The following is a 72,089-nucleotide window of genomic DNA, read 5'->3' as shown; positions in this document are numbered from 1 at the left end:
TCGTGTGTGTGTGTGGGGGGGGGGGGGGGGGGGGTGACAAGAGAGCAGACGGTGCTATTGCAACAAGCCCCGACATTAAGAAGCGAAGACAGCTCAAATATGCATAACCAAAGGTTCCAGGTATGTGCGGAGAGGCGGGTGTGTTAGAGCCAGTCATTCGCAGGGACAATAGGACGGCGTAATGCCGCGTAATGCTGGGAACTCTGATAGCTGTCTCGCCCATCCGCGCTAGTGACGCTTCACGCCCGATTCATAGGATAGCTCGAGACCCAGGCGTCCTGGCCGTGTATAAGTGACAGCGACTGTGCGTGTGCATAGGAGCTAAGAGCAGTTATAGGTAAGGAGCGGAAGCAGACTTACAGAGGTTGTACACCTGGACCCTACCGCGAAGTGAACAATTAAGGGAAAGGTAAAAGAGGTATAGATAAAAAAGCGGATAATGTTTACGCTAGCCCTCGTTAAATTTCGCGGTTAACGCAAAAACTGTAAACATTGTAAACGTTTTTATTGGTATGCTTTCCGGACAGACAGGTCTTAATTGCGATGACACTGATGGTTGAACTGTTGGTTATTTTGTAGTGATGTGTGACAAAACTAAGCTCTTTCTCTAAACTATATATGGCAATAAAGTTGTTCCCTCTCTCTCTCTCATAGTGCGAAGGCTCCGCAATTGAGATAGTCAATGCCGCAAAACGTAAAGTTGAGCTATTTGGTACATTGTTTGACTACGCACACAGCGCCGCGACAATTTAAAGGACGAAGGAGGACAAGGGCTTGTCCTCCTCCGTCGCTTGTCGCGGCGCTGTGTTTCTAGGGACAGCGGTACGTTAGAAGCCCAGGTGAGGGCTACGCCTGATGGAGCGACTCAGAAAGGCCGGAAGGGAAGGAGACACATATCAGGTCCATGTAAGATACTGCCGTGAGAGGCATGTGGCACGGAGCGCGGCCGGCGAAATGGAACAAGAGGACGCGCGGAAAGAAAACCGATAACTAAGTTGGAAACACTATGCGCAGCGACTACTTTTGTTCACAATGTTGCCATAACCACAGACACAAAATGTGTCATCTCCCTGGGCAGCAGAACATAGTCGTTTGTCCAATCAATGATTTCTTCTTAAAACAAATTGTTATCTTAACACTCCTTGCTTAATACATGCTTCGTTAAGAAATGCGACTTTTGAGCATTATAACATTATGACCGCGGCGGTTTCCTTGGACAGACCTGAATTTCTAAGCTTGCGTTCTTTGCGAGCTTCGGAGATATCCGGCCCTGTTCATAAAGAAGACGCGCGCTTGGACTTGAGCTACTATATTATAATAAGAAATTTAATTTACTCGATTAACATTGCCTAAAAGTACGGTCGTTTAATAATTTCACTCGCTTTAATCTAATGACTGCCTTCCGACCTTCATATGCCACCACTCTTGCTCTTTCACAAAGACATCGCATTTATTTGTGATTTCGAGCTCTCGAAAGCGACTCATTAGCACGCTCTTTTCTCAACTCGATGACCACCCGGTCATGGTGAGTGAAGCTCATGAAATCAGCCTTGGAGGCTCATTACAAAACTGCGAATAAAGGTACTCTTTCTCTCTCTCTCGTCATACGCGCTGACCGCAATCACATATAAAGCAAGTGGTATTGGTCAGTAGGCTTTCACGGAGCGTTGGGGCCATTTTCAAAAGAAATTGAATGCCGAGTTGCATTATTTACTCCCTCCATTCCCTCCATTCATAAATAAATATTGTCCTTGTTCGCATAGACCAACAAACCGTCAGATGATATCACCACACAACGCCATACCGAGGTATCAAATCTCCAGACGTACTGAAGTATTGTTCGCAGAAAATCTATGCACGCGGTAAGCTTTTCGAACGCACTGGGAGGTACGAAGCTGAACACAAAGCTTGCACTTGCTAAGGGGCGAATAAGTTATCAAGGCAAGGATACGTTATCTGCACACCGATCATGAACTGCAGGCACGAAGTGGTCCAGCCTACATGTAACGCTCTAAGGTAGTCGACGGCAGCGACATTAATTCATACTGTAACACACGCGCCAATAATTGCATGCTGCTAAAGAAGATCAGTAAATAAAAGAATCACTTAGTTTTCTCCCAGCAGCCACAGCTTGAAAGATTAGACACTGATTGTGGGGGTTTCACCCATTTCTTGTCCTCTTTTCTCTGCTATTTACTTCTGGAAACAGGCAATTCCATGGCGCAGTGTATGGCCCTTGATATATAAATAACGCATGTCACAGTGTATGGCGGCATACCATGTGCTTAAATAAATATTATTCAGTTCAGTATTGCGCATGCTGCTTTTAATTGTGATCGCGAATTTAATGGACCAGATACTCCGCAAATGAAATAGCACCAGATTTCAGTTAATGAGGCGCTTCGTTTTTTTTTTCGTTTTGGAAACAAAATTTTGGACTTTCCTTTTTATGGGCGTCATAGTGTTACATTTTTGCTGGGTAAAAGACAAAGTGATGCATAAAGAAAAAACGAAGTTTTAGTGAGCAAGACGCATTATTTTCTCTTCTGCAATTCATTACAGCTGAGAAATCAACAATCGCCAGTGGTGTAACACCACATCGGATGTGCTGTAACTTTTTCTACTCGATTTCACAGTCGGAAGCCAAACTAAGCTTGGTGGGTCAATCCTTTGTTCGGGGGCATGTTTTCATGCCCGAGAAAAATTTTGCCCACAACTTTATATTGCCACGAGACCCCGGCGACCATTTAGATTCAAATGCAACCATATGCAGTCATCATTTCGGGGATAACTAAATGCAGTGTTGCACATGGCACGCTGTTCAAAACAAGGCTCAACGAGAAGTAAGGAACGCCGGCGCGACTGTGCGAGCACTCTGACGCACTCTCCTCTTAGGAATCAACCAGTGCCCGCTGGACACCGGAACTGCAGTGGGTAATTTTAGCTCATTTCCTGGCGGAGCGTCCGGCCAGAAACTTTTGCTAAAGCACGAGAATACAAAACAGTCACACCGGCATTTCTTGAAACGAGGTGGAACCAGGAATTTTAGGCTGTAATTTCCGATGGGTTTGCCAAAGGAGGGAAGAGGCTTTTCCACGGACGCACCTCCCAGTGACGAAGCTGTGCTTTCTATCTCCATCGCTATGGAATGGAGCTTGATTACTTAAGTAACTCCTGCTTCCGTTGTGAAAGCACGCCTCTGATGATGTTGTTAGCATATTTTTTCAGAATTTTCTTCACCCCAGCTTAGTGAGCTACCTTGTGCAGCTTGTTTGTGTGGCTGTACTGGCACTGCATTTGATTTATGGTAGAATAAATGTCTCCTCCAGGTTCACTTTAAGTCTATGGCTCATTCGTACGATTTGCTTTCTGTAATTAGAAATGGGCTTATAACTAACTTATTGAGGAAAAACTGGATTCCTTGAGCCACTCTTCTTCCCTATGATCTAAACGATAGTGACTTGAAGCGTTGGCTCTTCCTAGAGAGAGAGAAAGAGAAAGACGAACGGAAAGGCACGGAGGTTAACTAGGCGACGCCCGGTATGATACCCTACACGTGGAAAGGGGACGGGGTGAGAGAAAGAAAGGGGAGAGAGCAAAAAGTGATCACTTTTCCACATGTCCGTTGGCCAGTACTTTCGGGGTACACAGGGCACACACTGGCAGATCACAACCTTGCACTCAGTTCTGCGTCCTTTAAGAACTTGAAAAGTGCCTTCAGAGCTGTTCTCTGCGATGAAGGCTTACTCCAAGGACCCAGAATCTTGGCTTCAGTAAGGGGCCGAGGATCTAAACGGTTGAGTGTTGCCGCAAGGAGTGCACGCTCACGCTGAAACCGAGGGCAGTTACAAAGAGGGTGTTCTATTGTCTCGTCGCACCCACAGATCTCAAACGCAGGAGAGTCTGCCATTGCGATTAAGTGGGAGTAGGCATTTGTAAACGCCACTCCCAGCCACAGGCGACACAACAGCGTAGCATCACAGGGCTCTTCCTAAATTTCTGCATATACGCAAGACGTCCCCGCTAACTTTAGCCTGGGGTTAAAAATCTACCGTGGCACTCTACGACGACGCGGCCAAATGTATGTTGCTGGCTGTTTTATGGAGCAACACACGCTATTTTTTGTATTGTGCATAACACAGTACATGTTTTCTTTCTTTCCAAGAAGAATTTCTGAATGGAATGCTCTGCCGCAGAACTCTCCGTCGCTTTGTAATCATTCTTGATATCTTCACTCCTGGCTTAGTAGCTGCGCTGTAACCGCATTTTCAATTGTGTTTTTTCATTGTCTATTTTGTGGGATCTTTATTGTTCGGTACTATCGTATATGCTTTGCTTTTCCCCTGTATGCATTTCCCCCTCCTGCGTGGACATACAGCATATCCGCAGTATTCAATAAATAAATAAATAAATTTCATAACCAGTCGCGAAAAAATTAACCAACTTCGCAAGCAACGAAGATAGACGAAAAAGTCCAATGAGAAAGTTCTAGAACGGTCCGCGAAATGTCCAACTGAACAGTTTCTAACTTTCCATCTATTACGAATCGGCTTTTTTTCGCTCACAGATGACCGCGAAATTAAAAAAAAAAAACACGTGACATTCCCGCTTGCGCGCCGCGATTGCAGTGCTCTCAAACGTTTCGCGTAGGAACGAACAGATCATTTAGCCCGGTGTTTTGCCGCTTAAAAGGTAACAGGGCAGTGACGCAGCAGCTGGCTGTGCGATATAGGCAAGCGGTATGCCTCCCTTATGGTGCTTGATAGCGACAAGCCAGCGTCTCCTCTATTTTTACAATGCCAGCGGCATCACGCACTTCGCAATGGGAGCCGACGGTACGCTTCACTTCAGTTAGTTGCAGTGGTGTGGTGCTACCCGGATGGTAGGACTGCTTGCGTCATGCTTACGTATAGGCACGCGCTGTTGGCATTCTGGTTATCGCTCTGCCCCTCTCCTGCATCAAGCGTCTGTCAGATTCTGGCGTCCTACCCCTTCTTGTGTAGCTCTTGCTTCATCCGCGGCGCGGCGCTTCTTCCAGCGCAAGAGCTGGAGCTTTGCTCGCTGTTTGCAGAGCCACATGGGCTGAGGCATTCGCTCCGCTGAACACTTGGCGATTGCGGCTGGCATATTTGAGTCGCTGCTTGGAGTGTTTGCACCGCTTATTAAGACGAAAGCATCTATAGGCTCATAATTATAGGGCCGATTTGGACCAAAGTCGATGTCCGACCTAATGTCCCTACGGCGAACACGATGGTGACCTCCAAATGTGGCCCGGGCCGCTTCCAAATTCCACCCGCCCACCCCTGAAATATGAATTTGACATTGGACAAAGACCGATTTTAAACCTAATTTCACTACGGCGAACACGATGGCGACCTCCAAATTTGGCCTGGGCCACTCCGAAATTTGCCCCCACCCTCGAAATGTGGCCTAGAAGCAGAAATTCACCCAGCTGATTAGGATTAATTGAAGTAAATATATTAGAAGAGTGGTAAAGAATGGCGTGCTTTTTAATCAACATCCCCACCACACATCGGTGACACAAGCAGCAACGCCGCGCAAAAGGTTTTCGCCTCACCGTACTTTCGGTCAACAAAGTGCCCCCCTGTATATTTGCAGTTCCTTACAGAGAAATAAAGCGTTGCAAGCTGTTACTTTTTTTTCGTTTCGTGGCAGCATTGTTAAAGAAAATTGTTTTGTGCGGGTAAATGATGAGGTCCGCGAAGCTGACGAACTGTTGTCCTTAAAGCAGGAGTAAAACGGCACCGTTTAATTATGTGCCTTACGACTGCTGCTTTCAGTTTTGCATGAAGTCTGGGAGTTTTTAAGCACATCTATGTGGAGTTAAGAATTCGCTGCATAGACTGTAGAAAAGAAGGTTGTGTTTACGTACGTTTATTTACATATACTTATAACTATATACAGTAATAAAACATACAAAACTTTGCATGTGTCTGATGCTGTATACATTACAACTCTTTGCATCTACAGCCATTTACACTTACAGCATTCCTGCCTATTAACTTGCATTTACAGTCAAACGATATTTGCCGTGTAGGCCAACCACTTTCGTACGCGCGAGCAGGAAGAAGCACCTCATACGCTAACGAACCACAACAGCGAACGAAACAAAACTCACCTAACGCCAGGATGGAACCGCAGCTACCTCTCTGCACTTCTGGGCTAGCTCCATCATCTAGTTCTTCTATATGGCTGGCCGGACTCAGAGTAAAACCGATGGCATCTTTACCAACATTTATGCGCCCTTAACATCACATATGGTCACAGTTTGAGCACTTTGCGTGAGAGTGGCTTTTTCGCGTATAATTTGGCGACAGTCTTCTGGTCCGTAATATCGAGGGCATGGTTGCTAAGGAGAGGCCTAATAAACTTCATGCACAAAAGCTCTAAAAACATTCATCTGCGAGTAAGGCATTCGTTCTCACATACCAGCACTGGAGCCTCCATCAAAACTTTAACGTCGTGTTCGACGTTTATTCTGAGTGGTTTGGTAATGGCCTTTCTGTGTTGCAGCATAACGTCCACAAAGGCCTTAAGCGCCATCAACACAGAAACAAGTTCCTCTCTAGGCTGTTTCATCCCTCTACGATTTTGGTATTCGATGAGGCAGTCGATCGGCGAGTCTCCGATTGGCTTTTTTACAAGTGAAATGCAGCGTTCGCAGCTCCAGTTTTCTATTATAACTCGAACGATGTATCCGCCAATCATCGAGATGCTGGCTAACTCTGGATCCGGAAGGCGATGACTTGAAGATATTCACAGTTGCAATAGTTTTTCCTCGGCGGCAGTGGAGAAAAAGCTTTTGTCGAACAACTGCTGGGGGTCACTTTAGCAGAAGTGGCAGTGACGCTGCAGAATGATGTAGAGCAGTTCACATTGCTCGACATCGATGAAGACACGATGCCTGTTTTTAGCATCATTTCCAGTCCAGATATTACACTGGCCACATCCATAGTGCCGTTGCAACCAGCCGACTTTCGCAAAAATCCGAATAATGCCTCAGTTGGGCCGCTGGAAAACGTTCGAGTGAGTACAAATTTGAAATCTTTGTGCTTAAATAAAAAAAACGTATGCACTGACATCGCACAGCACACGGGATGTTTCTTCTCCCAGAATGTTTCAGCACTGTAGCATAAAGACATACACGATTCGAACAAGTCGCCACAATATTTTGTAGCTATGCCAACACTGATGCACCTCACTCTCTGTGGCTCCTTGTAAAACAAGCGCCTGCAGTGGCTCCACGATGAGCAGCGCCACGCACGGCGCGCTCTACGACGCGTCAATTCCTGACACGGTCGGGCTCGCGTAGCGTCGGCGGAGCGCGCTTTGTACGGCCTGCGCACAGGGGGTGTTTCCTGTCTGCCTCCGCAGCGCGATCGTGGCGCTGCGACCCTACCGCTCCTCAGCCGGCGGATTGGCCGCTCACATGTGAAATGCTTCGGCGCGTTGGCGCTTTGATTCGCTGATCGCGTTTTTGAAGCGTTGCAAACTGTTTTGAACTTATTCATGTTCGTATATATTCAATCCGCAGGCCTGCACATGCCTTGTGCATTAATGTATTCCAGTTGCATAGTATTTAAGACCAAAGGTGGTGTGAATTTGTACCGTATAGTAATATTTTGCCGCATATCTGCTTTTTATGCTCGCAACAAATCGCGGTCACTATTTACAAAGGGTGTGCACTACCCGTTCGACTGCTAATTGAAGCTAGCTGGCAGAGCGAGATGCAACCAAGAAGACGACTCAAACAAGAAGTACAAGAAGAAAATTAGCTCTGTTATACAGGTATATTGCCCAAGAGACTTCAAGATGAAACAAATACGCTATCCCAAGTGTTGTAACTTCACCTGCATTTGAGCAACCTTAGTTTAAAACTATTCATTTATTTCACTCCTAATTAAACTTGACTCCTAGGAATGCACTCCAACTTAAATTACTAATTAAACTACCGCCATCTGGTTTTGCGATCTCAGAAAAATAAGCGCAAAAAGACAACGGACAAGAGACAAGGAGGCCGACACGGACAGAAGAATTATTACAACGTAAACAGTAACCTGTCAGAGGCAATGACGCACAAGCAGAGCAAAACAGCCTTTTGATCGGACAATGACTCGGTAATTAAATGAAATGGCAGTGGCAACAAGAAAGCAATAACCAACACAGCTCTTTGCTCTAAAATATCAAGGAAAGAAATAAAGAAAGCAAAAAACGAAATTTCAAGATGAATGGCCAACAAGGAACACGCCATAAACAAGTAGTGGTAAAAACATGGTCATGAAGCTAAAAACAACAAAAGCTATAAAAGTATAACGAGTTAAAAGGTCAAAAAGTAACGCAGCAAAATGATATAACTAAGCTATACATGCAGATCAAAAGTAAGTTGTGGTCGAAAGTAATGAAAGTGCTAAAGAAACAGTAAACATGGTTGGAGGGTTGCACAGCTAATGCCTCGAATTTCGTGTCGGATAGGCAAGTTCTTTTTCTGATAGAGAAACAGAAGGCTTGATAATGCAGTTGTCATTTATTGATACTATGTTGACTGCTTCAATGATCTCACGGGCCATCTTGTTTCTGTTCCTCGCTATGACTGTAGTTTTTTTTTTCAAATTGGGGCAAACAGCCTGTTTTCCACAGCTTCACAATCCCGACAATAGATGCCAATGTGGTGGCCCTTTTGAACACTTACGTTGTAGCCACGCTCTTTTAGTCTCATTTAGACAACGTCCAGTCTGACCAATATATTGCTTACCACAAGACAATGCAATAGAATAAACAACCGAATCTGTGCACTGCATGAAACTCTGTTGGTTCTGAATACTGCCTTTACTTGTCTCTTTCCGTGGTTCATTGACCCGTTTGCAAAGCTGGGAAAGTTTCTCAGGAGTACTAATGACAGCCTCAACACCAACTCGTTTTCCAATTTTTTTGATATTGTGCGAAATGCGATGCAAGCACGGCATAACGACTACCTTCTTATTGGTGGTCTGTGCGGAAGCAGGCTGTTTTGATTATCTGAGCATTGCTTCTGCAACTGAGGCCAAAAGCTTGGTTGGGCAACCTGCCTTTTCCAATCTTATTGTTTGCTTTAAAAAGCTATTTTTCATTTCGTGGTCACACGATTTCATTAGCGCATTTCTAAAAACTCTTTGGATCAAATTTCTTTTTACTAACTTTGAGTGGGCTGAGTCAAACTGAAGAATTGGTTTTTTGCCCCTTGGCTCATAAGACCAGCAACGCTGATCCATCCTGAAACGAATGCTCCATTCCAAAAATCTTAAAAACCCATTTTCTGGCAGTTCATGCGTCAAGGTTAAAGGTGATAGACATTCTGAGAAAACGGCCAAAGCGTTTACGAATTCAACTTGAAAGGTACCTTGATTACAATCAAGGAGCACAAGATAGTCGTCAATAAAACGAAAAACTTTTTTCACATTTGTGCCTTCAAAACGACTGTTCACTATTTTGTCTAGTTTAGCCAAATACAAGTTACTTAATAACGGGGCAATGACAGAATCAATGCTTTTGGAGGAAAATATTACATCCCATGTTGCAACAGTTGATTTTAGATAAGCTGTTAAAAGTACCAGGAAACCTTCTACTGGAATGCCGCTGCCATTTTGAAAAGATAGTGGACCAAATTTTTCGATGCATTTGTCGATAAACTTCAGTATGACGCCATGAGGATTGGAATAAAATAAGTCTTGTGTCGACTGAAAATCTTAAATTCGGTTTATTGTGCTGAAGCTTTAAAAATTCAACGACTTGTCCAGCATACTTGACTAAAAAAAGATCATCCAGAACTAATTTCTTTAGCTGATGCTGCAAAAATTTACCAACACATTTTGGCCAACTGCCGGTTTCGGAAACTATGACGCCAAGAGGACCGCCAGGATTGTGCGTCTTGCCCGTGAAAAACTAATTTAGGGAAAGCTTTTGGCTCTTTTTTTATAGCATTGGCGAGTTTTAACAAATTCATGCTTATTACACAGTGTTTTCACTTGTTTTTTGGTTTTGAAAATTAAGCTAAACGATGCCTGTCAAAAGGAGCTTTGATTTCCTCAGATGCTTTACAGTGGCAAGCATGTCTAGGTAGAACGCAGAGCCCTCCTTCTTTATCGGCAGCCAGTAACAATAAGTCCTTTTCTTTCAAAAAGTCTACAGTTCATGGTAAAGGAAGCTTTGTGCCTTTACCTTCCGTAGTCCTGCCGATGATGCTGGAGAACTGACGCCAGCCGTCCCCTGAGCCTGACACTGGCGAGGACGGTTTCAACAGAAGTCGCAGGAAGTCCTTTTGAAGACGTGCTTGGTGCTGCCACTCAGACCTGAGCATCTTACAAAGACGGATGCCGTGGTTGGTAGAGGGAGCAATGCCTCCAAACAGGCGTAAATCAACTTTTTCAACATGGGATGATAATGTTTTCCTCCAAAACCAAAGTATTTGCATTGGTTCTGTCATTGCCACATTATTTATTGACTTGTATGTGGCTAAACTATAGAAAAAAGTGAACAGTCGTTTTGAAGGCACAAATGTGAAAAAAGTTTTTCGTTTTATTGACGACTATCTTGTGCTTCTTGATTGCAATCAAGGTACCTTTCAAGTTGAACTCGCAAACGCTTTGGCCATTTTCTCAGAATGTTTATCACCTTTAACCCTGACACATGTACTGCCAGAAAGTGGCTTTTTAAGATTTTTGGAGTTGAGCATTCGTTTCAGGATGGATCAGCGTTGCTGGTGCTGTGAGCCAAGGGGCAAAAAAAAATTCTTCAATTTGACTCAGCCCACTCCAAGTTAGTAAACAGAAATGTGATCCGAGGAATTTTTAGAAACGCGCTAAGAAATCTTGTAATCTCGAAATGGAAACGAGCTTTTTAACCCAAACGATAAGATTGGAATAGGCAAGTTACCCAACCAAGCTTTTGGCCTCAGCTGCCGAAGCAATGCTCAGAAAATCATAACAGCCCTCATCCGCACAGACCACCAATAAGAAGGTAGTCGTTATGCCGTAATTGCATCGCATTTCGCACAATATCAAAAAAAATGGGAATCGAGTTGGTGTTGAGGTCGTCTTTAGTGCTCCAGAGAAACTTTCCCAGCTTTGCAAACTGGTCAATGAACCACGGAAGAAGACAAGTAAATGCAGTATTCAGGACCGACAGAGTTTCGTGCAGTACACAGATTCGGTTTTTGATTCTATTCCACTGTCTTGTGGTAAGCAATTTATTGGTCAGACTGGATGTTGTCTAAATGAAAGACTAAAAGAGCACGGCTCGACGTAAGTTTTCAAAAGGGCCACCACATTGGTATCCTTTGTTGCGATTGTGAAGCTGTGGAAAACCGGCTGTTTGCCCCATTTTGAAAAAAAGAACTACAGTAATATCGAGGAACAGAAGCAATATGCCCCGTGAGATCATTGAAGCAGTCAACGTAGTATCATTAAATGATAACTGCATTAAATTAGAACTGCAAGGTAAACGAAATGAGGGGCTCAAGGTTCGCTTACACACAATAAACACAAATACCCACGACAGCAGCAGATTTGACAGCCGTCGCTGTTGCTCAGTTGGTAGAGCACCGGACGCGGTATTCGGAGGTCGTGGGTTCGGATCCCACCGGCGGCATGGTTCTTTTTTCTGCTGCTTTATAGGCGATTTTCTTCAATCGACAGGTTAATCTACATAATAAAAAACTAAAGGAAACTGTTGAATTATTCCCCTGTGCACCTTTGCCTCGGTGACTGTTGGCTTTCCACACACACACACACACACACACACACACACACACACACACACACACACACACACACACACACACACACACACACACACACACACACACACACACACACACACACACACACACACGCGCGCGCGCACACGCACACGCACGCACGCACGCACGCACACGCACACGCGCACACACACACACACACACACAAGCACGCACACACACACACACACAAGCACACGCACAAGCACACACACACACACACACACACACACACACACACACACACACACACACACACATATATATATATATATATATATATATATATATATATATATATATATATATATATATATATATATATATATATATATATATATATATATATATATATATATATTTAAAATTTCAAGGGCGACCCCTGTAACTTCAGTCTTGAGAAAGGACAGGCTCTGTCCGAAACGTCGACTCAAAATAAATCTATGGCTAAATGAAGCGTTTTCAACTTTGAATTTTTGCCTCTAGCAACCAAATACGTTTATCTTTCTATACTATATATATATATATATATATATATATATATATATATATATATATATATGCTTTGAAGGAGGGAGGAGGGAGTCGGGCGACACACAAGGGGAAGGCTTGGGCCAACAACGAAAGATCAGTTGCTCAGTCGCTGCTGCTCATTCTTCCCACAAAGATAAATATGACTGTGAGTGTCGTCAGACTATCAGCAATAAACTAGTTTCCATGACTCTGAAAGATACAAATTTTCTATGCAGACGAAACAAAGTATTACGACCCCTAATGTGCGGCTTTCAATCAAGGAAACGTTGACAGTGAACATGTATCCGCTTACAGGATAAATTATTGCATGTCTCAGAAAATCTGCGTTGCAAATCTTCAACTAAACTGGTGATTAGTGCCCAGCAGTGAGGCTTTGCTGGATATCAGCCAGTAAGAGGTTTGAAACGGCAGTCTTGGAAGCATGTTTCAAGTAACTCTGTTGGCGTAATGTAAGATGGCAGTAATTTTGCTGCAAAAGGCTCTTGAGGAATTGTTTCGGTAACCGCATGAGAGAATAAGCATTAACACTAAGTGCGCGCTGTCAGTAAGTAGAGCGAGAGCTGCGCACACATTCCAGTAAAAGGAACGTGGTATCAGCGATTTCTTGATATTACTGAACCCATGTGTGACGTAATGCCACTACTGGCGTGCCAGCCGTCGTTACGGGTGCGCACTGCCAATGACGTTGTGAAGGCTGCGTCCTTCTGATTGTGATTACGTTTTCGTGGGTCGGCATTCAACACTGACGCCCTGGTTGTCAGGCGTACTTGAAACGCATTTTGCCTCCTCTTCCTTGGTCAGACGTCCCTCTTTTAAACTTTTTTGCTCATGATGTATACCTGTTTTGTACCAAAACAAAGTGCAAATCAAATCAAAGCAAAAATGTTGTTTTCATGGCCACCGACGACAAATGACAGTTCTTTTTTAGTAAAGGACATTCTATCGGTCATGTGACGTTTATTGCGACAAAACATTTGTTTCCTCATTTTGTTTTCGTTGTGTCAGCTTAAAGCAGAAGGTGTACGTTGGTGCATAATCCTCTGGTTTGTTTTTTTCCCTGTAGTTCCCCTTTCTTTCCTTTTTGTGCATTCTGCTCACAAGCCTCTTAAGGCCCAGTGCTTCACACTTATTACAGCTTCTCAGTGTGTCCAAGGAGCACTGACCTTTATCCTTTTGGTGGTTGCTTTTGTTGTTGTCCTCCGGAGGAATGATAGGCGCGCCTCACCAACCATTAAACCGAGCAAGAAAGCGAAAGAATTATGAAGCTTTTCCTGCCTCACTTTTCCTTTCATCTCTGGAGAGGAAAAAGCTTAGCTCCTTGTCTAAAATTTCACCTTTGCAAGCTACGGCTTGTGAGCTTCGTTTCACCTCAGTGCGTCGTAGCGCAATTTTTTCACTCCTTGGTGTCCTTGTCCCAAGCGGGTCAGCTGTGGCAAATTTTATACAAAGCTACGAAGTCAGATTTAGGTGAAATTTGTCCTACCTCGGGCATTTATACTTGCAGTCTGAAATATGTGCGCGTCCACGAAGAATTTATTGTTCTCAATATTTCGCCTAAAAGAACTTTCAAAACATTTTGAAAGGGGAACAACAGCGATTCTTCGAAATCAGTATCGCCGCACAACAGCGATTCTTCGAAATCAGTATCGACGCACTATGAGGAACGCTTTCGAAGGTAGCTATTATTCCGGCAGTTTAATGAGGTTCTATTTAAAGCATGGTTGTATCAATCTAAGGACGTGCGTGCTCGGGCTGAGAATCATTGCTTCCCTCTCCCTTTGGCTCCGTGTCAGGGAGGCACTGACGGACACGCAACATGGTAGCGCTGGCATCACCCCCGTCCCCCTTCCCTCTCTCCACACATGTATTTTGCACACGCTTACGAAAACATGTCATGGTAAGCACCACAGGTTTTTCGTTTATAGCAGTGGAACAGTAGAAGAGAGAGGGGGGGAGGTCGTTTTCTCACCTGAGGGTAGATAGTGAAATATTCCGGTTACGATGAAAGAGCCCTAATACAGAGTGACTGGCCAAAAGCGGCGCCCAGCATCGGCGCGACAGGAGTTCGGCGGGACAGGCGAAGAAGTAAGGACTGTTGCTGTCACTACACCCGTTAAAGCCTGCTCAGTACCGGCTTGTTGGTTTTGTGCCCCAGAATGCAGTCTCTCTGCTACTATAGCACGATTTCCGTCGTTGAGCTTTAAGCGCTATTTGGCGCTAATTTTGCGTCCAGCTCATATTACTTACTGCTCTTGAGGAGACTTCGCCGAAGTACTTGCGGTGAAAAATGATTCGCAGGGCACCTATTTACTGCACAATATTTCTCTTATTCACTGCGTGTTGTCCTCAGTCGGCGACACCTTCAAGCGTCACTGCTGAAGCCAACGTCGACATGGAGGCGTGGGCCACTAGTGTCAGATTATCCACAGCCACCGAAAAGCCAGAGTATTTTGTAACGACACATGCGTTTCCTGAGTCGCTGCCCGAAAGCCGAACAACTCGGGATGGAGCAGCGGCAGCTCAAATGCCGGGAACCAGCGGTGGACGAGCATCCGAAAGGGAGGGGGCTGTCGCTGTAGCGACCTCACCTGCAACGCTTGGCTCGGCGCACGCGACCACCGCAGCGTCTGACGCCTCGTCCGATTCAACGAATTCAACCCTCAGAAGTGCGCCAAGCTCCAGCTTTGCACCGGCCGTGACTAAGCCTTCAACTACAGAGGCAATGACAGCCTCTACCATGCGACCAACAAAAAAGGCCAGGTTCTTTGACAATATTCGCAGCACGATCAAGCAGCTCACGTCCACTGGAGGTGGCGGTTTCACGCGCCAGTTGCTGGAGGCCGACATATCAGCCGACTGCGTCCTCGGGTTGCTTCAGTTTATGCGCGCCTTCCGAGAGCTTGAGCCATGGGCCCTGAGACGTGAGTATGCGGCAGATCGACTATTTGCTTTTTAACGTGTTCTCTATCATGCTAGCCTTGGCAGACGGTATAATGCAGCGACACTCGTGTACTTTCCGTTTGCATGAATGTTCCCAGCCTCCTTATTCTAAGGAGGTTTTAAACTAACTGTAAGGTCGGAAAGTGCTTTGGTGGTATTTTTGCGACTTTTGTTAAACGTATTAAACAAATGTCGCAAATATATTGCTTGTGCTATGCATTTAATATCCTGTAATGTAAATGTACACATTGTTTGTTTATTACATTTCAGTTTTCTTTCTGTGTTACTTGGTAGGTAAGTGCAGCGCTTTTTATTTAGTATGGAAAACCTTAGTAACGGATTCTATGTTCACCTTGGTTCGTAACGAGTACGTTTAAGCCAGAGTTATGTTTCACATGTGCCGTAGCATTTTTTCATAATGCATGAATATTTGCTTTGTGGTAAAATTTTTCGTATATGACAGTCATCATGAGACAAAGGCTTGAACCTCAAAGCAGAAGTCTTCGGCGTTGCTGTAAAAATCTCCTTTCCTTACTGTTTGTATACAACCATAATACGCTGCATTCACAATTTACTTAATTTTTATTTGTTTTGTTAATCACTAAAATGCCATGGAAAGGTGGAATTACATGACGAAAGGGCTTAGCAGCTCAAATTAAATGAGATTCGAAGGCAGCCTTGAACTGCAGTGTATCGGAGTGGTGCGCAGTGTCGACGGGAAGGCTCTTCCAGTCCCGAGCCGTTTTTACGAATAATGAGCAGATATACCATCTGATCTATTCTGAGGCAGGGTAGACGGCTCTTGAGTAGTTGATTAGACTTGACAGGTGGTGAGCTGGTGAAAGGACTGAAATATTAAGTGGTGCATGATAAAATTTGTTATAACGGCACCTACTAAAGGTGCGACGTCTCAGTTTGAGATAGTAAGGCTAATCTGAGATTTAAGTGGGGTGCCGCTGGAATAATGGGAATGGACAGAAAAATAAATCAAAGTAAATCTGGCTATGCGATTCTGAACTGATCCGAGGATGTTAAAAACTTAGATTCATGAGGGTCCCAAATTGAGCATGCGTGTTTTAATTTAGGCCGGAAAAATGTGCGATAATTTAAAGTTTTTACCGAGGAAGAGGCCGGTCGCAAGTTTCGAAGGAGGTAACCAAGAGTGCGTTTGGCGTCGTGAGTAATGTTCATTGCATGCGCCGACCACCTGGGAGTGTGTTAGAAAGGGTGACGCCGAGGTGTTTAGACGAAATAACAGGCAAGACTTCAGAGCCGCATATGTCATATTTTGAGGGCTGAGGTTGTTTTCAAGTATGCAAGACACAGAGATGCAGTTAATTTTGCAACGCTAGCATTTCCCAGTGAACAAGAACGTTTCAGAGCGGCATTTTTCTCTAAGACCATGGTACACGTAATTTACAAATGTTCGCAAAAAATGAGCTGTCTGGAAAAAAAACATTGCCGGTGGTTTAGCATTGCTGAGCACGATATACTGTGCGAAAGCACGATTTTTTGCAGGTGCACACAATCTCCTGTGCCTCCATGCGCGATTGAGGTGTCCACTGACGCAAGGAAGAAGTTATGCGCCTTCCCCCAAAATCACCGGAGTCTAAAACCTTTGGATGGTTTTGAGAACAGGAAAGGCGCATAACTGCCTCAATGTGCTGGTGGGCGCCACCGCCTACTCAGAGCGTGACTGAGGTGTCCACTGACCCATTGAGCCAGTTACACTTGCTACACAGAGGCTTCACACAGACCCTGCTGAAACCCGAGGAGGGCGGCTACAAGTGTTTTCGCATTTAAAATACTGTGCAATATGCTAGCTGCTGTTACGGGCGAAAAATAGGGCAGGTATGCATTTAGTTGCGTCATGTACCAACCTCGAGTTAGCCACCCTTCGCCGATCCTTCGGTGCACACACCCCTCTTTCCCCTGAATTACATCAGCCCTGATGAATTTTTGCCCATGGACTTCTTTCCGTGCGATTTTATCTGGCAGAGGATGCTCTCAAGTGGTGCGGAGCATGAGTAGACGTATCCATTCAAAGCCCTCTGAGATTGCATTTACTCTCTGAGACAACCAGAACTAAATGACTGGGGATGGCACACTGCCAGGAGCGCTGCATTCCTTTAATGTACCAATAGCACAGCCTCGAGTGCACCTACTACGAACAGTAGGGGCATTGAAAATTGCGAACAAAAATGAGTGTTTCTAGCAGATAAATCATACTGCGTAGAAAAAACAAAATGATGCTAGTGACCGAAATTGGCACCAAGCATCCATTGTTCTTTTTCTGCTTTCTGGGCTCACCTTGGACAGGGTTATAAAGAAACTACAAAAACGTACAACAACAGAGAGAGAGAGAGGACACAGCAAAACAGCACTCGGAAATCAAACAATCATTGAAGCCTTCTGTAGCTTATTTACCGCATGTTCAAGTGTGCGCTGGAAAGGTTCAAGGAAGTAATTTACCGAAAACGACTGAAAACCGGATAAAGACGGATGGAAAAAAATGAATCAATAGCAGGTAACTAAATCGCAAAATTAAACAATAAATGCTTCTTTAATGGACATTCCCAAGGCCACTCTATACGCTGTGGCTGTTACTCAGAATATACTGACACAAAAATTGTTTGATGAAAAGTAACATTTGAAAGAGAAACTGCAAAAGCAGCGGCTGTCATTTGCTTACAAGAGGGAGATTGCATCAATATCTCTTCCACTGCTGCACCAAATAAGAGAGGCCTTTTTCGAGATAAATGTTATTTTAAGCAGCAGTCTTCCGCATCATGTTTTTGATTATATCCTTGTACTTTCATCAAGACGTCTCCTAGTTTTTCGCGCGTAATTTAACTATTTGTCGGATTTATTTCTTACTCATTTCTGCTGCACATATACAGATGCGGTACACAAGTCGCTGTGGGTTTCACCATACGTTTGAGTTCCTTGTGCCAAACTCTTAAATCTTCTATGCCTCGTTCCGTATCAGTTCGGTTGCTCGTCTTTGATCCAGGCTTATGGACCAACCTTACAGCTTAGTTAAACCTTAACTTCCATCTTAGTGCGCCCTGAGTTACACCTTGAACCCGACCGCCAAGGTGAAGGGAAAGTATTAGTCCATTTAATTCATTATTCTGTAGCTTACGTCAGTGGCCCCGAAGGTAAGCGAAAGCAAGGCGGCGTGCCCCTCAAGGAAACTTGCGTCCGGTTGAAATCGCAGCTGCAAAAACAGCCGTTTGAGGAAGAACGCTTCGATGAAAGCAACAGAATTCGAACCACCACACATATAAAGAGCAAGAAGGTCAAATTAGTGCCTCCGCCGAATCCTGAGGCACACACATGCCGCATTTCAACCTAGTAAACCAAGGGCGACGAGTCGTGGTGCTCGGCCTTTTCCGCAATTTATTCTGCACAAGACTTTAATTATCCAGTGAACTTGCCCTGCGCAGGTGTAGGAGAATAAAGTATGCGCGTTCCCTGTATTTCAGCCTCTATACAGATCCTCAAAGGCTTTATGATGAAGTTATAGATTGTTAATATGGAAGCGTCCTCACTTACTCGCGCATACTCGCTTCATTTTGTGCGCCAAGTAAGGCTTCTGTTTCAATAATTGTACATGCTACGTGGTAATCATTACATCGCTCCATTCCGACTAATGACACTTGGAAAATAGTGGCTTTTGCCATTGCTGTGTCTAGGTTTCATATAAATTGCGTAGCTATTTCTGCGGACCCTTCCGCAGCAATGGAGGCGTCTTGATCTCCATGCACTAGTCGTTAGCCCGTCACACTTTGAATAATCCTACCTCGCATAGAGCCGGTGGCGTCCTTAGATGTAGTCCTTGAGTCTAAACGACGAGTGGCACTCCGTTCCACGGTTTCTGGTTTCATTCCGCAGGCTACAGTGTTTCGTCTGGACGGAACTGAAGCCACAACCCAAGGAAAGAAACTTGCGTGTTTCTGCAGTGCTGTGCATTGGTTCGATTCCTTTCTTTTCGCTGAGTAGATCAGTTTTCTTATCCTCAGCGAACAGTTGTCTCACACAAAGAAGCCCAATCCATATAATTAGTTTTTATTTTTAATGTTTAGCTACAAAATGTTTTGCTGAAGGGAAGGTTAAACTTGTTTCGTGCACTTAAATTTGTCTTTATGTTGTTTACACTATTTCTGCTTGGTATAGTTGCTCGCAGGTAATCAACTTAAATGAACTGTCGTTTTCACATTCCAAAAGTTTTCTTCACAGATCGCAATTATTTCGATTGTTTGATTTCAATCATTTATAATTTGCCTGCCAATACTGCAAGATAAGGTGAAGTACACGGCTAAGAATTAATTTAGACTTCATTAGAAAGCAAAACATCGCACTAATACACCGTGGTAGCCCCGAGCAGCTAACCTAAATATACTATAATAGCACTGATGACAAAGAAGTGATTTCCGGAATATGAAAAACTCAAACAGCAGGAAAAGTAAGACAGCTGCGTGGCTTCTTTTTTTTTCGCAGTACAGATAACATCGAAGAGCACATCTGCATTGGTGCGGCATAAACATGAGATTTTGACTTGATGCCAAGCTGCTGCTTGCCTCTCGCTCTGCGCCGCACCATCTCAAAGCTTAGCTGCGCGGAATTTTTTTCAAATAAATGAAGCCTAGACAAGGGCGTAAGTGCCACGGCCGTAGCTGCCCGCACAAGGCGCCTGGCGGCAAGTTAGAGCTCGCGGCTTAAACTCACACTGTTAGTCCCTCCAAAATACACCGAAAAATGTGATTATCCTGTTGGGAATATCAAACCGTTTCTTTTTATTTCAACCTCAGCGGTCCCCAGGTGGGACATTACATGAGAGGTGGGCCCTTGAGCGGTGGTTAATAATGACTGTCGCGTGGTAGTCATTGAGATGATATAGCTTCCTCAATGGCAGTCTTGAAATGAGCAGGATCAGGGACTTGGGCTATCCGCTGGGAAGGTCATTGCAGTCGTGAGCTGTGTTTTAATAAAGAAGGCGCCATGCGCAGGTTACGACGGAGGTATGTAATTGTTTGATTAGATGAATTTATTATGTTGTTAGCGTGGTAGAACTACGATAAATCTCTAGTGACGTTAATACCAAGGTATTCATTAGAGTTAAAGAAAATATCGCAAACTTTATAAGTAGGCGGAGTACAATTTCGACGGCGGTGAAAAGAAATCCGTACAGTGTTTGTGGTATTCAGAGACATTAGCCACGCATGTAGTACACCATAGCTGTGTGTTATCCAGGGTCATTTTGGAGGCCAGAAGAATCGTCGGCGTTAGTTATGGGGCTGTAGAGTACGCTGTCTCTGTGGAAAGCAGGATGTTAATATATATTAGAAAGAGCAAGGGTCCGAAAACTGTGCCTTGGAGTACTCCTGAAAGAACATGTAAAAGGTGAGAAGCCATTAGCGTAACCAAATTGCATGCATTCAGTTAAAAGCTTCAAATCCAGTTCAAGGCATAGGGATGAGGGTTTAAAAGAGACAGTTTAAGGAAGAGACGGGAATGGGGTACTTTGTCAAAGGCTTTCTGAAAAATTTTGGAATAGTGCATCATTCGGGATATCGTGGTCAAGATTGGAATGAATTTCATGCAGGAAAAAACCTAATTGCGTTTCATATGAGTGGCCTTTCCGGAATCCGGGCTAGTTTGGATGAAAGTAGCTTAGCGATGTTAGAGATGTAGCAACATTAGGGTAAGTGGCGTGTTTCGTGATCTTAGAGGATACACTAGTTTGCGAAATGGGTCGGTAATTACCTGGGGACGACCGGTCACCGTTCGGAAATACTGTAATAACCTTCTCAATTCGCCAGACGTGCGCAACGGAGGCAGTATCAAACGAGTGCAGAAAATGAGCGAAAGAATATGAGTGTAAACATACTTAGGGCTTTTTTAATATGTGGAAGTAATTACATCAATACCGCAGGAAGATGAGCATTTTAGCCAGTCGATAATATTAGCAATACCTTGTGAGTTGAAGGTGATGCTGTCTATTGATGGAAGCGGTGATGGCAGAAGATCAGGAATATTATGAGTTTCTTTGTTAGTAAAACCTGAACAAAATTCCTAGTTCAAGCGATGGGGTACATCGGATACGCCTACTGGTGACCAGGTGCTGTCACAGAGTGAAATAGCAGCATCTGCACCAGGGTTAAATGTTTTCCACAAGCGCTTTGTGTTGGTTTGTAACATTTCAGGTGGGGTAGTACCGGCGTTTAGTTTGGGTAGTGAGGTCGGAATATTGCTTGACAACAGTGTAGTATTTGCTCTATGCCCATTTGGTGTTAGGTAACTTGGCAGGCCGAAATAAGCGCTTTTTCGTGTTATTTAAATGTTTTAGTGTGATATTAAACTATGAGCAATGTCATCGCTCTGCTATGGCTGATGGTAGGGATGTAGTCATATCAAGCGCAACACTTGAATTTTAAGATAGACCAGTTCGACTCAGTAGCATATGTAAAACATTGAGATCATGATTCATGATAAAGTAGACTCCTTTGTTGTATGGCGAAAGTATTTTTTTGGATTTAAGACTTTTCGTAATGTCCGTAGAAAAAGTAGTGTGGACTACAACGTGTTCACTAAGGCTCATAAAGCACGAAGGAGTAGTAGTGCTGAATGCAGTTAAGTTCGTTTTCTTGAAGGGCGTTTAATCAGGGGTGCTGCATAACCTTTTGTCTTAATTCCGAAAATATGCCTACGGCTTACGTTAAGCTAAAATATCAAGATGAACCCCAGATTCCTCGATGAAAGTTATACAGCCAGCGACGCCGCGGTCCCCAGATCAAGCATTCGAATCCAGGTTCCGATGGATGTAACTGTTCATCGCCACGCAAGTGATAACCCAGAGATAAGGCTATTCTTAAGTTTTCTCTCTCGCAGAACCGGACAAGAAAAAAAAGTAAGGAAGAAACCATCAAGCTTTGTAAGGAAATCGGCAAGAAAATGAAACAAAATGAAGAAAAACTCAATTTCTCTTCATTCTAAGGTAGGTAAAGTGAGAGTGACAGCTGCTTCCCATTATTGTTCATTATTCCCCTCCCCAGCTTCTGCGAATTAAGAGACTGACGCGGGCCAAGCCAGGCGGATCCCAAAACAACAGATGGCTTTCGAATCCATGTCGTGGTCAACGTGTTCAGGAAATGAACACAATGTTTTCGTTATTCCCTACTGTAAGGACGACAACGGTGACGACGGACGCCATAATCCACGAAGGAAGTCCTTCGTCTAGCCATTGGTACATAATGAAGGATAGACATCCTTCACTGAAGATCTGCGGCGACCAACTCATGACGAAACATGCCCCTCTCCTTCTTTCCCGAGATCAGCAACGCAGCCACAATTTCGTGCTAACTATAGACCAACGACAGCTGTGCCGATCAAATTTAACGGCCTTCTCTCGGTATAGTAGAATGTTCTGTGGTTGAAATTTTGTTCTCTGTCCGCTCAAGCACCCGCCTAAAGCAACTAACCGTACACGGGACGCGTAATAAGTTTTCTCTTTCTCGTCATAACATTCACGCAGTGTTTGACGCCACGGCCAAGTATCCGACGGGGTTCCTGCAGGCGACTTCGGCCGAGCTGGGTGCTTACGACGAGTGCATTGAGACCGTGGTGCGGGACGAAGATGGCGCAGAGAAAGTGCGCGGCCAGTACTGCAATATGCGGTTGTCAATCACTGACGAAGACTCTTTCCTTGAGGAAATCCTGCCAGCTATTGCTTTCACCCACAGGAGGGTGAGCTTTAGACGGCTTCTTGCTGTATTTTGTTTTCTACTTTTATGCTCATTCCTTCATAGAAACGTATTGACTTTGAGCGGCGGTATCCGGCGGCGTCAGTGGCCGATTGACTCAGGTGCAAAGATTAACTTGTTTATACTAGCATGATTATGAAAGAGGGATAAATAATGCTAAAACCAGAGAAGGCGCATTTCTTATACCAGATGAATACAACTGATCGATGGCAACGTAACAACAAGGGTGCAGAGGAAAGGCATAATCGCTTAGTACGCATAGTTGCGGCAAGTACTGCCTGTGTCCGCAAATATGGAGCAATGCGGTGGAGAACATTTCCAAATTCGCCGGCGCCTTGGTTATCGTACGCTGAGCCATCATGATTGGCCAGGTAATCGATGACAGACGCTGACGAACCGCTTTTGTATGCGAATAAGTTCAACAATTCAGCTCTTCTTAGGTGATGCTCCCTGCAGCTTTTCAACCGCGTTTCAGTGAGACGGAATATATTTACGTGCATTATATTGCCTATTCATGCTTTGCATTGCAATGTCAACGTAGGAAGGCGCAATACAGCGTATATTATAATGCAAGGTTGTTTCTCCCAGAGGTTTTAAAGAAAGAGCCACTTGTGTAGCCTAAAACCATTAGGAAGGATGTGCAGGTGCAATTCTTTTTGTCTGCTTTTTTAGGAATGCACAGGGGCGATAATTTTCGATTTATGTTGACATACACGTGCTTGCGCTGAAGTTTAAATGTGTACTGCATATTTTGTCCGAGCAACATATATCAGCGTTTTTGGCGGTAATGGCGGCATTAAAACCAGAGTCCCAATTTTAAGACACGCACGGTCGTGGGCAAGGTCTGTGGCATGCTCGATTGCGCTTGCTACCTGGGGGGCGTCGCATTCCTGCGTTTGAACAAAACCATCTCTCCTCTACAGATGGCTCTGCGTGAGTGGCTCTCACAGCGCTGCGAGCTATTGGCGAGGCAGAGTGATGAGCGAATTAGCGCACAAGTGCCATTAAAAAATTGTTAATGCCATAGCCTTAGAAGACTCAAGGAAAAAATATGCGTCGTCGGTCATAAAATTCGGCCAATAGCTTGAAAGAAGTGACGTCACAATGACAGATAGTTTGCACTGGCGGGAGGAAAATGACCTCTATACACCGGAAGTGATCTCACTTCCGGTATAGGCAACAAGACCACCTAATTCTATCCCATTGCTAACACAATGCCATTAGGTGTTTCTATGCATCTTTTTTCTTTTGGGGGCGGGAGGGGGGGAGAGGGGCAGGAGACTCCTTGCTTCTACCCATCCCGGCACCTGCCAAAACTGTCCACACCGTAAAGTCATTTCAGAGTTCTCGCCATAAAGAAGCGCTTCATGTCTTATGTTTGAATATGTAAAGGACTGAGAATTACCACTTATATGTAGCGTGAACTCCTCTGATCAAATGCTCCCGGCGTCATAGCCACTGAGCCTCCGTAGTGAGAACAGTAACTTCCAGTCACCTTCGTAACCTGCATAACTTGCTTTTCACTACATTGGATCTCATTCAAGTACTTTCAAATATGACTCCGGTTCACTTCTGTGCTCTGACCTTCGCCTTCGATACAGCCTTCGGCACCATCTTTTTTGGATTCAGTTCTCTATTCGAGGCAACTGTCGAATAAACGAGACTAAAAGTTGCTCTTCTCTCTTCATGTGATCTGCAAGCTTCATTCTCAGCTTCCACAACGCATAGGGTCGCATGGCGGTCCGAGTGGCCTATACCATGCATGCACGCACTCAAACGCTGGCGAACTTACGGATAGGGAGTTCTAGTTACCATATGAAGGTCATGTTGCGTAAAAATAAATAATGGCTTTTAAGGATTGGTCGAGCGGAGAATGTGTTTCCTGTTCCAGCTGTTGAACTCACATTTCGTAGCGTACTTGGTAACATTACGCGGAAAGAAACTGAAGTGCCTGAAACCAAGGCGAACAATAAATGAAACCTAAAGAAATGGCATTCGTACAGTAAAACACAGGAGGATTACAACCAGGTGATTAACACAAGAAAATAAAGAAGAGACCTTACCGTTATACGCGCTGCCAGGCGAAATTATTGGCCACTAAAAAAGCAGTACCGCCACTGTAAAAAAAAATTAAGCAGCCTTTCTCATTCTGATGCAAAAGCGCACGGTGGATTTTGTGGCTGCATGGCACTTTTTCAGGCTTGGCCGCCTGTTCTTCTTGTGCGCCGAACAATGGACGTTTAAAAGACAATAGGCTGGAGCTGAGCTTGTTGGTTCCGATTCCCAGCTTTGATATCAGCCGAAAGTGGGGTATGCTACGAGAGAATTCTGAGATCTGTGGCTTCCTTACTAGGGTGGACGCAGATATACGAGCTGTTCCTGTCATACAATTGCACCTTGCACGACGCACTGCGCTGCTTGGTTCTTCATCAATATCAAGGTGATTTTCTTATCCTGGTCATTGAAGAATATGCAGCTGATGGCTGAAAGGCCAAGAAAACCCTCATGTCTGCTTTGCAAACAATCTGTAGTGAAGCGGCGTTTACCAACGGATTGCCGCAGCAAAGAAGCATAAGGTCCCCTAACCTTATGTAGCCCTGTGGCGATGGCCGGAAGGCTTTGGCTAGGATGATAAAGCACTACGCAGAACAGAACCTGGTTTAAATCATAGGAAAAATAGAGAACAAGTGTAAAGGCGAGGAGAATGTCGTAAAAATAAAAACTGGGCCATTTTCTTAGTTTAAACAAACCTTAGCAAGGCATGCGTCAGTAGCCCATCCTTCAGCCACCAAGAGAAGTGCTACATATGTGCCACCTAGCCTGCGACATGTTCATCGCTGCTTGCCATTGTTCTTTACTGAAGTGTTTAATCACTCCGTTCCCATGCCGCAAGAAGTGTAATGGGCGGACAGGAACGTACAAAAACACTCGTGCAAAGGAACACACAGCGTCAGTGAAATATGTATCGGTAGCACATCTTCCTCAACGACCTTTCCATTCTTGAAAAAAAGCAGGGACCAGCTTCGGCGCGGATTAAAGAAAGCATTCGCCGCCACCTACATGAAAAGGGATACGGGTAACGTTCGTTTACAATGAGGAGGTAGCGACGTTTGCCTGCCAGTTTTTTCCTCGAACCTCAACGTCCACAACTGCTTAACACCATTCCTCCGAGGGCCGTAACTTGTCAGGAATGTAAATGAAGCGAAGCCTTACAATTCTTTTAACGTCTCGGTTATTATTAGTTCTTTGATTAATGTTTTCAACTTTTTTAACAGCCATTCATGCAATCGCTCCCCACGCTGCCTTGGACACCCTACGAAGGTCCGATGGTTAGCCCGCTTCTTGCTAACAAATCTCCATGGGAAATCTCGTTTTCAGCCCGAAGACACCCACCGGACGTCCGTCGGATCATCCGATGCAGGACCCTGAACAATGGGTAGTTCAGCCGACGGACGTCCGAACAAGGATCTACGCGTCTTTCTCGCAGCATCTTAGAAAAGCCTGCGTATACAAGTTATTTAAGCTGTTTTTGCACTCTTTTTTTCTCTACAAAACATGAGCAGGCCACTATTTTCATCAAGTACAAAAATAATTACCAACAGGTGCAATGAAGAATTAGTCATTGTACCAGAGGGCTACTTACGAAGCGACTAAAACGGCACATAATACACATATACGTCGTATTATGTACGTCACCACACCCACAGTCACAGTGATCTGTCCGTGAGCAAGTTTGTCCAGAGCGCTCTAACGGCGGGCTGCAGAGCAAATTAAGTAAAACTTTACACAGCTGCTTTCGTAAGGCTGAAATGCTTACTCCTGCACGGAGTTGCATGTCCGGCTGTACTCGAACGCCAACCTTTTCTCTGAAATTCAGCACCTGTCCTGAAAGTTCGCTTCCTTTCTTCCGTAGAACACCGCTCGAACTCTCCAGCCAAGTGTTCTTCCCTCTGTACTTTTTTCGCGCATTCCAGATGAGTTATGCTGCGCAGGCTCGCTCTAAAGGCGTATGACAAAGCCAAGACGTAGCCACACTTTTTCCAACTTCAAGTTTTTAAAGCGATAACTTTACTACTCCTCTCTGTAGCTACTTCGCCGTGTGCGCGAGTTTTACCTTGAACCCAGGAGAAACCACGTGAAAGCTATGACGTCACTCAGCTACCGCCGCCACCGAAACCAAGCGCTCGCCTCTGTTTCTATAGGCAGTCGGCGTTCATTGTGTTCATTGGCGTTGGTGTTGAGAACGTTCTACACGCCGACAATTTCGAGGCAAGGAAGCGCGCATAACCCTCTCCCTGGGTCAGTGGACGCCTCAATAGCGTTTTGAGGTACGTGGCGGTGGTGAGATAAATATGTGTGCTGCATGCTTTAGCGCTGACAACGTTGTGGCAAACACGCGGCACTGCAGCAATAGGCCGCAGCGTTCATAAGGTGACCAACCTCTCGCTATCAACCATTCATTTAGCTGACACGTGACAGGGTGCCAGGGTGGGCGCGCTGCCTACCCAGTGAGCGGAACGCGCTCACGATTACATACGCCAAGCCGCGTCTACTTGCACGATACACCAAAGCTTTCGCTCCAGATACTTTTTTTTAAAGCACCGGCATTACTTGACCGCACCAGTGCGCATTTCCAGAGGTTTGCTTTCCTTCAGCAACCACTCACTCACAAGACAGGTTCCGCCGCCTTACTTCAGAGTACAGCGAGGCCTAATGACAAACTGCATCTTTCTTGCTGTCGAACGTTCTTTGCCGAAAACAGGTGTCATATACAGATGCTTGAGACACTCATTTGTCGATCACAAGAGCCACACTATCGGCGAACAGCGCTTGCTGAAGGCAAAAGAAAAAAGAAAAGCGACCTTTCACGCACAAATCAACATTCTAACACCGCACATATTTGTTGTTTAATTCTGCGCGCCTAGCGATAGGGTTTGCCTAGTATTGGTTAATTCGTGCCCTTTTTTTCACGCTGGCATTTTCTTTTGCAAGCAGGAATAAAAATAAAATGCAAAAGTGTGCTTGTAAAGTGTCTAAAATTATAATTTAACTTTGGTAATCACTCGAAGGCACTTTTTCTTCGGTTAAAGGTAGTACTAGGTTAAGTCTAGCAAGAATCCGATAATGTAAACAAACATGGTGGAGCAAAATCAATCGTTCACGTTGTTCGAGGCTCGCATTCTTTTTATTGCCAAAATTCTCCTTTTGGCACTGGTAAGAGGAAAAGGTACAGGTTGGTTTCGGTAATGAATGCCAGGAAGGCTGGACGCTGAGACTTGTGTTTCCACACGCGTGTATTTTGCGGGCAATTTGGCCAGTAGCTACGACGGCGTGTGTGCAAGTCGCGCGCTGCGCTAAGTCCGGGGAATGTTTCCAAACAATATGGCTGAGTATTTCCTCCGTGATGGAAGAAGGCAGAAAGGACATGTCCGGATCTGGCTTTAGACGTACGGATCTTAATCGGACGTCCGTCGGGCATTGTTGGCCGTGAGGGTGGTTGCGACGCAGCCTTGTCTTGCGCATCCGCTGAAGCAATCGCCCTTCCGTGCGATGTAACACACCAGCGCTGCGGGCCAATCGGAGATGTCGAAGACAGGGAAATTAAAGGTTAAGTGTAAAAGCGAGGTGGACGCATAAAAATAAAGAATAAACCTTTTCTTCTCAGTTTAAACTAGCCTCAGCGACGAGTGCGTGAGTACACCACCCATCGGCATGAGCAACAAAGAGAAGCACTACTTGTGTACCACCTAGCCTGCGATGTGCTCATCGCTTCCTGCAGCTGTTCTTTAATTAAATATTTGGTAATTTTATTTCTCCACGCGTCTGCATTTCAGCTTTAAAAAGGCCCACTTTCCATCAACCTTGAAAGGTTCCTATTTAACCCTCGCCTTTTGGTTTTCTTCTTCCGACGCCTTTCGTTCTAAGCTCACACCAAGACTACGACGCTGAAATAATCAGGCGTCAATAAAAAGCTGGAACGGCAGTATCCATATTGCGTATCCCGCTGCACCCACATTTCTGTTTCATTGCAGAAACAATTGGGATTGAACTCTTCACCTTAACTGTCTTCATCATTGCTTTCTTAGGCAAGCAAATTTGGGAGTTACTTCGTGGACAAGAAGCTGCCCGGTCTTCGCCTAGGCCTGTGCTTCGTCAGCTCGTGCAGCGCGCAGGACCTGACGAACATCGCCCAGACTAGTATGTATCGTAAGCTTTCTAAAATTGAACAACACAGCTGCATTATTTCACATGACTGCCCCTCTAAAGCATGCTGTTTGAAATGTCGGGTGCAGCAATTAACATTTTGATTTTCAGTAAATATCATTCCATTTTGTTTCCTTGCATATACCGCGTTCTGGGCGGCCATCTACAATATGATCATGCCATCACCTAGGTCCCAGGACATGGAGGTCTCGATGGCAATTTTAGTGCGGACGCCTTAGCTCGAGTTCATACCAACAGAGCTGGGCATACTGACTCTATTCTCAACCCCTAACAACCCATTTTACAACCAACCTAGAGACCTTACGCCTAAATAGGCGTCTCTTCCCACCGTCAAATAAAAATATTTCCCCGGCGGGCTCATATCACCTAAGATGCATGTAAACATATCTTCACCACCTACACCTACTTCACCCAACATTATACGCCGATACATGTCCTTGGTGTTGCGATATTCTCATTCGCGCACATTACATCGACATGGTCAGCTAAACCGAACCACTTAAAACCGCACAATGTGGCGCTGAAGCAATGGGAGGTATCGCTGGCCAGAGGCACCCTGGAAGACCAGGAGGTGCTAGTGGCATTTGCCAAAGCGTCGATGGAAGCCACTGGGGTCTTGGACTGGGGACCGCACCTAAAATCCGTTCTGGTCTCCTTTTTACAAATAACTGTTTATTCTCTCTCTCGCTCTGCGCTGTTCACCGAGCACAATCGCCGCGACTCTGTGGCTTTGCGCATTCAGCTGTTGCGCCCATACGGTCGCAGGATGAAGTCCAGGCTGCTACGTTCGAATTTCGACGGAGGCAGGACACGAAAGACGGCCGCTTGCTGGGCGATGTCACTGAGAACCCCAGACGTTGTAAATTGATCTGGTGCCTTCCACTATGACGCCCCATCTAGAACACGGGGAGCTTCGGAACGTTCAACTCCACAAACCGTATTTTACCAAGGCATTTTAGTGCTGTTTTTCGGGTATTGCATAGCCTGCGGAACAAATGGGTCAATGGGTGGATTATACATCTACTATTAATTAAGTTCATTTTAGGAAGGAAAGTGCGCTGAGCAATCTTACTGGTTATTAACATTTAGAATAACCCGTTTTAGTTCCGGCGTTACGCAAATACATGTAAAAGGCGGTGTAGGGGGAAAAGCTATAATTATAAATCTTGTGCTACAAGGAGGTTTTTGCTAATAAGAGAGATGGACAGTTTGCAATGTGCTGATAACTTAATTTCTGCTAGAGTTGGTTCACAATGACCTTTGATTGGCGCTACTTTCTTCGTTTTTTGCAACAAGAAAACACGTGAACGAGGATAAACGTACCTCCCGGCAAGTGTTGACGCCGGTTTAGGTTGAGCTTGTACGTGTAGTACAGGTAAGCAACCGCCCTGTGTTTGTGCATTACGATAGATGATTTCCACAAACATCAGTAATCATCAGTATATACCTCACCTTCTGATTTAGCAAGTATCATATGCTCGTCATCAACGTTAAAGTCACAGAGACAGACGAGTTAATCAACAAATAATTTTATCTTGTGTTCGTAGTGGCGGGGAACAGAGCAAAGATTGTTGTCGACAACTGTGTGACAAGTGTGGACGATGGAATAAGCGGCACTCAAGCGGGGATCATGTAAGTACACAAGCATACAGGCACACACATGCAGACACGTACAGTCCTCAGCAACTCGAGGGGGCGAAAAGTATGAGCATTCATTTATTTATTACAATTAAATTTGTCAAGCACAGTCTTTTTCTGTTTCTAGCTAGTTTTCTTCTTGACGTCTATTATCCAAAAGTCATGGTGATATCTTGTGAAGAAATAATCACACAATTTGCAGGTTTCTTAAAAACATTTGTTCTGTCTTATATATTGTACTACTTTACACACAAAAACTTTAATTTCTCACGCAGTTTTTTCGAGGCTTTCCTGATCTGTTTCAAGGAAAAAAACTCCCACTTCCAGAAAAGTGTTCTTCATTTAGGAGCAAAAATTTGGTTCAAATAAAACTGGAAATGTGTCTTTACAGAGTCGCAATAAAATTGGAGCTTCCTGTCGCTGTGAAATAACAGCACAAATAAAAAAGAACATATGTCTTATATTACACAGGTACCAATTATGGCTCACTGATGATGTCAGGTGACAGTTTTTAAAACAACGAATTTTTTCTACACTTACTTGCAGTGCTTACTTGGCGATCCTTGCGATGGTTATCGTTGCTGCAACAGGCTTGGACCTGCTAACGGAAAGGTGGGACAAGAACCGCAAGAATGGTAAGTAAAATCCTGATGAGTGGGAAAAGAAGCATTCGCATGCACTATAGCCCATTTAGTCCGCATACTGCAAGGGAGGTTAGAAGCGTCCTGGCCTGGCGACGATCGCGGGTAAGCTGCGGTGAACGGTCTTTGCCAGTAGCAACAAGCTTTGGCGGAAACAAAATGAAAACCCTGACCTGCTATATAAAAATGTCCCGGATACGTAGACTGCACGTTGTAGGCTTTTTTGTGAATATCGTCGCAGGCAGACGCAAGTTTTAATGAAGATATATATTTTATGGCATGAACTCTCGATCCGAATAAAGCGAATATTCCGTTTACGAGAAATTATTCCAGTGCCCGCTTTGTCTGGAGGAATAATAGTGCGAAATCACTTATGCACTCATCAACACCGACCATGAATCTTGTCAAACATTATTGTGACATTGCCTAGCAACAGGAACGCCATGTTAAGTTAAAAAAGAAATCAAATAAATATCTATGACTGGGAGTCGAACCCGCGGCAGGGCGAACAGATCAACTTTGCAGGCCGCTGCGCGAGAGCACTTAACTCTCTGCGCATTTTTCTATTGCATGAAAATCAATCCCGCTGACTTTAAGTCCGGGAGAAGGCCCGACATCCCGGCCGCATTTCCTGGGTTCAGTGAACAGCAAAAATGTTTTCTTTCAGTCGCATTGATAACCTACAAACTTTATTTGTGGCTCGACCACACACGTTTGAGCAAGCCGGTGCGGTGGCTCAGTGGTTACGGTGATCAGCCGCTGCCCCGTAAGACGCAGCTTCGATCCCGGCCGGAAGGAAAGCAAATCGATTGCGGCAAAATGCTCGAAGCCGCAATGCTGGGTGATGTCAGTGCACGTAAACGAGCACCAGGTAGCCGAAATTATCCTGAGCCCTCCACTACGGCGAGCGTCCCGGATAAGCTGAGTCGCTTTGGGACTTCAAACCGCTCGTTTTGTCGATGGCACGAAGCTTCAGGCTCTTGAAATTGGCCTCATTCATGCTATCTTAAGACTCGGATAACGCAATTTTAATGGGATGGTGCAGTAGCAACACGGGAATTTCAATTTTTCATTAAAGTTTTTACCGCTCCAACAAAGACGCATCCTTGACTATGCGAAACTTTTTAGATAATGCAGGAGTGATCAGCCTTCATGCCTTCTCTCTACCCTGCTTATTTGCTGCGATTACGCAGTGCGGTCCTGCACACTTGGACCAGTTCAACCATCCATAGTGTTTGTCGCTTCCGAATTCCTTCCTGTCGCTCATTCATTTTTTTTCTTTTCTAGCCATTCCGTACAAGTGCGCCATGGCATTTTCGGCCTTGTCAAACTCAAGGCTGATCATGGGCATCAACAAGGACAAGAACTCGGACAATTACTCTTTCCGCTTTATGCATGGCATCCGCTTCCTAAGCATTTTCTGGATTTGCCTCGGACACTCCTATGGAACCATTAGCGAAAATTTCTGTGAGTCACTGGCAACCATTTATTTTCGTAGTTAATTCGCCTTGGCTTCAAAATAAATGAGCTTTTTTGCGTTTCCAATGATAATGTCAGAGTTGTCCTAAAAATATTGCAGCCAAAAAAGAAAAACCGGACGTTGAAGACTTGGAAATCGATGCACAAGGAGTACGCTTAGTAAACCGCTTAGCTTACTAGTACATCAGTTTTATAGCTTTGTTCAGTGTTGTTCTGTACTGAGGGCTGTTTTCACGGAAAAACACTGCGTTGTGATTGAGTGCAATCATTTTTACAGAGCTTTTTGTGTTCCTTTTGCAGCAAGAATGTTGAATGCCGTGCAATATTTTGAGCGCTGGGAGACGTTGATTGTTACAGCAGGTTACTTAGCTGTCGACACTTTCTTCTTCTTGAGGTAAGCTTCACTTAGTTGTTACGTCAACGTGCAGAAAGTTGTGAATAAAGTCTTCGTTATTTCGGAATTCTTAAGGATTTTTAAGTTTGTAGGGTAGGTATTGGATGTTACCAAGCTGTGTTTCCTTCCAGCACTTAGCACTAGCGCATTAAATCGGCTCTAGACTTTTAATTTATTTTCAAAAGTGTTAATTTAATATACAAATGGTAGCTTTCTGTTCCTTTCAGCGGATTTTTACTGTACTACACGCTTAGCAGACAGCAACGCAACCGAGCTGTGGTCACGGTGGTTGCAATCATAAGAAGATACGTAAGGTAAGTTGTTTCTCAAATCAATGCATGGATGTCAGTGTGCACACGAATTTTGTGGAACTTGGATTGCCGTTTCAACATTTGCAACAGCGTTTTGTGGCAGCTTTTGTTAGCACTGTGATCGCTTGAGGCTCAGGACGAGTGAAATCTTTGCGCTAACTATACTGGTGAAGTTTAAGTATTTCCGGTTTAGGTTTCAGCTGAATCTGGGAAGGGATAAGCAAGCGGGCATCCACATTCGTGCGAAGGCATTTAAAAATCTCAGGATGGTTACAAATGAGTGATGCGATTGTTTGAGCGTTAGGCGTGGTGTGAGAGCGAAGTCTTCTTCACAAACCTGTTTTGTTTCCTAGCGACCGCTGTTAAGCACCCGTTCGTGGGTTTAGCGTCGTAGCAGTAAAGGTAGAATACGTTGTTGTTGGCATGGGTGAGTGCGTTGCCATAGGAATCACTTGGATGGTGGTTACAATGGAACAGGGACCGTATGCGGAGAGCGTGGGAAGGCGTAGCCCGAGGGTGGTGAGTCCGGGAACATTCCGGAAAGTGTTTACTGTTGAAGGAGGAGGGTTTGGCGAGAGCGTAAGGCGCAACCATGGTCGGTGGTTGCCGCGGGTGCCATCCGGAGAGTGTAGTTACCCTGGAAGGAGGAGGAGGGTTACAATTGAACAAGGAGGCTATGGCGAGCCACCTGCAAACCAAGGCAGGTGATAGGTGACAAGCCATAGGTGGCGCTGCGGACTCCAACGACGACGGCTCTAAATTGAAGAACGAGCCAACCAGAGCTAATGCTCTAATAAAATGTGCCATATACAGTTGGCAATTCAGTAAGCATTCTGGGAGCAGCCCGTGCCCTACATGTTCATGGTTGTTGTGAGGCCAGTCGAAGCTCTCTCAAGCGTGGTGAGCCCACAGGAAAGCTAGTAAGCAGCAAAGGACATGACGTCGTTCATCCCAGCGTACTTTGCATACCTGGCTACGGGATGAAGCCTGCCACCTCATCGCCTAGGACGCTGACCCTCTTCCCGAATTGAAAGACACAAGTGATCTATTCAAGAGTTGCAACGACAGCTTGCGCTTGCTTAATTAGGAGCTTAATTCATGCCTTTCTTACGGACTAGGACGGGGCAGAATACAAGTATTGTGTCAGTGGTGGAGCACGGAGATAGTGTCGCAATGACCTTGGCGCTACTCCGCTACCACGTCGATACGCCTCAGGCGCACACTTCTTTTGTCCAAGCGCTTAGCGTTGATACAGACCATGGAGGTCCCTCTAGCAGCTAATCTCATAGAGGCCGAGACCACTGAACATATTAACCGCGTTGAAAGGAGAGGTTAACAAGAATGGCACGACTCGCGTAACGTGACTGCACGAAGAGGTAGAGACGAGGCACACTCGAGCCGGAGCTCCTAGCCTTCGAAGCCTATTCTGTGTTTGCGATGCGTCCAAGCAGGGCGACTATTGCTTCTTCCAGTCATTTGCACACGACATAGCACTACACATTTGACACCGGCCTGCAGGAGTAGAAACACCGCCTAACAAAATGCGACTGATGTTTTAGCTGCACAACTAAGGGCCAGCGATCGAAAGACGGCGGTCGTAACGTGCATTTTAGCAGTGCGAAAGCACGCATACGACTGCCAGTGTGCAACCTTACTTGCAGATTCGAAGAGAACTGCACCGAATAGAAGCGCAAGGCTAACGTTGTCTCTATCGACGAGGTGCAAGAAAGTCGACGGGGACCTTGCCCAAGCAGCGACAGATCGAAGTGGCCTTGGTAGCCTGCCGTAGAGGGTGCTACCAACTGCAGGCAAGAGAGTCCTCGCTTGAGAAACAGGTGGATTTCTTCAAGGGCCAAGTAACTACTCTCATGAAGTCGGCCGTCAGCAACTCACTCATATCGGCCCCTGCCACAGCAACGACAGCATGCTCCCGAAGAGTGGCCTTAGTGGCAGGTGAAATGCCTCGGCGAAAATAATGCATTGCTTCAACTTGAGATAAGTTCTCTACGGTTAGAAGAAGCGGCTCTTCGAGATATCAGAAACTCATCGCGTACTCATGAAGAGAACAAAGGAGCTCGATACCTTGCTCTAAGGGGACGGCGTTATGGTAGACGCCAATGCTCGTTATAGGAAAAAGGTTTAAAGGAAGCGTCTCGCACATGAACGCAGAAATCGCTGCCAAGTGGAGACGAGAGAGGAGCAGAAGCAACGGAAGGCTTGAGCGCAGAGAGGCACAGACAGAGTTCTCATCACACCATACGGAGAAAGAGGCTGCCTACGTCAAACTCACTTGTCAAGTCCAGCAAGTCGAGTGCGTCTCAGAGCCTCAAAGGCACTTGGGGCTGGACATGAAATGCAAGGAGTCCCATCAGACGGACCGACTGAAGATGAATGTCCACTGTTACGTTTGGAGACGCCAACATGCCAAGAATATTCAAGCCACTGGGAATCATCAATCTACAGAGGCTTCAAAGGGCCTTCGATGTGGTTGCAGCGCCACGATTGCAAGTGGTGGCGTCTACAAGGGTCCTCCCCCCCCCCCCTTGCTGTTTACGGGGTGAAACGGCCCTCCGCTGTCTGAGAACGGCTTTGGTGAACCTGTCTTTTGTTCTCAACGCCGAACCCACCCGGGACATGTTTCTCCCGGAGGGGACGACGGGGGAGCCGGCGAACGGTGGGACTGCAAATGAGCCGTGGCAAATGCGGCCGGGTTTGACTAAGCCAACGTCGCCGGAATCCTCGTACTTCGAAAACAACTTCTTCTTAGACTGTGCTTTTCCTTATACGTGGAACCTTCTGCAAACTGCAATGGCAACCTTTCGGTCCCACGCTCCACGTGAAAGCTTCTGCAAACTGCGGTGGCAACCTTTCGTCCCCACGCTACCGCTGTGAAGTGCAGGTGACTGACCTTCGACGCTGCCATGGGACCCCCTTCGGGCTATTCATCACTGAAGCCTGACAGCGTGGACCATAATCTGCCAGAAGTGGCAAGAGTGTGTGGCTGGGGGCGTCCTGGAAGGCGGACCCGGAAGACTGGACACGTGATCTACAACAGAGTGATTCGACGCATTTTTAATGAACTAGAGTCCCCAACTAGGGACCTGGGGACAGCGGACCCTATTTAAGCACCGATCTGGCGTGTGATCAGCCAGCTCCCGATTCACTCTTTCAATCTATGTATAAATGTAAATAAACCCTTCAGTCTCTTCTTCACCTCGAAGACCCTCTCATCTCTTCGTCACCCCCACTACAGCAGTCTCCCGATCCGGAACCCAGGGACACCGACCTTGGCGAGAGACGGCACAGGCGAACCAGGGACCCGCATCTAACAACTGTTTGGCAGCGGTTGGATCGACCATGCGGCGTGGTGTTGCTTCTGTGGGTGAGTGCTTGAACTTTGCTTGAGATTCGCCAGGCTTCAAATGTTTGGGTTAATACTTTGAACTGCTGGGAATCGAAGGAAGTTGTTCAGTGAGACAAGTGTGTGTAGCTCACGTCAACAGCTGTGCAGCAAAGTTCAAGGCTCGGAGCAGTAAACATGGATCTAATGAAGTTGCCAAGGACAGATTTGCTGTCATTGTGCGAAGAGTTGGGTGTAGACGTAGGGGTTAAGATAAAAAACTCGGACATTTGCAAATTGCTCTTGGAAACCGCCGAGGAAGGAATAATTATTGATACATGGGTACTCCTCAATGCAGAGCGAAAGAGAAAGGAAGATGAGCGAGAGCAATAGGAAAATGACCGAAAGAAAGAGGAAAATGAGCGCCAATGGCTAGCGGCCGAGCGAGAGGAACGGGATCTCAGAAGGTTTTAGCTTGTGCATGAAATAAAGAAACTGGATGATGAGATCTCGAGAGGCAAGACTCCAGAGAGAGTGAGTCAGGCCAGATCGTTCCAGTTGGACAGACGTGACGACGTAAAACAGTACTGTGAAACATCGCATAACCTGCATGAAGATTGCGGACCTGTAATGTTGAAACGCTGTATCGAAAGCCACGGGGAGACAGAGGAGGATAGCTCCATTGCAGGCGAGCAGGGCGTTTCAGGGGTAAGCGCTCAGGCCGATAAGCGGGCGGTGGAGGACTGCCTTCAGGAAAGCGAACTGCCCAACTCGGGGGCAGCAGAAGGTCCGTCTGTCAGCGGTGTGGAGCTGACACTGACCTGCGAAGGCAAAGCGGCCAGTTTGCAATTGGATGAATGTCTCCGAGGTGCCTCTGTAAAACTAGATCAAGCTAGTTGTGATCAGGAGACACAAACGGAAGTGTCTAAGTGTAAAAACAGGAAGAGGGCACCGACCAAGAAAAAACGGTTGAAATATCAAGCCCTAAATGCAGGGGCGCAGACAGGTGCTAACGTTAGCACAGATAAAAGTGCGGCAGAAGCGGAAGAAAAGACTTCCCGCATGGGACCTTGTAATTTTGCAGCTAAAGTTACTGGTCAGGCGGCACGCGCAGATGTTTCTGAAGGTGACCGCAGTAACAGAAAGAGAAAAACGCGTCTACCAAGCAGAACAGGAGCGAGGTTCTTGGAAGGGCATCGGCCAGCATTAAGACCCAGACAACCCCGACCTGACAGAAAGGCGGTAAAGAAAAAGGCAAAGTGGCAGGAAAGATCAGAGGGCGCTAGGTTGCGGTACACCCGGCGCATGCGAGCTCGGGGGTCGAGCAATAGAGACCACGCATGCAGGCGTGTTCGGCGCCCACAATTGACAAGGATGGGTCCTGCACTTTCCGCACTGTATTCGAGGAAGCTCGCAGGGCGAAAGGGTAGGCGGGCTTGCTTGGGGCGAGAACAGAGAGCAGCTTCTCGCTCCGGTCGCTGTCCGTCGCCCGGAATCGGTTATCGGCACTGCATGGGCTACCGGGGCCTTCTGAGCGCGTCGAGGTGCTGTGGAGATGACAGTAACGATCAGGAATGTCTTCTTTCAGTTGCCCTTTGTCACGAGTTGACAGTCGTACAATCAGTCGGAGCGCGACCCCGGCGGGCGCGGCTGAAGGACTAATCCTTTCGACGCTTGGGTGGTGAGCCATGTTTGACCCCGCATAGCAATTCGAAGTAGCTGTTTTTTTATTCCTCTTTTTTGTGTGTGCGTGTAAAAACGAGGAAGGAAATGCTACTTTGTTTTAAGTTAAAAATTTGGATTTGATCAAGTGTTACTGCTTTCGTAAAACTTAAATAAACTTGATTGTGCCATTAAGTTAGAAAGGACGTGTGTCAATTTGAGATGCTACCTAGTGATAAAGGCACTCACAGGTGTTCAGCGAAGACATTTCCCGAGTTGATGATGAGCTGTTTGCTTATGTAGAACCGTTCCGAGTAAGCAAATTTCTTTGTGTTTGAATTTTGAGCACACGTTTCGCTTTGTATCTTTAGCAAATACCGGACGATAAGTTTTGTTGGGGGCCATAGTTAGATACCAAACGTTTGTCTCATTCGCGACAGTGTAGCTAACGCATTGCAGAGGCAATGAAAGTACGTGAATTTGTGCCCATTTGAGTACCTGTGTTTAGCGGCGCTGGGTTAGCTAGCCGATTTTGGTATTCAAAGAGCAAGCGAACGAAGTGAGGCTGCAGAATTCTGCGGAGAACAGCTGTAGCAGCTTTCTGTACAAGTGATGGTGACGAGGCGCATGACTGACTCATTGAGTGTAAGAGAAGTATCTCGCCAGTACGGGAAGAAGTAAGGATTGCGATGCGCAGTCGCGTCTTTACGAGTTCAACTCGAACAGTTGATTATTAGGCTCGAGGTGTCAAGCTTCTTTGGAAAAAGCCAGTGGAAGTTTTGGATCAGATTTCAGAAACCAACTACACTTTGAAAATGCCAGAAAGAGGGCAGCAGATAAAGATCTATCACTGCAATTTAATGAAGCCCTATGTAGAAAGGAGCGGGGTTGTAAACATGGCAGTAAATATCCCCGAAGAGCTACTAACCGAAAACACTGAGTGGAAAGGCAGCATGAAAGAAAATGCTACCTACAGCATAGAGGAAATCGTGCCCCGATCCGCGAGCACCATGGATCTAGAACCAAAGCAACTCCAAGAATTGAGGCAACTGCTGTGCGAATTCCGGGAGAGTTTTAGCGACCGGCCGGGGAAGACAAATCTCATCACGCATGAGATAGAGCTAACTTCGACCGATCCAGTAAGATCGAAAGCCTACAGAGTTTCTCCACGGCAGAAAGAAATAATTGAGGTGGAGATAAAGCACATGCTGGAACTTGGCGTGATAGAGCCAGCAGAGAGCGACTACACCTCCCCGCTGATACTCGTGGAGGCACCAGGCAAAGATCCGTGACCTTGCGTGGACTACAGGAAGCTGAATACCATAACGAAGGACCAGCTGTACCCAATACCGAACATCGAAGAAAGGATCGAGACAGTTAGCGCGGCACAGTACATCTCCACCCTTGACCTAGTGAGAGGGTACTGGCAAGTCCCCCTCTCGGAAATCGCGAGTCGGTATGCAGCATTTATTTCTCCCATGGGGGTATTCCGACCTTTGGTGCTCAGTTTTGGGCTAAAGAATGCACCTTTTAGATTTTCAAAGCTAATCGACATCATCCTCAAGGACATGCAGGATTTCGCGCTGCCTTACCTTGACGATGTGGCCATTTTTTCTAACTCTGGGAAGACCATGTTTCCCATCTCAGGAGGGTACTGACGAGTTTGAGGGACGCTGGGCTAACCATTAAGGCCGAAAAATGTAGTTTTGGCTGCTCACATGTCACCTATCTTGGTCATGTTGTCGGTAGAGGGACGAGGAGGCCGTCAGACCTCAGGATAGCCCCTATAGCTGAATTCCCGCAGCCCCGAACTAAGACGGATGTACGGTCATTTCTCGGTCTTGTGGGATACTACCAAAGGTACATACCCAACTATTCACAGCTAGCAAGTCCTTTGACCGATGCGCTTCGCAAAGAAAAGCCGAATAGCGTTATCTGGGACGCAGCAAAAGAAATTTCGTTTCAGAGCTTGAAGAGCGTGCTGGTTTCGCGGCCCGTGTTACGCGCGCCGGACTACAGCAAGGAATTCGTGGTCCAGTGTGACACCAGCGACCGGGGTATGGGGGTCGTATTAAGCCAAGTCGGAGACGACAATGAGGAGCACCCTATCCTTTATGCCAGCAGGAAGTTAACCGTAAGGGAAGAAGCCTACAGCGCTTCGGAAAAGGAATGCGCTTGTCTGGTTTGGGCCGCACAGAAGCTAGCCTGTTATGTTTACGGTGCGAAATTTACTTTCGAGACAGATCATTGTCCGCTTACATGGCTGCATCAAATGTCGCCCAAGAATGGCCGCTTGCTACGATGGAGTCTAGCCCTCCAGCAATATAACTTTTCTGTGCGATACAAAAGGGGCAAATGTCATGGAAATGCCGACGGATTGAGCAGGTTATTCCCATAATTGAGGTATCCGTTCGGTGGCAATTCGGTGCCTTTTCGTATTTTTTGGGTACTAGTTAGCTTTGTTTTGGCGTGGTGTCATATTATCCTTTTTTTTGCTTCCGAATTTGCCACCTCTCTTCAAGCCGTGTTCGGCGAATCAGGCTTTGGCAGCGAATTTGGCAGACATGGAAGCTGTTCTTAGTAGCCGAGATTATTGCTGTCAGCTACAAAATTTTGTGCTTACGTTTACATTGACAATGCAGTAGTATTGCATAACAGCCTGGCGGCTCTCGGGTGAATATCGTGCACTGCCTGGGGAGTGGCGCCAAGTTGAGTGGCTGATTTCGACTAATGCCTCCGTTGTCCGAGGTTTAGGACTCTACTCTGTGCTTGCAGACAAGATGAAGAAGGGCCTCCCACGCTACAACTCAAGTCATCTCTCCTCGACCAGTGATTGTGACCACTGGCCGATCGAGATTGTCCTGGCCGCGGAGCAGCTGTTACGTTTGGAGACGCCAACATGCCAAGAATATTCAAGCCACTGGGAATCATCAATCTACAGAGGCTTCAAAGGGCCGTCGATGTTGTTGCAGCGCCACGAGTGCAGGTGGTGGCGTCTACAAGGGTCCTCCCCCCCCCCCCTGCTGTTTACGGGGTGAAACGGCCCTCCGCTGTCTGAGAACGGCTTTGGTGAACCTGTCTTTTTTTCTCAACGCCGGACCCACCCGGGACATGTTTCTCCCGGAGGGGACGACGGGGGAGCCGGCGAGCGGCGGGACTGCAAATGAGCCGTGGCAAATGCGGCCGGGTTTGACTAAGCCAACGTCGCCGGAATCCTGGTGCTTCGAAAACAACTTCGTCTTAGACTGTGCTTTTCCTTATACGTGGAACCTTCTGCAAACTGCAATGGCAACCTTTCAATTCCACGCTCCACGTGAAAGCTTCTGCAAACTGCGGTGGCAACCTTTCGTCCCCACGCTACCGCTGTGAAGTGCAGGTGACTGACCTTCGATGCTGCCATGGGACCCCCTTCGGGCTATTCATCACTGAAGCATGGACAGCGCGGACCATAATCTGCCAGAAGTGGCAAGAGTGTGTGGCTGAAGGCGTCCTGGAAGGCGGACCCGGAAGACTGGACACGTGATCTACAACACAGTGATTCGACGCATTTTTAATGAACTAGATTCCCCAACTAGGGACCTGGGGACAGCGGACCCTATTTAAGCATCGATCTGGCGTGTGATCAGCCAGCTCCCGATTCACTCTTTCAATCTATGTATAAATGTAAATAAACCCTTCAGTCTCTTCTTCACCTCGAAGACCCTCTCATCTCTTTGTCACCCAACTACAGCAGTCTCCCGATCCGGAACCCAGGGACACCGACCTTGGCGAGAGACGGCACAGGCGAACCAGGGGCCCGCATCTAACACCACACAAGCGGTGAAGAACTGGAAGGAGCTCAAAGATTTGTATAAGAAAGTGCAGGCTAGGCATCGCGAGTTCAAGACCGAAGACGTAACCATTGCAGAAAATAACAGTGTGCCTAGACTATTTCGGAATCGCGGTGTTAGAAAAGTGAGGGCATCTGATAGGACAAGGGAAAGAGTAGGATAGTGTGTTCGTTAAGATTGCGCTTATTCTTGTGATTAGAGGTGGTTAGGTCGATTAAACGATTATATGCGCTAGAAGAAGAAACACTCTTCTCGGGGCTCGGAGAGTGTTGAAGTTTGATGCCTGGCGCTGGAGGTGAAGAGATAACACGTCTCGAGGCAAACGCGGCAAGTGGATAGAAGCGGACGCCAGCTTTGCAGCCGGGCATTAAAGCAGTTCGACTCGGCTTGTATGCCTTCCTCTATAAATGCTGTCCGAGTTGAGAAACTGAGCTTCTATTGTTGGGGGCTGATCTATAGACTTTATGAGAGCTGGAGGAAAATTTTCTATCGTGTCGTCACGAACTTCAGGCGAAGCGGTCCCGGCTGCTTGATGAAAGAACTGACATTCGCGCTTCTTTGTTCACCAGACATTTTATGGCCAAAGATACGAGTGCCGTGTTAATAGCCCTGACTGAGTGCCTAATTTGGCCCCATAAACTTTTCTCATTTTTGATGACTTTCGAAGAATATAAATAATTGGTCCTGTGGAACTGTAAGGCGAGTTAACGCGTTCACTCTCGGTGGATCTCTGAATAGCACGTACAGGAAAGGGATGAATGTGGATGTGAAAGAAAGAAGAGAGAAAGAGGCCCCGTAGTGGTAGGCTCTAGGTTATTTTTCACAACCTGGAGTTCTTTTACACGTACTGACATCGCACAGCACACAAGCGTCTCAAGCTTTTCACAACCACCGAGACGCGGCCTGCGCGGCCGGGATCTTATCCCGCATCCTCGAGTTTATTGAACAGCGCGCTAACCGCTGAGCCACCACGGCACTCACAAAAATAGTCTATAGACTGTCTATGGACTTCTCAGAGACTCTAACTCCTTCCTGTAGATATTTCATTTTGTCTATCATTAGTCTTTAGACTGTCTGCAGAAAAAGTGTACTAAAAGGGTATCTATAGATTGCTTATAGACTGTCTCTAGGATTTGTACTGCTTATAGAATATCCTACAAGATTTGTCTCTAGAAAGTCTGTAGACTTTATAGACGATAGTATATGGACAGTCCAAAGACGGTCTAAAGAAATTTTTGTAAGGTCGTCGCGCTCTAAAAATGAAAGATTTAGAGGATGCAAAAAGACTTCTACAACGCCCTCCAATCGCATTAGATGGAACAGGCTACTCAATCTCAAACGTGATCGATACCCGTAAATATATTAATAATCAAGCAGTACAGCCACAAAAGAGTCCGAACATATCATAGTTCTTTTTGCAGCATCATCAATGAATTTTTTTTGGTACTGAGAACAAATCGCATCAAATTTGAAACGTTCGCGTCAGAAGCATGTATTCTGCTTATCCCGCATGTCGACGCTCACCGTATTTGAGCCGTTGACATAACGCACCTAAGCACGCCCAGCCGCCGTACCTATCAGTTCACCGGAAAGATGCAGTTTTCTTCACGCCAGGCTTTACAAGCTTCTTCAATGCGTGACAATAAGCACAACAAAGAGCGCATTTTGCGTCAGCACGCCCATTCCGCACTGAAGTCCTACCAGCAGTAGACCATCTCGCCCAGACTGTACGCCCAAAAATTGAGAAAAATGCTACCTTTTCAGAACTTGCGCAACATAACTGTTGCCTAATATTCTCAAACTTTTTAAATAAAATTCTCGTGTGCTAGCGCCACTCCAAAAGTTCATTATTCGATTCAAGAAAGCAATTCGAATATTGTTCACTGAACAATGCACCGGACAGCACGGCGGGCGACCAACAACAGCGCTGTCTCAGGTTTGCTCTCTAAAAGTGTATTAATTGTTTTAGACCCGCTGAAGTGCTTCAGTGATTAGGGCGCTCGACTACTGAGCCCAAGGACGTCGTTTCGATCCCTATCGCGGTGGCCGCGTTTCGATGGAGCGAAAGACAAGGCACGCGTGTACTGTGCGATGTTAGCGCGCTCTAAAGAACCCTGAATGGCCGAAATTATTCCGGAGTCCTCCACTGCAGCGTCCTTCAAAGCGCATGTGGCATTGCGACCTAGATCCCTGTATGTCACGCCGTAATTAGGGAGTTTTATAATATAGGGTGACCCTAACGGTTACTGGCATAGGGGAATAGATGGGGCGCCAGAGCGCAGCAGCAGGACAATGACCGGAGAGAAGGGCGCTATTGTCCCACGCCTGCGGACTGGCACCCGGCTATTTACCTATGCCCATAACTTACAGGGTCACCCTATCCTAAATGTTTCTATTCTTATGGAGATGGCACATGCGAAGACATTGACACAGTAGAAATGCTGATTTTTTTTGCGCTCTGTCGTCGGGCATTTCTCTCAACTTGACCTCGCATCAACTATTCCAACGTGATGCTGATGTCAAGTTCCTTAGCTTCTATCTGCTAGAACACTGCAAAAATGTAATTACTTTAGAAACTTTCAAAAGCCTAGAAGACGCCACACAGTTTGATGCGGTCCACTGAGCTTCGCATTCCAAAATGTCAAGCAGTCGCTTTATGTTATGCAAGGCTCTTTCTTCTCATTCACAGGATCACCGTACCACTGTTCTTCATGCTCATGTGCATGTACCTGCTGCCACTGATTGCCTCTGGACCTAACTCAAAGGACCTTTACAATAGGTTTTACGCTGAAATTCGCAAGCACTGGTGGGATTTGCTCTTTCTGATGCGCAACTGGCGAGCGGACCAAGAAGTGGCAAGTGTGAAGACGTTTTCACCTCTTTCAACTTGAACGAGCTAACGAAGTAGCATAATACGGAGGGGAAGAAATGGGATGGTCAAATTTGTGGCGTATTCCAGAAAGGTACGGACATCCGCACCCACGCAGACACAAATACACGTGTACACACCAGAGGTGGGCATTTGACCTCAAAAATCTGCACCTCACCTCGACCTCAAAAAACATTTGCTGACCTCGCTCAACCTCAATCTCATCAATTGATGTTGAGGTCTCCTGAGACATCCTCACCTCATTTTTCCGGAGGCAACTGCCGACCTTACTCAACCTTACCTATACCTCAAAAATTAAGGTTGAAGTCGGCTGCTCGACCTCGGAAAACTACCAAAAAGCAAAAAGCGATTAAGTATTTCCGTTAAAAACAATTATGAGAATCCTGTGTGAGAGGAAGGCCAAAATGATGGTGGTAATATTTAATAAGATGCGTATAGACACTATTGACGTGCACGCAGTAGGAGAAGTTTATAATCTGGGATGAACCCTTGTAGAGTTTATGGCCTGCGGGCAGGGGTTTACCATACCCGACTACTACCAGTACCTCGGTGAGTACTTTACCGGTATCAATATTCGGCAACCTGCTTCGTTTATACATATACTAATATACTATAAATATACTTGTTCGTATTGAATGCATCTCGCTCATTCAGTGACGAAGTGGCAACTGACAACCACAGTCCTTCTACACCATTTACCAGAAATTGGGAGGCGGGGGAAGGTATTCACAATACTCTTTTTAGACTTGAGATTTGTTAGCGAATGTAAATAAACTGGTCGTCGATGTACTTTCCAATGCGATGGCTACGCAGACTCATATCAGTATATTTCGATTTTCTAGCTCTGTCCGGCATAGCGAGAGGACTTAATGTAGATAATAAATTTTTCACCCAGCAAACGCTCTTTTCAGTCCTCTGTATGCTCTTTTCGAAAACACTTAACTATCGGCGACTGCAGTACACCAACAGAGGCGCATTGTATTTATGTGTATCTATAAGCGATCGGATTATTTTCTTAATTCGAAAGCATTAGATGGCCAACTTTTAAGGTCATATCTGCGAAAAAGTGTCCGCAAGAAACGGCCCGATGTGTCGTCACAAGCCGACGAGTCAAGCGACGACGATGGCGTCACATAATTATTGCAAATTCTTGCAACTATGTAAAGCTAAGACTGATTAGTATTATTAGTGACGACATCATATGAGTGTGACGTCGTACCAATATCGTGACAACGATGTAATGTGACGTCATACCTACTCACGTGACGACGATGTACTACGACGTCACGCCTAGTCACGTGTCAGCGATGTAATTTCACGTCAAACCAGGCCCCACCCACTTCCTCCCACCCCAATTTTAAAATTCATATGGATCCCACATTACTACACTTGCGCGCATGACGCATTACAAAGAGTTCCCACAACCCGGTCCACATTAATGGCATTCGGATTGTCCAACAGGTAAACGCGCCAGTTATTATGTATGACATACTGCAAATATCATGCAGGACACATGCCGCTGACCCTCGAGATGATGGCGATGATGATGATAATGCTAATAGTGTATCTTTTTGAGCCCGGGGAGGTCTGATATACCGCTACCAAACTGAAAGTTGCCAGAATACTTATTAAATATTGTACATTACCCAACAACCGAAGACGGTTATTATGCAATAAAACAGAAATACCTGCAGCTAACAATTAATAATGATGATGTTGATGTTCCAGGGAGGTCAAGACTCTCCCCCGTTTCCGCCCCTTACCTCGAGGTCGCGATGGTAATGGTTTCAAAATCCTGGGAATTCTCCGATGACTCGGTGATCCCGCGGCATTTTGCAAGAGAGGGCTAGATTATGTCTTCCAACACTGTGCCGACTATACAAATAACACGGGTTAAAACGACTAGCCTAGAGTGGGCAGCGTGAACCGCTCTCTCTGTCAAGAGCACCACGGCTCTCCGCTCGGATTTCGCTACAGCGAAATCTTATTCCGAGCCCACCCACCCCGGAAAGAAACAAAACACCGCCTAAATACTCATACACCTGAACTAAACTCTGGGTACCATATCGTCAACCACTCTGAGACAAGCTGCCTTAAGTCAATCACTTGTTTCTCTTCTAAACTGAATTAATCAAAAGTACACCAGCATCATCGGCGTTTTTTTACCCGCGCTCACCGCGCGAGCATTCCGCGAAGCTGTTTAAGGGGAACGATAGGTCTCTGCAATATACTTAAAAGAAAGATAACGGGTAGTGCCTGGTCGTCTGCAAGGCAGGCCAGCAAGGTAACTGATCCCATGCGAGAAAACAAAAAAAAACAGAATGAACACTAAAACAGAAGCGAGCAACAGTGTGCCCCATTAAACGTCATATTATAGAAGGTTTGAAACAGCGACCCAGCAGCACAGCGCCAGCACGTAATCAGTTCTATTCACAGATCTTCGTTTAAAAAAGGAAAAGAAATCAGCTACCCCATCGCCATACATTCGTTATAGTTTCGCATTTTTTCACGACTTTAACACCACTATGCTGGCACGTTCGCACTATGCTGGTACGTGCTCCGGTGTTTAGGCATATTAAGTGAATTTCCGGGAAGGAACAAGGGACCGGAGACCAAAGAGAGCTTATTCGGAAGTATATGAAAATGAAATTTTGAATCTGCTTGCATTACGGAACGGGAATATATAAAAGCAGTACGAGATTCGAAAGGGGAGGACACCGATCAAAAGCTTCAAGATTCTTATGTGGTTTTTTTTTTAGATTCGTACTTCTTTAATCAAATCAGCAGGTGTCCTTGCTAGAAACCGCCTGAATCACATTGCCTCGCCTGTGCCGACTGCTCCAGTTTCTGTTAAGTCAGCTTGTAATGTACAGCAGGATATCATTTACTCGACTGCAAGGGAAAAGTCGTGATGTCAGCGCCGGCAACGTGCATCAACACGAAGCGCTCTTGCTTGGAACCATCCTCGCTGCGACGAATTAATTGTTTAATGCGTGCTTGTTAGACAGAACATATTTGTTGGCGGCATCGAACAAAGCTACCGCGGTTTAACGTGAGTGATTTGCTTTGCGCGCTCTTGGAAGGTTCAGCCGGCCGGCAGGCAGTTAGGGGTCCTACGCCAGCGGCACAAGGGGGAAGGAGGGTGGCGTGCCGTGACAGCAGCACTCCTTCCAGGAAGACCAGAGGGGTGCGTCCTCCTGTAGGCTGGGGCTGAACGGACATTACGGCGCAACACCGAAAGCTAGGAGTGGACTGTGGCTTTCAGTTGTCTAAATAGGGGAAACCAAACACCAAGCGTCATTGCTTCAACAATGCGGTGGTGCGCTCCAACTGCGTTTCAGAAGCGGCCCTCGTAGGAGTAAGACGCGCCAACTGCAAGAACTGTCGAACTCAAAATTTCGACCTCACTGAATGAGGACCTCACTCAACCTCAAACTCACGCGTGAGGTTGAGGTCTGATTTGCTGACCTCACTCACAAAATTTCGAGCCGTCGTCGACTTCACCTCAACCTCACCTCATGACGTGAGGTTGAGGTCGACCTCGTGAGGTCGAAACCTCATTAAGTTGCCCACCTCTGGTGTACACACACACACACACACACACACACACGCACGCACGCGCACAAGCACACACACACACACACACACACGCACACACACACACAAACACGCACACACACGCACACACACACACACACAAGCGCGCGCGCGCAATAAGGTTATCAGCCCCTTAAAGACTCAGTACTGAATAATATTATTCCAAGCAAAAAATAACTCTTTCTGTGGTTTAGGTTTCGAGCGCACAGTCCTCTTCGGTAGCATTTGTAAATTCGATACGCAGACGCGTATAATTGCAAAATTATTCGAAAGCCATGATTAGTGCCCTGCCAGACAAAGCGGTATTGTTTTCTTTTTTTTAAGTGGGCTTCACTGCGAATGGGGGAGCTTCCTCAGCAAAGCTGGGTTTGCGGTTAAAACTGAGGGAGTATATTTGGAACTCACTTCTTGCATTTAAAAATGTTTGTGGATAGTTAACTATTTGTACCAAAACGACTATTTCAATTTATACGTTTAAAACAAATAGGACGACTGATCGTTACTTCCTAGGCGCATAGATTGAGTTTGGTATTTTGATGAAGAAAAGCAAAACTGTGCCCACATTCTTTCACGCTTTGTAACAGTCGAGAGCGATTTCGCCAGAGGCCGGTAAGTAGTTTAGCAACGAGCAACGCCGGCTTGCTGTCTGCGCCCCGCCTATGAATATAACTTAACGGAATATAAAAGTGTGACAGTCAAGTGGCTAATGTGAAGGTGGCTTCTAGACATTTGTTAATTATCGTTACCTGCTTTTCTTTCAGACCATCTTGCCGCATCTATGGTATCTTTCTATAGATTACCAACTATTTCTGGTTGGCGTCGTGGTTATACAGGTGCTCAAGACGTAGGTACCTTCTGATCTGTCTGCTGAGGATTTGCAACAAATAAGAGCACCTCAGGATCAAATGACATTTTTTGGACATGGACTTGGGGATCAATTATAAGATCCATTGCGCAATTTTATCTCGTCTGGCTTCATATCCAAGAAATAGTTCTCTTCAAGTTTGCATGTTATTTTTTAATCAATGTGACTTCCTACGCGTGGCGCCTCTTTATTAAATTACTCTTCCTTTCACGATGACGAAATTGACACTAACGCTTGATTTCTTGGGCTTTAGCATGGCTCACAGATTAGCGGGACATCATTTATTTCATCGGTAGAAAGCATTACGCGTTCTAAAGCATGCAATGCAGATGTTTTGTTCTATACTCCTCGCCGCTATTTAATTTGTAATTTCTGGAAAGCGAAAACGTTTGGTCGTCCATTCCCCATTCAAAGCTGAAAATTTTCCAGCGTTGCATTCTCACCAATTGCAAAATTCTCTCTTTGCACGTTCCTCAGTTGCCTAATCGATCGCTAGCATTATTTCTTAGATACTGCATGGTGGCAAAGAAATAGGCAAAAAATAATGAATGCCATGCAGTGTAGGTATCTATTATGACTCTAAAAGCACGAAAACATTAAATGATCACTAAATGATATTCTTTGCAAAATCTAAATACGCATGTTCGAAAGGAAGTGCACAATAAAGTGAGTTTTCTCAAATGCCCAGAGTTGTTTTAGTTATTCTGCTGCCCCAACATTATACTTTACGGCACGTTAGATTTCACGTTACGTAACGTTTTAGCCCATGTTTTTTATCATGACGGTCTAAAGGCTATTTCCGTATCTCTCGGCAGGAGAAAGTGGCTCGTCGCCTGCACTTTCGCCCTGCTGTCTCTTGTGTGTTGCGGCATCTCTGCCTGGGAGATATACGGCACCAATATGACCCCATTCGTTGTAGCAGTCGCCGAGAACTTCAGGTATTGCCGCTTCCCACAATGTAATCCGGCGTGGAGCTACGCGTGATATGCCTATAGAAGGAGGACAACGGACTTGCTCACGTACATTAAATTAAACATGAACATTTCAGTGCTAATACGTTGGTTATTAGCTCCAGCGCACGTTGATTATCAAAAAATAGAACAAGGGCACATTTTTTCTCATTTTCCTTGCAGCACTGTTGTAGACACGCTGAACTACTCCTACTTGCATCCTTTCTATCACGGCGTCTGCTTCTTTTCTGGCTGCATCACCTTTCTCCTCGTGGAGAAGTACAGCAAGGCGAAGATCTCAAAAGTGAGTCAGGCGGCCACGCCGCTGCTGCAGAAATGGCGCGATTCCAATGGTTGCCTCTTGCGCACTATTCTGGGCATGTATCTACATCTGTAGTTCAAAGAAAAACAAATTCAAAATTCTGGGCCGTCTCCACAGCCGGATAAGATGTTCCACTTCAGGAGCATAGCGTGGCGTCTGGACGGAACCCATTCGTAGCTGCTCAGATCAACTCTTGCGTTTTATTGCTGCTCTTTTTTCGTTTAGAGTTATTTTTAGTTACCTAAACCCACCCAGAATAAATTCTGCGGCGTTTTTAGCAAAAATAAAAGTACACCTGTCACCTGGCAGAACAAAAACAAAAGAAAACTGGGAATTTCTGTGACATGCTCCTGGTCGCAAAGTGGGGAGAGCTAAGGTGCTCAACTTTTTGACAAGCATAGCGAAACAGTCATGAATACTGGCCACCACTAAAAACCTAGTTCCGATGAATCAAAAGCAGACACGTTAATTGTCGCGGGCAGATCAGGAAAGAACAAATAAGCCGCAAAATAAAAGAATGCACAATATCCACGGCATACGTCTCGTTGTACTTTAATCAAGCCTTGGGCTTCATGGCAACTGTTTACAGATGATTGTGGCTTCACTGTGGTGCATAAGCCTGTTCTGCGGACTGTACTGCCTGTTCATGAAGCTCGAGTGGTACCGAAGCAACGAACGCGGCTCTGAGACCAGGCGGACTTTCCATGCTTTCACGGACCGCATCTTCTGGTCTGTGGGCGTCGCCTGGTTTGTCTTTACCTGCGCCACTGGGAGGGGAGGTAAGGCTAAACGCGTGATTGCGTAAAATACTCGAGTGGACAGCTAGTCATCTAGACAGGTTCGTAATTAGCAATAAGCGTTTACTAGGCGACCCTGTGTGCGTATGCACACGGGAACGCGCATGTACGCACGCATGCATGTACCCAGTGCACGCATAAAAGAACAGAAGCCTCAAACTTTTTTTTGCCCTTTTGTGAGCCGCAAAATGAAACCTCGAAAAAGCTTGTCTCTGCGCACTCGTCGCTTTGCCCGATTAAATGCTCTGAGCTATTGGACTAAAGCTACTCAGACACGGCCTTTTCGATCTTTTATCCCAGTAAGGATCTAGGCCACGTGGGCTTAAAATTTAACCCGGCATAGATTCAAGGTCCCTGAGAAAAAGAGTGCGAAGCGGTATCAAGCTAAAAAGCAGAAACGAATGTACGGCTTTTCTCGTGAATAGGATGATAGCGCAATGCACTTTTCTAATTAATACCTAAAACAAAATCATTTCCACTAACTTTCTTTAGTCTTTTACGTTTCTGTGAGGGACGAGTACATTTATTCTTAGCTGTACCAGGCCGGAGCCGGAATGAAGCTTTCTGCTTCAAGGCTCTAGCAGTTCGCTTGGGAGGCTAGTTGTAGTTGCGTGCTGTCGCAAACAGTGCCATAAATTTGTTCATTTCTGCGTATTCTTGGTATTATTTGTGACCACTTCTGCGATATGTCCAACGCAGGACTCGTCAACCGCTTCCTCTCCTGGGATGGATTCGTGCCGCTCAGTCGGCTGTCATTCTGCGTTTACCTCATCCACTCGCCCATCTTTGTCGTCACTTATCATGTCGCGAGGGAACGCATCTTCTTCTCCCACTACACGCTGGTAAGTTCGCTGAACATACTTTGAAAGCCTGCCACATTAACCGTCTGATTTCTGCCCCGTCTGGTGACGATTTATGCCTATATACAGGACATGTTTACTATTGGAGACACCAAGGATCCTTTTTCCCTTTTCACAATGCATTTCTATTTGTAGAAGCCAAGGACAAAGATGTCGAGAACGAGCTACAGGTTATAGCATTTAGATGGCAAGCACAATTCAAGAAACTCAAATGTTTCCTTATATGCGCCGAAGCATGCCTTTTCGCGACACCGAATGAAAAACGATTTGTAAATTTATATAGAACTGGCTGATATATTGTCCCGGTGTTGGGGACAACACAGGGACCCGGCAAGAGAGAGCTCGGCAGCACGTCCTTTCGTGGGAGAAAACGGCGAACTTCAACTTTCTTCAATCCGCGCGTCAACAGCGCCAAATGTGGAACCCCGGATTTGAACTCGAGAGGTGCACATACCGAGAGGTGCAACCAGATGACCGCCCGCAGTGCGAACGTGTGTGCCAGCCCATGGCGTGAGAACCTTTTTGAGGCTGCTGAGAATCGAATAATCAGCACCAGTATCTAAAAACGCTCGAACGTGGCGACCGTCCAGTATCACAGGTATGTCCAAAGAAAGCTGCTCGCGAGTTGGAGGTTCCGGAGGGGGGGGGGGGGGGGGGGGGGGATGATCGGGCACAGGCGTTGTTGTCTGCAGGCTTTCGCACCGGGAATTCGTCGGCGCGGTGTGTGCTTTCTCATGGCGTCAGTGCGTCGGAGGGACCGTAGAGCGCTGGCGTCGTAATCGTCGAGGCGCCATCATGTGTCAGCGTCGGTGTGTCGAAGCGAGCGGGTACTGTGGACCTCGAAACCGTCGAAGCGTCGTTGTGTCGAGGAAGCGTCGCTGTGTCGGAGTGAACGGTGACCGCGTACTTCGGAACCGTCGAGGCGTCGGCATGTCGTGTCCGCGTCGATGGGGGGTCGCACGCACAACGATGTCCAGCGAGCCCAACCCCTAAGGTCGTTGGCTGCAGTTTTCCCGCCGTGGACTGGGCGACCGGCCTTGCGCCGCCCGGGAAAAAACCTGCGGTAGATGGTGAAGGACGACCCCTGGGAGATGGAGATCGAGCCTGCTGGCGACGAGACTGAAGCCAACGTTGGTCTTCAAGGAAATCTGCGATGGCCCGGGATCGTTCACCATACCGGGGTCGAGGCGAATCGGCGGGAAAGCCTTCGAGGCCCAGACGGTGGTAGGGGCAGTGCCGATACAGGTGACCTGGTTCGGCGCAGTGAAAACATAGGGGGCGTCGGTCGGATGTGCGCCACACGTCGGCTTTGCGCGCGGATGGTCGGGAAGCTTCCACGTATTGCAGCACGGGTGCAGGCGGCCCCGGCACCTCAGCAGGAGCCGGAACGAAGGACGCCGAAGCCGGAGCAGGGTCCCGCAGGGCTTCGGCGTAGGTGAGACGACGGTCAGGCGAGACAGAAGGAGGGGATGGTCAAGGCTCATCGGCAGGAAAGGACGGGCGGAGCGCTTGCTGCACCTCCTCGCGGACAAAGGTCTCTATGGAGCTTGGAGCTGTGGGAGGGGCCCCGTACAGCTGGCGAAGTTCGTCGCGCACAATCGAACGTATGAGATCGCGTAGCGGGGAGGCGTCGGTGCCGTGGAATGGTAACTCGCCGGAAACGAAGGCGGCGGACACGGGTCAATCGTACGCGGACGCTCTTTGCTGAAGAACCCTTTCGATCGTGGAAGACTCAGTGAGAAACTCGGCGACAGTCTTCGGAGGGCTGCGAACAAGGCCAGCAAAAAGTTGCTCCTTGACGCCACGCATGAGATGGCGTACCTTTTTGTCTTGCGGCATTTCAGGGTCCGCACGCCTGAAGAGGCGCGTAATGTCCTCTGCATACGCTGCAACAGTTTCATTTTGAAGCTGAACGCGAAATTGCAAAGCGAGGTCTGCCCGTTCGCGACGATCAGAGCTGCCGTATGTTTCTAGGAGACGACACCGGAACTCACTCTATGAGGACAACTGATCTTCACGGTTTTCAAACGAGGTCCCAGCGCCGTCGTCTAGACTGAAGTAGACGTTTCTGAGGTGGGCGGCGCCGTCCCACTGGTTGAATGCGGCAACTCGCTCGTAGTGCTGTAGCCAGTCTTCCACGTCCTCAAAGATGTCATCGTGGAAGGACTTCGGGATGCGGGGGTTCTGGAGCGTGAAGTAGGGTGTGGGCGCCCCAGGCATTGGGGTGGTCGCGGCAGGCATCGGGTGGGTCGCGCCAGGCATTGAGGCGGCGCCAAGTTGCTCCGAGGACATATCCGATGGTTCAGGCTCGGGTGGTAAGGCTCGAATCCGGCGGCGAGCACGGTGGACGGGTTTCTTGACGGGTATAGGACTGGAGCGCCGGCTAAGCGTTGGGGTGCGGGACATGAGATCAATTCCACCTCCACCAGATTTGTCACGGTGTTGGTGACGGTGACAAGACTGGCACCCGGCAAGGGATGGCTCGGCAGCACGTCCTTTGGTGGGAGAAAACGGCGAACTTCAACTTTCTTCGATCCGCGCGCCAACAGCGTCAACGCCTTTTTGCTTTAGCGCCACCTGGCAATATGGTAATATTTTTTCTTTTACTAACGGTATATTTTGAAAGGAGGTCATCTTAGATTAGTGTGAACAAGCTCGAAACTCCAGCTGTTGAGCCTCGTTTAAAACGAAGTAGAAAGGGCCCTGCGATTCCCTCGTTCATTTATTTACATTTTCTGCAGCACCTTGAAGGCATAATTACAGGGCGAATACATGCGTACACAAGTCAAACAGACGGCATTGGCTAACCATCTGCACAAGGTGCAATGAGTGGCGTAAAAAGAAGATAGAGCATGAGATATGCATTCACACTTATTACAGTTCTGACAAAAAAAAAAAGGAAACACGACACCAACAAATTGCGGTGCACGTAAGCAATTCTTATGATGTGTAAATGCGAGAGCACTGCTTGTCACTGATTTGTTGTCGGGGGCTTGCGGAGAACATTGTTTCGCTGCAGCAGCCCGCTTCGCATGTTCCACTGCGCTGCAATGGTCGAGTACTTCATCGGTAGTTGTACCGGCCATACTTTGCTGTCTCGCCTGATGATGTAGACGTGAGCGATTCAACTAGGACGATAAAGACTCCATAGCGCCGCAACCTCACTCTCCTAAAGCTTAAGGCCAACTGACGGAGGGGGAGGAGACTTTTCTTTTTGTGTAATGTCTAGCCCCGTTTACATGAATACGACAGTGGCGCATCGTATTTTTTAGCCTATCTCGTGGAGGTACACCCTGCTGTTTGCATGTGCCACATCAAGTCAGGCGGGAGAGTGGCATCTCGCCCAGTGCGTGCGGCAGAGGGGGCCCGCCGCTTCCTTGTTTAGCCTGTTTTGCTTTGTTATCAAAGTCAGGGGGTATTGTGCAGCGACCCCAGGGCGGAGGAGGGGCGCCCCCAAACCTGTTTCCATTCATCACGGAAGTCGACTTCTCGTTCTCGGTAGGGAAAGAGTCCCATTGATGGTTTTGACGTCACTCGGGTGCGGCATCTCGGCCACGCTTTTCTGCCACGCGTGCCTGCCACGGCTTTCTGGCTAGGGCGGGGTGTTCGCAAAGCGAGCCAAATAAAGGGCGACCCACATGGAGCTAACTTCCGCTGCAGATTTCGAGCGGCGCAACGGAACGCCAACGCACTGCCCAACGGGTTTAACCATGCGGCCAGGCTGCAAAAAACGGAAACTAAATTAGGCACAGATCCAGAGACGCGGAGAGTGCTCGCATTGGGCTGTGTGCCGAGAGGAGTTAAGAGGAAGGAGAACTGCAGTTTGCCACATGGAATCGGCGCTGAACAGCTGCACACCGTTACAAACTGTGATGGTCAGCGCAAGATGGGCAGTGGGGTTCATGAAGGCTCGTTACATATCGTTGCAGAAAAATTTTAGTTCGTAAAGAGCAACATATCAAATGCATGGGCTTCAAAGGAAGCTTCCAAGGGAAAGAACAATTCTTTCACTATATCTATTATTTGGTTATCAGCCCATCCTTTATAGCGGTGTTCCACTTATTTGCCTTTCTGGCTGCATTTCATTTCAGTTAGGCGCTTACTTAAAAAATTAAGACGGACTCCTGGTTCTGCCAAACCTCAGTTAAATTTATGCAGCTCTAGTGCTAGTGCTCATGTACGCTGGTCGCATTACGAGTTTCTTTAATGTGTCATCGCGTATCTGTGTCATCACGTGCAATTCTAGTGTGGTCTATATGGCTTCCTGAACGCCACTGACCTCTCCGTACGCGGGCATTTTTTGCATTTTGTGTCCCTCGAAATGTGGCCGTCGTATCTGTCCCCGAACTTAAACGGCCCTGTGCTCCTCAGAACCACGCCATAGTATAGGACGAATCACGGCAGGTATTAAGCAGCATTCTGCTTTCCGAGAGGTGGACAAGCAGAAGCAGTATTTGCTGTACCCTGAGATGGTTAGCCTGATTTTTAGCAATACCCTCCCCTATCGATATCTGCGACATAAGCAAAATTTCGAGACCGAAGTCAAGCATCTGCAAACTGCAAGTGTTTAAAAAGTACATACGACCTTCGTCAATTAGGAACGTGTCATGTCGAATACGCTCTGGAAATGTACATGAGCGAATCACACAAACGCAATGCACGGCGCCTGTCCATATTGTTTCTGGCCTTACTTGTGATTTTGCGCCGTACATTCAGGACGAGTGGAATGCTTCTGAATTCGCATAAAGCTCTACCTCCATAGAGCGAAAACATTAAAGAGTGGTTACGCCCAAGGTCATGCGTATGATCAGCTATAACTTTTTAGTTTTCAGCACGATAGCATTAGGAAATGCCATGAAGGCGAAAACTGTCCGACGGTGGAAGCGGGAGCGTCGCATCATGTGAAGCCTCCACCTGCCGAACGCCTCCCTCTCCCCCTCTCTATTTGTAGGGGAGAGGAGGGAGACGCCTAACTAACAATGACTCCGGAAAAGAGAAAATGGCCAAGGATGACTCGGCAAAAATGAATGAGAGAAGCGATTACGGATAGGAACAGAACGGGGGGGGGGGGGGGGTGTAATCGATATAGGAGTAGAATAGAAATTGGAATAGAATCGGAATTAGAATAGATTGGTGAGTAAAAGGCAATGCAATCAGTATTAGAATAGAATCATAATTAAAAGAGAATCATTTTTGTTTCGTTTCCGATTTGCTTCCGCGTTCGCGTCCTGCCTTCTTCTGCAAATCCGTGTTTGTTGCGACCCGAGCACGCCCCTCGCGGTCTTGGCAAACTTCGCTATTTCGCGCAGCGCTCCAAGCCCGCGCTTGAGCGCTTTCCTTCCTCGCCTGCACCTCAGGGACTTGGCGTGTCGCCCATTCGCGCTCAGTATTGCGCTCCTGCCGCGTATACATTTGGAGCGTTCTACATGACTGTCCCTGCGGTGCGTCGGCGTGTAGATGTTTCCACGCCTTCGCCTCTCGCCGTTGTTCCGCTTCATACATATCCCTACTGCTGTTGCTGTGACTCAACTACCATGTCTACACGAGGAGACCAGCTGCTACATCAGCGACGTAGCATATATGGCGACGTCCTCAGTGTGTCCGCTTCGTCGGTCTCTTGCTCTGGCGCCCTCTATATGGGTCGCTGCGTTGCAGTCTGCTCAAGCGCCCATTCGTGCCGTGTATGTTCTCCTTTCACCCTCCTCCTCCTGCGCCTCCTCCCCATCCGCCCATGCGAATTGACCTCGCCAAGGCCACCTGCGCTACTGTCCAGTGTTTGCGCCGATGGTTGAGCGCTATAGGATCGGTGTTCGACGCGAAATCGCGGTACCGTTATCCTAACACTAGGGCTATAAAACCAGTGAAAAAAATAAAAAACTGCGGCCGGCGGCATGCGTGGTATCGTAGCCGAAAACTTCTTTTACAACATCTAAAACACAAACGAGATCCGTATTCAATGCTTAAGAATTGCAATACATGCCATTTTAAATATAATCCATTAGGGAAAGCTAACTTAACGAGCTTTTTTTTGTAAATAGAGAACTGAATTGAAATTGCAGTTATATTTTGGACGTTCGATATTTCGAAGCAAATTGCGAATTGAAAAAAAAATAAAAACAGCGCTCACACCTGACGTTAACGGCCTAAATTTTTCAATATAGCCTTGTTCCGTAAAATCAAAATCAAGATGAATATTTAAATTTAGTTAGTTATTCGCCATATATTTCAGCTCCATGCTGTTTATGCATACCGTATGCCTTTCTGTAAATCCAACTGCACAAACTGCACCAACGTATTTCTCACATTTTTTAAAAATAAAATCTACAAACATTAAAGAAAGCACCTTGCATACGGAGAGAGTGGTTTCAACACAACTAGCGCATAGTCAGGGTGGTGCTCTGTTGCGCCTGCGACGCAAACATTAATGGTTCAGCACCGGTGCCCACCGGCGCCCGCCATTTTTTTGCCGTGTTTTTTCTGTGCTATTAGCCACATGCCTAGCTGCCTTTACCGCACTGTACAGCCATTGGCAGCGTCGCCTTCCAACCTTATTTTTTTACTATTTTTTGTGCTCTTGCCAATATGCCTAGACGCCTCTTTTGCACCCCGCAGCCATTTCCCGCCACACCAGCATCACTGCTGCGGCTACACAGCACGCCTGGTCGCACAGTGTTTAGTGCATAATGAACTATTGTAGGGATGGTTTAATATTCAAAAAGTTCAACATGCCAACAGAAGTGTTCTCTTTTTGTTTCGACCTGAAATACAACATTCAACGGTGCGGAATCATTCGACGCACCCGTATAATTCGGGAGTTCGTGCGAAGCAGTGCAGCAGTACAGGCACGTTCATTCACTCGTCTCTAATACGTCCGTTACTGCTTTCAATATCGTAATCTCTATCATTAGATTAACTGTCAAAGAATCCAAGCAAACGTGTGTTGAAGAAGTGTCAAAAGAGTGACGATAGCAGAAAAAAGAAGCGCGGGTGACTGTGGGATTCAAGGGGATATGCTTCATAGCTGCAAGTCAGGAAAGTTGAGCCAATTGTTTGCGCAGGGTGATTGGAGTAGAGGTCGCATCAGCATGAAGAGAACGTGGGCAAGCACATTCGAATCACTAGCAGCCCACTGCAATGCGCGACAAGTGCAATGCACCTTTTTTCCAACCTAAGCTTCAACGCCAGCTACGAAATTACGCATCCAGGCAATCCCGAACAGGTTTCCAGATACCCGACTAGGAGGCGATATAGTCTTTATTACCTCTGCGATAGAACGCAAGAGCAAATGGTACAATCCCCGCAGTCACTTACGTTTTAACTGCTGCAGTAAAGGTAAAAAAAATGCCTTTGAAATTGTGCCCCTCAGACAAGAAGCAATATAATAATTTAAAACGCAAGCAATAAGGTATTCAACACAGGGCGGCTGCTTCTCGAACGCCTTGGTCAACACGTTTTTTTTTAATGGGATCTTTTAACTATTCGATAATTAGTTTTTCGCGACAACGCGTACCAAGCAATGATAAAAATGCGTAAGCTTTTGTCAAATTCTTTACTTAAGTGCTTATATGAATTTATGACACTCCATAAGGATGCACCATCCAGGTGCTAGTTCTAATCGTCACATTATGAAAATGCTGAAGTAGTAATTTATCTACAACAGATGCTGCAGTAGTAATATTAGTCTCCCGCTGTGACATTCACTTTTGTATACTTTCTACACCGTATTTCGCAATTAAGCGCGCACCCTATAATGCTTCTCTCAGCTAAAGAAGTGAATTGTTCCAGTCAAAATTTTTGCACAGAGTTGACAGTCGGTCGGAACAATTAATTTTTACCACATTTGTTCGGGGTACCTGCCTAATTAAATCAGAAAAAGTTGGCTATTCGCATCGTCTGCGGCGCCGACGAAACAAAACAAGACGCCCTTCCAGCGAATGCACCATTGGCGCCATCTCGTTTATCGGCCCAGAAGATTTGTAAAAGGAGTGGGGGAGGAGGGAGTGTTTTGACGGAGGTCTGAAGACGCGTTTTCGCGAAATTCTTCAAATTTACTGCAGTTTTGACCAAATCAAGCTTTTTGTGATCATTGACAAAGCAGTTGAAGAAGCGCCTTGAAGCCTCCCGCAAAACTACCCCCTTTGCCTAATCTCCACGGCCGACAAGCGAGATGGCGCCAGCTGTGCAATCGCTGAGAGAGCGGCCTGTTTTGTTTCGTCGTAGCCGCACACGACGCGAAAGCCGACTACATCTTATTGATTCAGGCAAGCAGCCAAAACACAAGCAGTTTTAAACAAGTCTGCGGATCAAATGTTTTACTGAAAGAAGCATTCTACGGCGTGCGCTTCATAGCGGAACAGTCTGTCGACTATGGGCTGCGGTGTAAGGGGTTGCTTCAAGACACCGACGCCAAATGAGAACATCTCGGCAAAAATTGATTTTAGGCTTTCTCTCGCTGTACTGACGTTTGACGGGCAGCAAAAGGCGCATTTGCCGGCCAAGAAATTGCATTTAAAAATTATCCCGCCAATCCATTCACTCTCGGTACGTCCGTAACGAAAAGAACGAGTTGCTACCGTATTGAAGGCAACAGTGGTATAGCGTAGCCTCTGAGATCCGAGCCCAAACTTGGTGACGACGCACGAAATTTACTTGCGAAATAGGCCTGTGAGGGCGACAGCTATACGTCACTTCTAAGTCTTCCCTAGCTTATAAAAGGTCCGTTTTCGGTGAGTGCTCCTTTCATCACAAGAATACCGTAGTCTGTCTACACAGGGCTACTTCTCTTTGTCCCCAGAGTTGCTTGAAATATTCGAGCTATTCGATTCGAAATTATTCTTCGAATAGCACTTTTCGCGTCCAGTTCGCTTCGACCCTAAAATTTCCTATTCGCCAATGCCTACAAAAGAGCGAGGTGTGCCGGCGCTGTTCGCTCCTTCTTCGTCGCACAGAGAATAGTGCGATGAATCCTTCGCAGCTAGGCGCGATAGATTTTTCGCCGCGCGAATATCACAGGGAGAGTTCTCTCAATGAGTGTCAGCCTTAATGCAGCTGCCACTTTAAAGTAAATTAGTGACAAGTGAGCTTTTTTATATTCCCGCTTCATATTGCTGTACTGTGGATTCGCAGGTGTCTCAGTGCTTCGCCGTGCTGGTGTGGAGCTACATCGTAAGCTACTTTCTCTTCATCGCCTGCGACGCTCCCACGGGGCATCTCGAGAAGCTAGTGTTCATGCCCCAAGGGCGAAGGGAAACATCGCAGAACGGCGCGCCGGCGAACGGTGTCAGCAACCGGGGCGACAGCAACGGCAACAACGTCAAGGACTTGCCCATCGGCATTATCGAGGAGGGCGTCATCAAAAACAACTTCAACGGAGTCTCGCTGTCTCCAGGAGACGCAGCAGAGTGTGATGGAAGCTGCACCAAGAAGTGCTACCGCTTATGATGACGCCGCCATCCTGGGACACGCTGGTTGGTGGACGGTCTGTTCGGTGTGCGATGTTTCCTCATTTGACTGCTCTGGGTCGGTCCTGCAAGGGGAGGGGGGACTGAACAGAGTGAAGAATAAACGAAGAATTGAAAATCAAGCAAGTACGTTCAGTTGCAATACTGGCGGATGCGAAAAGTGGTAGGCAAGGTGTGTTATAGACAGCGCCGACTATAGAAATTGCCGCAATGCGTTGGACACCCGCCGATAATGCCAGGTTGGTACCCACGGGCTCAGCGTTTCCCTCTGTGCTCTCCCTCTCAGTTATTTTTCTTTCACCAACATGTCTTTGTTCAGGCTATGTCTCTCCGCTACTACTCTTCTAGCAGACACAATTAGGTAGACGTGCTGCCAGTCGGCAGTGCTGCGAACTGAAATGTAGCCGCGAGCAGTGGCAGGGCAGGCGGTAGCATTGTACCATGACATTTGTTTGCTTTACGAGACCATCGGCCGGACACGCTCGGAAGCTGCACCCGATGAAGCGTAGCCATATGCTACTTCATCGAGGGCAGGCTCATGTTCATTTTTTTACGCGACAGCCTAATGGGTTCGTTCCGCAGAAAAGCCGGCGTCGCAGAAAAGACGCTGTTACAAGAGACTCCCATAGATGGCGTGAGAAACACCAGCGACGCATCGGATTTTAAGCGATCGGAGCAGCCATGGGCAACGCGCCAAACGCACAGGCCGTAGGCCGCTATCTTTCTCCTCAACCTCATATGGGGAACTTGCCCTGAAGTTGGCGGTGCCGATTGTAGCGCCATAACACACTGCCTAGCGAGAAGAGCAAGCAGTTTTGCGTTGTACTCTTAGTACTTTTCAGCGCCGCCTTCAGGCGTTTATTGGCGTGAGCCTCCGCGCTCTGTCGAAGGCGCACGTGCCGTGCGTCAGCTAGCTGGGCTACGCCGAGAGAAGCTAGGGAATGAATGCTGTCAGCCAAACGCGGGTAGCTAATCGCGCAGAATGTGTTCTCACGTTTGCAGCGGCCCAAGCGGCTGACAAAAGCAGTTTTGTGTCACCGAATGGAACAATTGTAGTGCCACATTGGCAGCGCAGGGTCCCCATAAAGACACAGCAGACGACTCTCATTACTACAGCGTCGCCTTACATCTGCTACGCAGCAGACTCATCACTTGGTGGTCGAAATTATTCAGGAGCCCTGCTATAAGACACCTCTTTCTTCCGTTGTTCTTTCACTCCCTCCTTTTTTTCTTCCCTTACGGTGCCGTTCAGGTGTCCGTCGATAAGTAAGGCAGATACTGCGCTATTTCCTTTCCCTCAAAACAAAATTTCATTTTATCCCCTGACCCCTGGGTCGCGAGTCGAACACACCACCGTGAGACTACGCAAGCACGTTCGTACGGCTTGCTTAAAGCGGGGATTTGTGTGTGTGTGTGTGTGTGTGTGTGTGTGTGTGTGTGTGTGTGTGTGTGTGTGTGTGTGTGTGTGTGTGTGTGTGTGTGTGTGTGTGTGTGTGTGTGTGTGTGTATGTGTGTGTGTGTGTGTGTGTGTGTGTGTGTGTGTGTGTGTGTGTGTGTGTGTACGGCTTGCTTAAAGCGGCGATTTGTGTGTGTGTGTGTGTGTGTGTGTGTGTGTGTGTGTGTGTGTGTGTGTGTGTGTGTGTGTGTGTGCGTGCGTGCGTGCGTGCGTGCGTGCGTGCGTGCGTGTGTGTGTGTGTGTGTGTGTGTGTGTGTGTGTGTGTGTGTGTGTGTGTGTGCGTGCGTGCGTGCGTGCGTGCGTGCGTGCGTGCGTGCGTGCGTGCGTGCGTGTGTGTGTGTGTGTGTGTGTGTGTGTGTGTGTGTGTGTGTGTGTGTGTGTGTGTGTGTGTGTGTGTGTGTGTGTGTGTGTGTGTGTGTGTGTGTGTGTGTGTGTGTGTGTGTGTGTGTGTGTGTGTGTGTGTGTGTGTGTGTGTGTGTGTGTGTGTGTGTGTGTGTGTGTGTGTGTGTGTGTGTGTGTGTGGTCTTTTATACAATGATTGTGACCATGGTATTGTATAAAAGACTACACGATAATGATTCTGACTGTGAGGAAAAAGGCTACCGTATAGTGTTTCAGTGGATCCCTGGACACTGCGGACTCGATGGAAATGAGACCACTGACGCTGAAGCAAGGAGCGCCTTCAGCAGTGGCCTGCGTACAGCTGTGCCGTTCTCCAGACCGGACACCACTTGTCTCCTTTCGGAATCATTGAGGAGGGCGACGGCTAGATACTGGGCCCTACCAGACACTCGACACATACGCCTTAAACGGCTAGATCCGGCGATGACCTTTTCTGTTCGTCGCGGAATACCACGCGATATTGCATGCGTAATCCATAGATTACGTTTAAAAGTCGCCTTCACGCGCAAATACTTGCACTTAATAGGACAAGCGGACTCTCCGAACTGTACCACATGTGGCGTGCAAGAGACTATAGAAGATGTTTTAGTGGTGTGTCCAGCATATACAATTGAAAGACTTACGCTTGCATCTGTTTTGAGGTATATAGACACAAGGCCCCTCTCGGAGGATTTGATCTTCGGCGCTTGGCCAGATAGTTTGAAAACTGTACAGGCAACGCGAGCGCTCTCACGCTTTTTAAGCGACACGGACCTTGTCTCGCGTTTGTGATGTTAGAAAGTGTGCATTTTTTTAATGTATTTTTTCGTCTGCCTCCTCCCATCATCATCAACCCCATCGTGACCCTCTTTTTTCTCCTCTTCCCGTTCCCCAGTGCAGAGTAGCTGGCCAGATATCTTTCAGGCCAACCTCTCTGCCTTTCAAGTCAATAAACCATCTCTCTCTCTCTGACTGTGAGAAAGGAAACAGTGCATGTGTCTGCGTGGGAAAGACGAACCGCTGTCATGCCATACCCTTCAAGGCGGAGCTTTAGTGTCCCCTCAGTTTTTGTTGTTTTGAACGTAGCCCATCGTAACATTCCACACCGAACGCATTTCTAATATGAGCAATTTTCTGAATATACCTGCACCTGTGCAAGTATTGTCTAGTCCTGTTACCAGGCCATGTTGTACACCTGCTAACAGGACTAGAAAATTTTGATTTCACTCTAGCGGTCACCTTGCGCATCAGGCCGCTACAGTACACGCCTGACAAACCCCACCTTTCATTTAACACGTGCCAGTAGACAAGCTGATATCTCAAGAGGTGACCGCAAAGATCTCCTGGCTGTTTTGACACGCAGGCAAGCAAGCAAGGCAGTCAGTGAGGCCGACATTTGGTTCTAAAGAGAATAACATGGAAGAGGACAGCGAAGCAAGCCGTTGTAGATTTTGAAAAGAAGTTCCTCTTTTTGCCCAGCTAGAGACTGCATGGTATTGATAATTAGTGTCCGACGGGGAAACATCATGAACTTTTCGCTTTGTATATTTCTTCACATAATGACTTTGTGCAGTAGCTTCGGTACTTAGTTTTTGCTTTTTTGTGCTTTCTGTACATTGGTGTACCGAATGCTGTGCCAGATGGCGAGAGGGCGGGGGGGTTGGGTGGGGGGGAGGCTGACGTTTGTCAGTTATGTCTATGCCTTTGGGCCAGCTTGCTGGAGAACTGTATCAAATTTCTTTAAACAAAGATTTTATTTGATTTGATTATCGCTTTTTTTGCGAATAGTCAGTGGTAACAAGTGAACAAGACACATGTTTTTACAATCACAGCATATCAGGCACACTACTTATTGAGCACGGATAATCTAGTAAATATATTTTGCAGTTTGATTCGAGCTGTGAGGATTATAAAGCCGATGTAGACTTTTTCACAAACTGCGTATATATGTAAAGGGGCAATTAAAGTGCAATTGCTCAAACATTGCTCACTAGAAACACAACGATATGCATTTCTCAGTTCCGGACTGCTGACCTCCATTCCTTTAGAAACATGCGGCCAGCGAAGTGACACGCATGTGCCAATTTGAGTGAAAAGCTGCCGCTCTTTTGGCGTCTTGTTTGGCGTTGGTTCGTAGCTTGTTTTTGTTCGATACGCCCAGACAACGAACACTTTTCCCACCACATCCATCATTCACAATTTTTCCCTACTACGTCTATATTTAACATCGTGCCACGCAGTAAAACGTCCCCGTCTTCTCTGTGTGCCGTATGCTTACGTAACCCATGATCAGACGGCAGAAGTATTTTCGAATTTTACGTTACGAAGTAGGGTATGGAAACTGAAAGCCGAAACACTCGCCCCAATCAAAAAAAATAAAGTTAGACGGTGATTACGCATGCGAAGTAATTCCGATGAAGAGCTAGGTTACTTTCGTCATGTTTTTTCTAAGATCTTAATTCCAACTTTGCCAGACGCTGCCATACAAGCCCAGTGAGGCTTTGGTAGGCCTGAAATTGTAAACTGTTTCTTCGTGCAACATTGATTGATTGATTGATTGATTGATTGATTGATTGATTGATTGATTGATTGATTGATTGATTGATTGATTGATTGATTGATTGATTGACGTTTCTCGCGGCCAGCTTGGAGCTCACGCGTTAACCTCGCAGTTCGCACTAGCCTTGCGGTTGGCCTCTGACATTCCTCTTGCTGCGAACGTCTAAGTGAATGAAACGGCCCTTTCTTCGCTTGCGCCTCTGCCCATTCGCAAGCCCTAGCCTCTTATTAACACGCTAACCCCTGCGCCCGTGCTTCTGAATGACGTTGCTCTTCTATGCGGATGACGCGAGCTTCAGCTGCACATGGCAACTCAGGGAGTAGCCGCGACATATCAGCTCTCTTCGGCAGCCTGTCAAGATTTAAATGCCCCAGAGCGGTGTTGCGACGCCACAAGCCGCAGCATACCTCAATGCACTATTGCCTATATCTGTGGAGGCTACGTCCGCTCTCCTAAAGCATCCAGGAACGCTTAGTGTACCGAGTGCGCGCTGCAGCAGTGTTTCACTTGGTGGATCCTTGGCCTGCGCAGTAAATAAATTAAGGAGTGCGAGGGGCAGACTGTGATGCAAAGTGATCATATTAATCAGGCGCGCTTCTCTCCTCGTGCAGGACGCTTTGCCGTCACGTCGTGCGCCCCGTGCGAATGCGACGCTGGTACATACCTGGCTGCGCCGGCCGCGGTAACCTTGCGGTGTGACATGTAAGCACATCTTAAAGAACACCAGGTGGTCATAATTTAGCCATGCCCTCCACTATGGCGTCTCTTTCTCTCTGCCCTTCTTTCATTCCCTTCTTCCTCGCTTCTCCCACTGGGCCATTGAGGTGTTCACCGTACGGTTGAAGATGACAGCCGCGACTACTACGCATGGGCGGGAAACCTTGGCCTTTAGAGCTCGCGATCAAAAATTGCAGTCTATCTCGACGTCTACAATAGGCATGAAATGCACTGTAGGTAAGGTGTCGCATAGATGGCGGTAGCTGCAGCCAGCTGTTGGCTACGTCCTTTAACTGCTTGGCCCAATTCTTTACCATTCACCCGCTTCCGTACCCTTCAAACGTTGGATACATAGTAGTGGACGCGATCTCAATCCTTGAACTCATCGCGAATGATGTAGGTTAAAATGCGAAATTTGTAAATAAACGACATTCCGATTTTCCGTTTCATAGAAAGAGAAAAGTACCTACCTGAGGTGAATTTCCAAAATTTTGCGTTCACAATTGGGGTCATGATGCCATAATGCCGAAAATCTATGTCGAATTCTATCCACTCCTAATCTACCCATGCCAGGAGCTGTGTTCCTTTAGGCTGCACGAGCGACTGTGTAAATATCTTATGCCGTAATGGGGATTTCGCGATCCGGGGTTGGGCGGCCCTGGTAGATGAGGGTGCAGAGAGGAAGTTCGTTGATTCCAATTAGAGTGTGGAGTGTTCTTGCTGTGGAGTGTGCCTGAAGGAGGTCCTGGTCATCCCAAGGGAATTTGTAGTTGATCTGTTAGAGTGTTCCCGTGGTTGCAGATCTTGCGTTGTCAGAATCAATCAGGTAAAGAAGCATGGCCCCTGTCTTAGCTATGCCTAGGGTCGCTTCGAGTTAGCTGCAAATCTGCATCCAGTTCTATTGAATGAGCTGATACGCTTAATCTTGAGCCTTCTCGGACAGGACCTTTCTCTTGAGCTTTTGTTTTCTCTATCTTCGGAAAAGGCTGAAACGCGCTTTGCAAATGTGGAGCAGGCACCTATCTGTGGCTGGTGTTTATGTTGTACGCCGCAGAACTTCTATTGCAGCTTCCTGAGCTTTCCTGGTATGTAAGGTTCAAGTGGAACTGTCGTGGACTCCTTCGGGTGGGGGTACTTTCTGTGGGCATCCAAGTTGGTGATATTGATTTCACCAATGGTTCACCGTAATTTTGATGTTGATAGAAAGCTGCTGAGGATGTAGTGACCAAATCCTGGCGACTCTCTTCGGTCTGTCCAAGTGGCATTTATGATGTCTTTGGTGAATGAAAGGTCGGGGCACGTAACTCTGCTGATAATTTTTCGCACTCTGGTATCGTAGCATTCGTAGCAAGTTCCCGTCCCGTGTTTGGCCTATTAATCGAAGTAGATATTAGCCTTTGTGCCAATCTCTCGCGTATAACCACGTGATGTGAGGGGCATTCATATCTCCGAGTTCCACTGTCTGGATCCTGCTATCGTGGATAATTGGCCGAAAGTCCTCGCATTTGAATCTTGGTAGTCTGTAAAGGTTGAAGATGTAGGCGCTCTTTTTTCCTCGCTTTTGTGGCAGTCTCTAAACTAGGATGTCATTGCTAACCGGGAATGGTAGAGTATGACCAACTGCTGTTATTGTGTTTGCAACCAGAGTCGTGATTATGTAATATCCCCTCAGAGACGGTTGGAGGCAGGTTCTGTAAGCATATTACGACCGCGGGTACGAAAATTTTGGATAAAGAGTTGGACGGAACTGACCTTTCGTCTGAAGTTGCGGTAGTTCCACTGCAAAGTGTGTATGCTCTAGGGAGAGTCTGTTATTAGTGGGTTCCGCCATCTTGGCTAGTTATCGACTCACATTCCCTCACGTGTCCTGTAAAGCCTAATCTTCTATGGGTCTTGAATGGGGGGGTGTTGTCGGTAGCTTCCGGTCTTTTACGAGGATTATGATCGAGGATTTCCATGTTACGGCAAAGGTAGAATTGTTAGTGAACAGCTGCTGCTGTTGCTTTTGTTCCTGCTTCTGTGCAATGAGTGCTGCTGTATTTCTTGCGTTCTGCTTATGTCATTCCCTGAGAACCATAGGCGCTGGGGTACCTGTGCTGTAGCGGTTGTCTCATTTTGCCCGGTCGATGGCGATGAGGAAGTCACGTGGTTAACAAGGGTGTTGTGTGCTGTTGATGCATCGGGCTAGCTATGTATAACTTCCAACCGTTGTGGGCATTGATGGAGTTCATTAACATGCGCGCTAAGCTGTCGGTTGGCTCCTTCTAAATGCGTGCAGTTTTTGCATTTAGTGTTGATGGTTTGTTTTAGAGGAAGGGTGGCAGCTGCCACAGACCAGTTCACCTGATTGTTGGTGTTCTGGGCTTCTTTCTGAGATGCCGGTGCCAACTTTAGGTTCTTGCCCTTGAGTGCCGAAGCCTGTTTTCTTGATTTGTCTGTGGAGACGGAAGTGTCCTGTCCTACGGTGGACCTAGAGCGCGAGAGGGACCGAGATTTGGACCGGCTGTTGCCGCCGTCACGCGATGAGTCGTCGCGGTGCGAGCTGAAGCTGCGCTTTCTTGATGCTTGACCTGAACTCTTTCCGTTTATCCGATTAGAGTGGACTGTTTTCACCTCGAGGAGCCGGTTGGAAGGTATTTAAACGTTGCTTGAACTCTCTTGCAACCCGTGGGATGAGCCCCCGGCGCAAACTGCGCATTTCGCTGGGGCCGCTTGATTTTCTTTCGGATCGTTGGTGCCAAGCATTGATTCGGAAGTGGGCATACGTCTGAACGATGGCCTATTCGCAGGCAGACATAACACACTTGTTAGAAAGGTCGGTATGAGTAGCAGGGACCCTCTCCCTCCGTAGTAGGTTACGAAACGGGCACAGCCAGGCTGCTGAAGGAGATGACAGCCACCTTGGCTTTTCCCAGCATGCGGAATAGAGTTTCACAGCTCAGCGGTGTGTCCGATATAGCTGGGCCAACGGCCTGTGCCCCCAAGGCGATCGAAGCTCCACTCTATTCGCCGTGAATCCTCCTCACTCGCCCGCTAAGCACCATCGTGGTCAAAGAGACAAAGCGGCACTGCGAAAAGCCCATCGCTAATCTTTCCATTCCCCTCTTGAAGATCCTCCGCATCCATCTGCTACGCGGCATCGTGGTCATCAAAGTGAGCGTGTGGCGCCGAGCTCCAGTAGTTATGTAATTGGCTGGCCGACTCCGCCGACCCGACTCCGACGCGAGCGCAACACTCCAATCCAGCGGCCGTACTTCTTCATCGAGTATTACAGCATTACAGTGTAGAGTTAATGTTTAAGCACCTAGAGTTGGGCGTTTGCTTTCCCTGTTGCGTTCGCACCCTCTATTGGCTAGACCGGTGCTCGCAGTTCATTCGTGCGCCTACGATTCTTGTGCTTTGCGGCATTTTATTTCGTGCAAATGCGCATGTTCACAGAAAACGAGGCTTTCTTATCACTAACACACAATTTTATCATAAGTGCTCGCCGATTGTAAAAAAAAGTGTGATTTGTAGTGTTTACAACAGATGGCGCCGCCCATCCACATGACGAGTATTTTGTTCATAACTCGTTCAGGTAGGCCTTGGTGTAGCCGACACATTACTGGCAAGCTATGTCATTCGATCTGACAGTAATCTGCCTAGAATAAAGCAAGTTCGCAGCCAGAATCAAACGGATTAAGCCTGCACTCGCTCTAAACACTGCACAAAGTCCGCCTCCTGCATAAAAGAGTTGCGGCTTTTCCTGGTAATTTGGATGCATTGGGATCCTTGGTGGTCCAAAATGGCAGACCTACGCGCAACTCACAAGGGTAGATCGAGGGAAGGCTGGGCTCTGAGGCCATTTGCGCCGAAGTCGACGGATGGCGCTGCCGCTACCTTTACCTTAAAATCCCTTGATATTGAAAGTAGCGACACTCTCTTCCGCTCCCGCGTTTTCCTACTCTATTATCCTCTCCCGTTGACTGTGCGCGCAGCGCACGGCACGCTTCGCAGGCCATCGCGCGCTCGCAGGCCCGATGTGTTCGCTGGCAGAAACGATCGCGCCGAAGTTTGCGCTTTTTTTCGCGCTGTAATATTAAACACAACCGCAAGAAAGTGATGCGACATGCTTGACTCTGTCACGAACCACATTTATCGCTTTCTCGTTCGAGCATTGAAGGCACTAAACGTGTGCGCTTGCGGCATGAACAATCAAACCGCACTCTGTGCTCCTAAATACGGCAGTGTATTTATTAGCCTGAGATTTTCGTTCCGTTTTTCTTCAATATTTTTCAGCTTACTGACGCTCCGCTAAATGTAGATTTGACATAGGACTACATTTTCGCGGAAATACTGTTTGTGACGCAGTTCTTTTGCAATCGAGCGAGGTAAAGATTGCGGTAATTTGGGCAACCAAGTCATCCCACGAGTGAGTGAGTGGCTGGGAAAAAGCTGGGAAATTTTTTTTAATGCGCGTTATGCATTTTTTAGCAGGTTTCAGAAAGATAATTTTAAGCATGGCTCGTCGGAGTGATGCACACGCCGCGGCTTTATTGCCTTATACAAATTTCACAGCTGCTTGAAAGAGAAGAATTTTATTTTCTAGGGTTTGACTTTACATTTTCGAGTGATTTCTGGGGCCAACAGAACAGTTTAAGTGGCAGAAATATATGATACCCTCTTGATGATTCATCTACGCT

General features: G+C 46.8%; 1 protein-coding gene and 1 non-coding gene across 2 annotated transcripts; both read left to right on the top strand.

Annotated features, from left to right (window-relative positions):
• Nucleotides 1–11,570: 11,570 nt before the first annotated feature.
• Nucleotides 11,571–11,643, top strand: TRNAP-CGG (transfer RNA proline (anticodon CGG)). Its single transcript has one exon. It is a non-coding gene; the product is annotated as a tRNA-Pro (tRNA).
• A 3,419-nt stretch (nt 11,644–15,062) lies between these two features.
• On the top strand, nt 15,063–62,392 carry LOC144121967 (nose resistant to fluoxetine protein 6-like). Its single transcript, XM_077655435.1, has 16 exons — nt 15,063–15,246; nt 22,160–22,178; nt 22,729–23,014; nt 29,118–29,229; nt 30,804–30,888; nt 31,441–31,529; nt 32,823–33,002; nt 33,315–33,408; nt 33,636–33,722; nt 45,241–45,406; nt 49,800–49,882; nt 50,719–50,841; nt 51,037–51,157; nt 51,765–51,954; nt 52,672–52,814; nt 61,959–62,392. Exons 1-16 carry the CDS (start codon nt 15,063–15,065, stop codon nt 62,271–62,273), a joined length of 2,277 nt encoding a protein of 758 aa, XP_077511561.1. The 3' UTR covers nt 62,274–62,392.
• The last annotated feature ends 9,697 nt before the right edge of the window (nt 62,393–72,089 follow it).

This window comes from Amblyomma americanum, chromosome 1, assembly GCF_052857255.1.
Source record: "Amblyomma americanum isolate KBUSLIRL-KWMA chromosome 1, ASM5285725v1, whole genome shotgun sequence".
Taxonomy (NCBI): Eukaryota; Metazoa; Arthropoda; class Arachnida; order Ixodida; family Ixodidae; genus Amblyomma; species Amblyomma americanum.
This window is presented reverse-complemented; position numbering and strand designations above follow the sequence as displayed.

What these genes read in the sequence shown, in the direction of transcription:
- LOC144121967 (XM_077655435.1), top strand. Translation starts at nt 15,063, where the DNA reads ATGCGACCAACAAAAAAGGCCAGGTTCTTTGACAATATTCGCAGCACG. An exon ending in GACGAACATCGCCCAGACTA is followed by an intron (nt 29,230 to 30,803) that starts GTATGTATCGTA and finishes TTGTGTTCGTAG; the next exon opens with TGGCGGGGAACAGAGCAAAG. An exon ending in CTGCGCCACTGGGAGGGGAG is followed by an intron (nt 51,955 to 52,671) that starts GTAAGGCTAAAC and finishes TGTCCAACGCAG; the next exon opens with GACTCGTCAACCGCTTCCTC.